Below are 72,089 nucleotides of genomic sequence, written 5' to 3'. Positions count from 1 at the left end.
GAGTGGTATTATTCCCTAAGAACAGAGAAATGCAGGAAATTTATTCAAATTTATGCCAATGTGACTTTTCTCCCCCTTTTCTGCCTTTCGGATGCTCAATAGGCGCCAGTGATTACAGGTGTTTTCATTGAAAAGTATTTTTTAAATTAAGTATCAGCAATCACCAGTAGCAAGAAAACACAGCCTTGCCAATACCAGCTTATGAATGAGCTCAGGGTATTTAAGGATCCTTCTTTCAGGCGCCATTGTGGTAAGAAGTTACATCACCCCCAGTACATAGTCAATTTGTTTTCCTGTTTTCAGAGAACAATTACCATTGTATAATGATGTACATTCATAGACACCACAAAAAAAACGCCAAACAATAAGAGAATGGTTTTCCCCTAAGGCTCTATTGGCCTAACTGTGAAATTGCCAATATTCCATGTCCTTTTCATCCATTCATGCCTTTGCACAGCACTTTCCTCTACTGAAATGTTTATTCCATTTGTCCTCATGACAAACCCTCACTTAATGTCTCTTATTTGCTTTCCCTGGCACCTCCCAGTAGGCAGAAATAATTACTCATTTCCCTATACATGTAATACTTCTAATATCCTTTGAAATATTTCTAATACAGTTCTTCGTTATAAAGCATTTTAGCTATTGGCTAACAGGCCTCTCCGCTAAGCAGGACAGTAATAAAGACAAATACTTGTTTAGTCATCTTTTTCCTTGCCTTTTTTATGTACGTTGTTAGTTTTGATTGAATGTCAGACATTGTGATTAGAAGAACAAGAAACTGAAGTAAATAGTATTAACACCCAGAAATGAACACTCTTCTTGTTCTGTCAGGCTGTTATTTTGAGTGGTTGTGTTGAGAAGCTGGAGCTGGTGTATTAACAATATGAAAATCATGACCCACTGAATGAGGCATAAACCACCCACATGCATTCAGCAGGTTCCTCCTTCAACACGTGGGCACCCCCTTGGGGGAAGTGAGGTCACTTCCCCAGGGTCACTTTGATTAAAGGCACGGTTTCAATACACCCACACAATGCAAATAAAGTCACAAGATTTGTTGCTTACAGATCCCAGAAATGGAGGGAGGGTGCAGTGATCTGGGGGAAGGGCAGTCCTCTTTCCCAGGTCACAAGCAAGCCAGAAATGGACAGCAGGGTAGCAAGCACCTATTGCTTATAAGGTGGTTGGGGCAGAGGTTACTAACTTTTCACAGGCTTAACTCTAAGTGGTTATTTTAAAAGGTGCCCCAGGAATAGCAAAGCAGTAACTTATGGCAGGAATCCTAAACTCAAGTCCTTATCAAAATAGACTTTGAGTGTGAGCAAGGTTGCCATATTGTAAAATGCCTATGCTGAAACTCAGAAAAACAATAGTGGTTGAGTCACTCTAGTCTGCAGCTGAGTTGGGTTTGGGTTTGTTGTTAGTATAGTTACCCTTGAGGGCACCATGGACTTCAAATTCCTCCAGTGGTGGGCTTGCTCTTATCTTGGGCTTAGAGTAGATCCTGCAGTGCTGAAGGGATTTTCTTAATGTTCCTGCTCATCTTCAGACAGCAGCTCGTGCACACCTGGGCCATTCTCACCCCTCCCCCTGTAGCCGACCTTGGTTGTAGGCTGGTTGGGGGTGGTGAGAGTTGGATGCATGGTGGAGGGTCCCTCAGTTCTCATGATCCATCCCAATCTTAGGAAGGTCCTGTAAGCCTGGGCCTTGGGGGTAGGGCTTCCTCAGCATTCCTGTCCCTCCTTCGCCTCCTCTTCATGGCAGCCAGACCTTGAGGAGGAGACAGTTCCCTGCCACTTTGCTAGTAGTAGCAGATGTCTACTTGGTATCAGGGCAGGATTTGGGGCCCAAGTGAGTTCCCAGCCTCCCCTACCTGGGACCACAGAGCTTCCACTTCACCCACCCACCCCCAGAAGCACTGGATCTTTGCCTCTGCTCTGGGACGGGAGGATTTCCTGCCCGCCCCCAGCAGCTTAAAGCTTTTGTTTCTTGTAACAGAATGTTCTGCAGAAGGGGATGGGCTTCTGTGTGGCCCCGAGTGGCGACCAGCCACCTCCTGACACTTGGGCCACTGCTCTCATTCTTCCTTCCTGCCCTCAGTCTTCATGATCACGCAGCAGAGACTTGGAAGAGGCTGTGTATCCTTCTTGGGTCTGAGGTTCCCAGTTATTCTAAACTGTCATGCTAACCCATGCTGTCTTTAAAAAAAGTCATGGAATTAAAGCTGCTTTCTTCTGACCAGATTTTCCCATGCCCTGCCAATGGTAGAGCAGTTTGTGTATCCTATCTTTCTTCAGAAGAATTTGTCATTCTTTGGAATCAGTTCACTTGGTTGCCTTGTGACTTCAGCTCTCTGATGGGCTCCTGAAAAGTTATCATTTTGGAGATTATCTGCCTTTTTTTCCATTGTTAAGGTAAAAGTAATTTTTTTTTTCACTTTCTCTATCCCAGGTGGAAGTGGAACTTCCCTGGTATAATCACATAAACATCCCAACACCAGCAGAAGGTTGGGATACAGGAGACACTTCTTAAACTGTATTGAGCCACATTTCTTCTCATTCAAAAAATCCACATACCATGTTATGGGAAATACCTCAACATTTCACTTTCACATATCCTCAATTCTTCCAATGAGTGTGAAACAGTATGTAAAATTGCTTTATATTCTGGCTTAATTTTTGTTTGTGGAGCTCAAAAATAGTGACAGATTTCACCCTTTACCCAATGACTAGTCATCCTTCCATCTTCATAGAGAAATGAGCTTTGTAACAAGTAAACACACTGGGTTAATTTTGGGGCAGATATGAGCCAGTCTTTTTTACTTGTTCCTGAAAAAAAAAGTCTGATAGGATAACTGCAATAGCTCGTAATAAAAGGACTACTTAACTACCTTTTCACAGTAATAAAAAGTAGAAAATTCTCTAAAATGTACAGCGTTGGAAAAGTCACCTTATCCTGGTCTCCTGTGTAGATCATGTTGAAATGGCAAACCAGGAGGCTGCCCACGGTCATTGGGTCGGCGCTCTGCCTGTGTGTCTGATCTTTCGTGGTGATGGCGGAGGGGGCAGCCTCATTGCAGTGTCAAGAAAAATCAATTTTCATCTTCAAAAGATGAAACTACCAAGCAAGTTATTGACTTAGAAATAAAGTGTTTCTTAAAGACTTCCCATATCCTATAAATGTCAGACCCAAACCTAAGAGTTTGGTGATTTAAAGTTTATTGCTAATTTCAGACAAACATGCATATAGCTCTGCCTCAAGAACTAGTTATATATAACTTTCTTGCAGAATATTTTGCTATCTATATAAACAAATAGTGTCAGAACCCTCAAAACCAGTCATATTTTTTATTGATAGGTATAACTCCATGCTTTTCCATTTATTTTCCATTCTAAGGTTGATTTCTTCTTTGTCCTATAGATAAATTATTTCCAAATTTGTGTGATAAATTTTATCTAACTGGGTTCAATGTACCTTCAAATGTAGCTTCTGCAGTTTATATCATCTGCAGCTATTGTCCGAACTTTAATAAGGGACACATTCTTAACCAGCTGGGGGAGATGTTTAGTTCTCTTCTGGCCCTGAATGCTAAGCAGTCTGATGGCCAAGATCCCAAATACAGAGTAGACATGGGCAAAGAAGACAGCACCCCACACCTTGTGTGAGTGAAGAGCAGCCTCCTGGGACCTAAGCAGTCCTGTGTTCAGAAGGAGTACTTTGGAGAACATTGAAGAGCCTGCCTTTGTTGCCTGCTTCCTGGCAGTCCTCTATTGAGTGGCTTTATCCTGCCTTGAAGAATACACCTGGATGCTATTTTAGGGACAGAAAGTAGAGAGACAGGAGGAGAAGGGCAACAATATGAAAAGCTGAGAGCATTCTTGTTTTAAAGAGAGACTCAGTATTACCGGAAAGGATTATTTAACTATTGGATCCGACTAAACTTTACACTGAATAGGAATATGTAATGTTTCAATATATATTCTGTAAACCTGTGGAGGGGAGCTTGTGAGGAAGCTAGATCAGCTATAGATAAGATAAAGGAATTACTTCTTTCCCCCTGAACATTATACCATATTATGCATACATATAATTTATAACCTTACTACACATATTTGAGAAGCTACTATTTACCAGAAACTGCCAGGAAAAAAAAAGTCTGGTTCCTGCTTTGAAAATGCCTTTTGCAAGTGGAAATATCTTGTACTTATCATCTTCTGTTCCCTAAATATCGCCCACCCCTGTTTTTCTGCATCTCTTCATTCATTTCTCCTACCTCGGTGAATATCACTTATACGGAGAATATAGGGAATACTTTTGAGTCGTTACAGTAATAATCATCACAATTTACATGTGTACTTTCTTTGTGCTAGATATCATACCACCCAATTTACATATTTTATTCCTTGTGATAGTCCTGCAAAAATCCAATTGTGAGCCTTTTTAAGATTTTATAGTTTTAAACTGAGACTCAGGAAGAGCAAGTGAGACTCTATTTCAGGGGAGGGCTCAGGGCAAGCGCGCACACTGGGTCTGGCTGGCTCCCAGGCCCACGCCTCTGACCTTGCACCGCTGCTTCTTGACGCTGTTAACCCATCTGCCCCACTCTTATGTAGTGTGGTGGTTAAGAGCAAGGACTTCAGAGCCTGATTCCCAGGATTTGCATCCTGACTCTGTGGTGGGTAGAGCTTTGTCTTCTTGAGCGCATTACTAAGCTCCTCTTGCATAAGGCCCTTCACCTGTACGATGGGCTATAGCAGTACCTACAGTATGGAGCTGCCATAAGGCCTCCAAGAGATAAGAGTAGAGTAGGCAATGCCAGGCTTGTCTCAGGCCCTCTGTAAGAACTCCAGGGTGTCATTGTTATTATTTCATATATAGGATTAAGTTTAAAACTGTTTTGCTTCTCTGGTCATCTCATTTCACTTAGGCTTTTTAATAATCCCTTACTTGATCTCCTTAACACTCATTTCACCTCTCCACACTTTCCTTAGTGTAACGGCAAATCAGCATCTCTAAAATTCCAAATGGTTCATGTAACTCCCTTGCTCAAAAAGTACCATCTTCAACTGCAAATATGAAGCCCTTAATGTAGCATCCAGTATTCCCCATAATCTGTCCCCTGCCTACCAATTAAATTTCATTTCTCCTTACCTACTCGCACATGTATTTTGTTCCAGCCAGAGGGGACTGTTTCCATTCCTAAGCAGGTCATGCCTTTGCACAGGCTATTCCCTCTGTGCAAAATGCCTTTTCTTGACTAATTTGTTTGGCAAACCCTGAGCATCGTTCTAAGCCAGCATAAACACGTCCTTCCTGAATCCTTGCCCCACACCTGAACAGGTGCCCTTCTTCATCATTCGGACAGTGTGTTGAATGTGCTTCTGTCACATCTTATATACCACATTGTATCGAAGCTAATTGTCTGTTTGGTCCCATTTTCCCAGTAAGGACAGTTCCATTGTCTTGTTCTTCCGGTTATCTGTAGGTCCCACCACAAGGCAGGCACTCAGTGAGTTGTTAGTCCATGAATGTGGATGAAGCCTGTGTTTCCCTTAACTGTTTTCACTTGTCCCCACCATAAGACTGACCTTGCAAAATACTAAAAAGTGCCTTCATGAAAAAATTCATTCATTTCATACAGATTTACTGATTGTCCACTATATGCCAGGAGTTGTTCTAGGTGCTGAATAGTCAATATGGAACAAAACAGACACAACTTCTTTCTGCATGGATATTGAAATCTAGCTGGTAGACAAAGAATAAGTAAGATAAATTATATTGTATTTTAGGTAGTGATATGTACTAAAGAAAAAAGTAAAAGGAAGAAAGAAAGCAATGTCAGGAAGGGGTTGCAATTTTGAGAGGCCAGGGGAAGACTTTGAGAGAGGGTGAGTTGAAGTAAAGATCTAAAGGGCTTGCAACTGTGAACTGTGTGGATAGCCAGGAGAACATTCCAGACAGAGGTGGCCACAGGGGCAAAGGCTATGAGAGGTCATGGGCCTGGTATTTTGCAGGAATAGTGAGGAAACTGGTCTGGCTAGAGCAGAGTGAATGAAAGGGAGTGAAACAGAAATCAGAAAAGTGCTGACAGGTGATAGAAATGACTTGTTCTTTTCCTCTAAGTGAGGTGGTGAGATATTGGAGGATTTTAAACAAAGACATGAGATTTTCTCACATTTTAACAGGGTCTCTTTGCTTGGTGATGTATTGACAATAAACTAGAGAGACAAGAATGGAAGAGAAAGAATACTGAGAGGTTTCTGCAATCACTTAGGTAAGAAATGGAGGACCCTTGGTCCAGTGAAGTGGGGTAAGTGCTTGGATTCTGAAATTTTTAAAGATACAACCAGACAGAAGAGATAAAGGATACCCCAAGATTTTTGCCCTGAACAACTGGAAAGGTAGACTCGTCATTTCCCCAGAAGCAGGTCTGGGGAGGAACACCAGTTCAATTAGGGACATGTTGCATTTGGGATGACCACCTTTTGGTTCAGGGAGTGATCTGGGAGACACGAGATTGTAGAAGAGATTTACATACGTGAGTTGGGAGGAGATGACCTGGGCTAAACATATGTAGGAAAGAGGCAAAGTCCAAGAATGGAGCCTGAAGACACTCCATTGTTGGATGAAACAGAACAAAAAAGTGGGTCTGAAAAAGAAGAAACCAGAGAACACCAGGAGCATGGCACCTTGGAAGCAGGGGAAGGAAGAGCTTTAAGAAGGGGTGATCAAAGAGTCATGTACACTGGCATACAGGTAACCTGATGACTCGATTGTCCGTTGGCCCTAGCAATGTGCAGGTCATTGGTGACTGATGAGAGTGGTTTTTATGGAAGTGGAAGGCAAGCCTGAGTAGAGTGGGTTCAAGAGGAAATGGGAGAGGGAACAAAACTAGGGGTGGTGCAAACACACAGTGTTTTCAGGGAATTTCACCCAAAAGGGAAAGGCAAGAAATTGGGAAGTTTCCTCTTTATGTGTGTTACTTTATGGCTTCCCATGGGTCTTCACTAAGCGTGTGCTGCCTCTCTAGAATAAGAGCAACAATGAAAATGACAAGTAAATAGGTATATATCTTCTAAACACGTAGGTAACTACTTCAACCCTTACAACCACCCTATGAGAGACAGGTTATTATGATTCCCATTTTATAGATGAAGACATGGAGGCACAGAAAGGAGAAATTCCTTGCCCTATACCATAGCTGGCCAGCATGAAACCAGGTTGGAGCCCAGACATTGACGCCAGCGCTCAAATCCTATACTACCTCCCCAGTTTAAGTCTATGTTTAAAGTAGCGTTTTATGACACTCACAAGACAGGATGTCATATCTAAGGCTGACACTGTCCATCAGAAGAACCTAGAACAGAAATTCTCAGAAGACTAATATTTGTAAAAATGTTCCTGTGTTTGTTATAACGTATTGACCCAGTGATGGATGTTCCCATGTAGCTGTGATGGAAAAAAGAAAGACAACTTTATTTTTTCTACTTTGGCAAAAAAGCAAGGCTACCAGAAAGACATAGGGAGTGATACACTTTAAAAGTGTTTCTTTTTTCCTCTAACTCTGTACCTTCTGTGTCTTCCTAAACTCTCTCTTTCTGTTGGTGAGTTGCCCGATGAATAATCCACTTGACTCTTTTGCTCCCACAGTCGCTACAAAAAGGCATCCTGAGTTGCAGTCTCTCTGTGCATTGTTCATTCTTGCATTACTTTTGGTTTAATAGTCTACCAGCCAATGGAATTTGGAATTGCTTATCGGTGTTCATTCTCTTTCCATATTTATGGAGCAGAGGGCTGTCAGGGATAAATAATTATGTCAGTAGCATGACCTATGTATGTGCACACTGTAAGTAGACATGTGGCTACAAGGGAAACTGACCACCATATTTCTGAAATTTACAAACTCTGAGATTTGGAATTGGAAAACAAGACTTCTGATGATCTGAAAACTCATGCAAGCCCAGTGCTTTATGGACTGATGAGATTTTTCCATGAAAATGCAGAATCATAAAATGTTACTATTAAATGGAGAACTGATGAAAGGCAGTCATTGGGAAGCGGTGTACTTTAAAAGTGGATTGGATTTCAGAAAGGACCAACAGCCAGTATCTCTCATATTGCTTTGTAATTGCAATTTTTAGGCTGTCTGAACAATTGTGTGGCCCTTGAGAAAAGAATTAGTGATTGCAATCATAGCCTCCTAATCAGGCTTCTTGAAGGGAGCAATACTTGAAACCTTCCTCTTACACAAGGAATGCCAACTGTTTTTGCAGTTTTCCTGGTATATTACTGCTATGAGTTAGAGTTTTAGGTTTGTCTTATAATTTTCTAATTAAATCAAAATGCAGGTTGAAATAGAGGAACCTGATAATGGCATGTACACAGAATGGGAACTCTTGGTCTAATTGCTGTCACCTTAGGAAGCTTGGATTCTTGTAGGAAGTCTACAGACATTAAAATTGTGTCCAGGTGAGAGCTTGGTCTCCTCAGACACAAATGATGAAGACGAGATGTTGTATAAATCACTATGAAAAATAAATATTATTCAGCCAAGTTTCATATTTATTATTGATGGAAAGGGTCTTGCTTTTACAATCTTCTTAGAGGATATCTGGCTCTGACACAAAAGCCTCAGCATCTTTCCCTTCTCCTCTGTTTGTGATCAGCCTTTCACCAGCAGACTCAGGGGAGTGGCTTATGTGGATAAGCACCTCTTGTTGGAAGCAGTGTTTTAAATCAGAGGTAAAGAATTTAAGGTGCAAATGAATTACTCACTCTAAAAGAAATACAGAGCTGAGAGCTGGTTGCAAGTTAACAGGGTATTTGTAATTATGATTTAATAGGGTATTTTTCTTGAAACATGCTAGGTCTACTAATCCTTCATTTAAGAAAGGCTTTGAGCATTACTGGAAGCTTTTGTATATTTGAAAGTCAGCCGGTTCCATTTTCTTCATAGTTAGGTCTTTCAACTGCTGACATTCTGACATTTCTAGGTTTTCTTTCTTTTATAATTTTATAATGAAGTGAATTCAATGGAAATTGAGAATAATCTTTGTTTAAATAGTTGAATGAATTGACCATTTTTCTGGATTAACATTTAGCAGGTCATAACAAAAGCATTAATAACTTAACAAGATAGAGTTGGAAAGGATGTGAATAAATAGCCAAAGACTTTTAAAAAATGTACATATATTTTGTACAAGAGTTTACTTGGATAATGCATTTGTGTGATTCACAGTTCATTAATATTAGTGTGTGCTTTTTACCCTTCTCTTTTTTCCCGGAAGCCTAGGTTTTGTGTATAGCTTCTCAGAGAACATGTGTTGGCTGTGGTTTTGTGATTTGGAAATACAGCACGGGACACCTGGACTGAAACCACCATTCCCATTTCACTTTGAGCTTTTCTCACATCAGTGGTGAGAATGCTCTTTGAGTCACTCCAGACAGGACTTGACTCCCACTATAGTCTCTGGGGTGAAAGGTCAAAGGTTTACCCATTTAGCCCTCCGGTTCTCCAGGTAGAACTCTGATGACTGTTGCAATTATTTCATTCTCTCCTCCTGTATCCAAGCATTGCTATAGTTAATGTGATGTCAGAATTTCCATTATGATTCATGTTCTCCTGGGATTTAAAATGGAAGTTCTTCAGGTAGAAAATGGGCACCTGTGGATATTACAGAAAAGCAGTACTAAGGCCAATTTTAAGGTGAGCTGCTGAGAATTTGCAGTTAAAACACTTGGCCTGTTCCCACAGCTGGAAAAGGGCCATTCATTCCCATGGACAAAGTTAATTACTGGCAACTTGAGTGAATTTCTAGTTTCTCAAAATTTGAACTTATCCTTTTTCCTTGCCTCTGCCCAAAATGGATAGGACCAGAAATTCTGTAAAAGTAGGCATTCAATCTTAACTCATATTTTACAACCTAAACCATTTTTTTTCCTATGAACGTACATTTTTTTTCCTTATGATATGACTTAAAAAATATTTATGTTGGGATAAATGGAGAACTCTAATAGGCACAGTGATAATAACCTACTACTGTTTATGTCAAAGAGGGTTTGGCCATAAATCCCCGCTTTAAGTGTTTTTCAGTCCTTACCTGTTGCATTTCCTTGCAAAATTATTATTAAAATTTTGAAAAAAGTGGTTATTAACACAAGTGTAGTATGTTAAGGACTGTGTTTCAAGACAGTGTTCTAGTAGAATCACTTTTTTCCTTTAGATTGAAACTGACCTTACATTGACTATAGAGTCTTAAGGAAAGCAAATAACAGATTTTCCTCCTTTCTATGAAGATGATTGCCTATGTATCCTCACATTGCATATTAAGACTTAGGATATAAAAGCATTTATCTGAATGATTAAATCCACATCAAGAAAGCACCTTGTTGGCATTCAATACATGTTTTTTGAATGAATGAAAAAAAAATTTAACAGTATTTCAAGCACAGAGGAAGCACCGATTTTATGACTTCTGCTAACTATTGGCTCTCTTAATCCCATCATGACTCAATATTGGCTGCCAAAATAATGGATGTACCTTATATACTCTCACTAAACCACATAATTTTTTGTTAAAAAAAAAACAGCACAATCAAGAGAGAGACAATTATATGAAAAGTATTTATTGATGAAGAGCATAGTGTACAATAGAAGAGCAGGCTGAGCGTTCCTGAAATGAAAGCCCATTGTTACTAAAATATTCTATTCCTCTTTTACTGGTTTTCATTATTTTCAGGTTGACAAATTGTGATCAATACTCTGTTATTGGTCTGCTAATTAACAGATGATGGCCTGTCTGAATAGCAAATGCTGGGTGCTAATTAACATTTGTTTTGATTATTTGGTATTTAGTTATCAAAGACAGCTATTATAATGGCAGAGAGTTAGGAGAGGGTTTTTGTTGTAGCTTTTTATTTTTTATCAGATATAACTATTTTGTGTGTGTGAATGCGAAGGGATGCCTGATTTCTATTACTGCTCACTGTAATGTAACTGCAGTAGTCTGAGAACTAATCTAAAAGCCTTAAGTATTTCTAATGACTTTTATCTGTGACCTCTCAGCTTCAAGGGAGAGAGAATCCATAATCAAGGTGGAGACGGTGAGATTCCTGAACAAGAACTAAACGTGCTAAATGGTTCACTGGTATATCACTGATTTAATGAGAATTCAGGGATAGTAGGAAGTCTTAAAAGTTTCAGAGGTTGTGTAATCTATTTTATAATTTTTTAAATGAGTCTACTTCTTTTCTATGCAAAGGGGAGTTTCTTTATACATAAAGAGATTTATTTAAGGAATTGGCTCCTGTAGGTATGGAGGCTGAGAAGTCCCAAGATCCATGGTCAGCAAGCTAGAGACCCAGCAGAGCCAATGGCATAGTTCTAGTCTGAGTCCAAAAGCCGGGTAACCAGGAGAATCAATCTAGTCCAAGTCTAAGGCATAAGGCAGGAAAAGACTGATGTTCCAGCTCCAAAACAGTCAGACAGTGAATTTTCTTACTTAGCCTGTTGGTCGTCTTAAGGCCTTAAAGCAGACTGGATGATGTGTACCCACCAGGAGAGGGCACTCTGTTGGACTCGGTCTACCAATTCAAATGTTAAGCTCATCCAGAAAGACCCTCACAGGCTCATGAAGAGCAATGTTTAACCAAATATCTGATGCCCCATGACCCTGTCAAACTGATACAAAAAAATTAACCACCATAAGATCCTATCGTGATGTTTGACACACAGCAAGGAGATTCTGGAGGGAGACTGCATCCCTTCAAATCCTGGTTCTGCCACCTTTCAGCAGTGTGACATCCGGCAGGTTTATTAACATCTGAGCATCTCAGTTTGCTCATCAGTAAAATGAAGATAATGTTATCAGCCTCCAGCACAGTTGTACAGACTGAGTTGATACATGTAAGGTACATGGAACAATACCTGGCACTGAGTGGTATGAAAGTGTTTCTTAGTGTTAATATCATAATAAGTACTAAATAAATCAGAGCCACAGTATATTCTTTGATCACAGATTTGACTGAAGATTTCACCAGGAAGATTTTCTAGAATGATAGACAATTCATACAGTTTGTATTCATTGGACAGCTATTACGTGCAGTGCAACTCAGGAAGGTTAACACATGGATGTACATGGCCACAGGAAAGCAGGATTAACATGTATGTGGAGCAATTGCTGATGTACCCTTTCTTGAGAGCATGTTCTGATGGGCCTGAGCATGGAGGATGATAGCTCATAGGGCTGTTTCAGACTGAGGCTACCTTTTTCTCATTTTGACCAAGGGACAGCTAAATAATATTATATTCAAAAATTAATCTTTAAGCATGTGTCTTAGTATTTAAGAAAAATTCTATTTCTCTTTGGTGTCCCATTTTTCTTTCTTAACCCAGCATGTCCCAACTGAAGGTACAAATTTTAGGCTGGTGCCTGTTCTTAAACTCATGGATTTTTATGGCTAACTGATAAATACCAATGTGCTTAAAGGTATTCACATTTATTCATATTAACTAAAAAAGACATACAGGTCCTGTTTAGGTTGTGAATACTTCTATGTCAAAATAGTAATGTTATTAAAAAATAAAGATAATTCAATATTTTAATGGAGATTAAAAAAAAGACGGTTGATTTATGGTTTGGTTAACTTAAAAATAGCTGCATTTTTTTTGTTTTTGTATTTGTTTTTATTAAAGTATCATTGATATACAGCCTTACGTTGGTTTCAAATATATCACAGTGGTTCAACATTTACCCATATTATTAAATCCTCACCCTCTCTAGTGTAGTCACTATCTCTCAATGTAGTAAGATGTCACCAAATCATTAACTTATTCTCCCTGCTGTACTCCCGTCCCCGTGACCAATTTATATTGTGATTCTGGATTATTGTGTTCCTTTATCCCCCTTCCCCTCCCAACCCCAACCTCTTCCCCTTAGCACCCACTAGAAACTTCTCAGTGTCTATGAGTCTACTGCTATTTTGTTCCTGCTGTTTTGCTTTGTTTTTATACTCCACAAATAAGTGAAATCATATGGTATTTGTTTTTCTCTGCCTTGCTTATTTCACTGAGCGTAATACCCTCTAGATCCAACCATGTTGTTGCAAATGGGAGGATCTTTTTTCTTCTTTTATGGCTGAATAATATTCCATTGTGAATATGAACCACATCTTCTTTCTCCAGTCATCTACTGATGGACACTTAGGTTGCTTCCATATCTTGGCTATTGCAAATAGTTAGATGCATGTTTTATATTAGGTATAATGTTATATTATTTATTACATATGTATGCATTAAATATATGATATATTTTATATAATAAATACCCATACTTTTTTTTAGTTAGGGCCTTTTATACTTGACAGTTTGTCCCTCCCATCCTTGGGTAGGCTGGACTTTCTTTTTTCCTCCATCACTGTGCTTTTCCCAGTAGGATTTCACTGGGCAACACTTAATTAGACTTCATTTCCTCTTTTTATGCTCCAGGTATTATTATGCCACTTACTTCAAGAAGTAATTTGCGTGCTGTTTATTGGAGCTGTGAATTTAATCATCTCAATCCCATGCTATTGCAAGATGACTGTAATAAGATGTATTGGCATTTCTTTGGAGCATATTTTTATCTGCATTGTGCTGTTTTGCCAGAATATTGAAGGCAGCATTTATCTTGTGGCATCTAAATCAGAGCAGAGCCTCCTCTTAGGACACTGATGAATTTGAGTTACTTTTTATAGTGAATATCTGAAGTTGTAAAATCAGAGTAATCATGGAAAGGTGGTTTCAAGTACACAAGATGTAGGTTTGTAAAGGGAACAAAGATGGACTGGTAGTAGAATTGGGGCTTTTTTTGGTCCTCAGCTAAGATAGAGGGAATGAAGAAATAACCACAATTCTCCCAACCAATCTCTCTCATGTTATATATAGGTATACATAAAGATATTTCAAATTTCACATGTATTACATGTGTACATATAAACATATGTGCTTATATTTTATGCAATAGCCAGGGCACAGGTTATTTCCTAAGCTAGCCTCCAGAAGGGAAAAAGCATATAGGAAGGAATGGCATATGCTAAAGAGGATAGAAAATGGAGGAAGAGAGGCTATGGTATGATAAAAATAACAGCTGATACCATTTGAGAGTTTATTATGCACTTGTTATTTTCAACATTTTACAAATATTACAAGGTATTGTAGTTATGAACATTTCCATAGCAGAGGGTGGAATCATGTCCATAAGGGCCTGAAATGCATCCAAACTTCCATCTGCAGGTTTTACAAACCAAGTGTCCACAGGTTCAGACAAGGTCAGGTAGAGGAGTGAAACGGTCTTGAGATGAAAAACCCTAAACTGAGTGCAGGCACTTGTCTGGCCACTTCTGATTGGGGCGTATTGCCCAGAGGTGGTACAATTTCTTGTTTTTAAACAGAAGCCATTAACTGGGATATTTGTAAGAGAAGTCTCTTGATTTTAAAGTTATTGGAAATAATTCAAAATCTTTGATTTTACATACTATGAAAGGCTCGCCACATGCACCCACCCACCCACCCACCCCCTCACAGGCAGGATTCAGCCTTTGGGCACCTGCTGTTTAAGCCTTCAGAGAATCACCAACTCAGCATCAGGCCTCTGAGAAAACACTGTGTGGTAAACTGGGGTCCTCAGTGGTTTTTTTCCAGAGATCATCTGACTATTTAAAAGCTCTGCTTGTCCTTGATAAAGTTTTGGGGAAAAACATTACAGTATTTGAAACAAATTTCCCTGTGTACATAGCAGGACAGAGTTTCTGGTTTTGGTTTCATTACAGCTAGTCAAACATGCATGAATCCAAAAATTCATGATGCTTCTCTGCTCATATCCTAGATCCTAGTTTTATTCTTTTTTGCCAAAAAATATACTATTAAGTTCCTTCAGACAGTCATTCCTTTTCTAGGAAGTAGGAAGAAACAGGTGATGTACTAAGCGAATAGATGGGGATCGTTTTGAATAAACCATTATTTATATTAGATTGTTATTTTCATTATCATTTATATTAGTGAAGATTATTTACATTTTTCACATTATGATTTGCTCTATTTTGTCTATTCCTTTGTCATGTGTATTGCTACCTCTTTAAAGTGAGTAGGCTCCAGATCAGAGGGCTCTATCCAGGAACGTACATCTGGAAAAACTGGGTGATTTTTCCTTCTCTCCCCCACCAAGTATGGCTGAGATCTACACATGGGAATTTTAGACATTTGATATTAAAGTGCCTTTCTGAAAATAACACTAGACCAAGTGAGCTTTAGATTTTGATTAATTCCCTACTACATTTCATTATTTATTTTGGATCTGAATTCCATTGGAATTTACCAACCCATGGGATTCCAATGTAAGGAGATGTTTCATTTTAGGTAAAAGAGATAACCTCCTTTTAATTAAGATATGTGTCTCCACTCTCCTATTTGGAGCAATCAGCTCATGGTTTGGGTCCCAAAGCTGCAGATTTACAGAAGCCTCACCCTGGCAGACAGCTCCTTTCTTCTCCTGGAATATAGACCTTGCTTCAGAATGTTTTACCAGATGTACTGATAAAAGGAAGAAAAACTAGGCAATTCTTAAAATGCTCATGTTTTTTTAAACAGTTGATTTTTTTATTTTACAAAAGAATTGTGTAAATACATAAAAAGAAGAGCAAACGAATTACCTAATGTGATTGTGACCTCTCTGCATAGAGATTTTAGCCTAAGTTGCTTTGCAAGACACAGTCCTGGCTTTGTTAACATTAGGCCAATACTGTCTTGATGGTTCCCAGTTGACTGTCAGAGCACTTGGGATTACAGTGAACAGCCTGAAATTACCTTAGATAAATACATAGCCCGGGTTTTAAAATGGACTGTGTCAAGTGTGTTGTTTAGTTTGAGAAATGGGAGATTTGCGTCTTCCGTTATACATTCAAGCTTTTGCTATATGACATCTGGTATTCTCCCAGATTCTTCTTAAAGAAAGTAAGGGAATCATGATTTGAGTCAAAATCCTGACCTATAGTAAGACAAATGACTATTGGGGCCCCCTGGAGGCAACGAGATAGAGTCTTACTTTTCAAGCCAGAGGTTTGAGAAACCGAAGGGTGGGTACTTGAGGCAAATGCTTTCGTGTGCTGGGGGTCTGCGCAGTGCACAAAGTCCCCCAGGTGATGTACCTGCCTCCTCCCTGAAGTGGGCAGCATAGGCGGTCCCTGTGGACTGGCCACCTCCTCCCAGCCTGTTTGCATTCTCTACGGCCCTAGGGGTTTTCATAAAGAAGTTTCAAAAGCCTTTGACTAGACAATTGTTCATAATTTTCTGGAGTATCACATTTGTTTGCAGGGGTCTAAGAGTTTGACTGAATTAAACGATTACTTTAATGTGTAATATGTTGATTTTATTAGTACTAGAATACTCTGACTTACTGAAGTGTGTCTATTTTCACAATTTGATGGATGAGTGTTAACCCAGAAAGGCAAACAGAAGTGGTACTTTTCTTTAGATGATGGTGTTAAATGACTTGTGTTTTGGCTGTTAGTGATAAAGCTTAGATGTGTTATTGGCATGTAACCCATGAGCCATTCCCAGAGTCTGGGCGGTACACAGCATCTGATTATAATAGTGCAAAAGAGAAACTAACTGAGTAAGAACCTTGGATATGCAGAAAAACAGATATTTAGTATAGGTCCAACCTGCTCTATCATAAAACACAACTCTTCGCTCTGTGCATATGGGTGTATCTTTGCTTTTTTCTTCCTCTGCTTCTCCATTTTCAAAGTTTATCATGTTGCCATTTCTTTAAGGGGTCTACAAGTTTTTGCATTTGGTTGTTCAAAATTAGATCCCACACACCTCTATTTACAGTGTGGTATATGTATGTGCTTATATGAGGAGCCCATAAAGGACCACTCAATCAGTATATGTGACTTATGTTCAAAATGCAAAGTCTGACAATGTAGTTGGAAATACATAAAACTTCAGAGAAGATTCTGGTCAGTGACTGTGATGTTTTTGGTTCAACAGCTGTCCATTAGAAAAGAAAGGTGAGTTTTATTAAGGCAAAAAATACAGTAACAAAGTTGTAGTAATATCATGCAGCAGCTACAGAGTGCTTTCTTCTGATCTGAGTGGACTTGTGCCCCATCCATCCTGGCACATGTTCACTCCTGTGCCTCCTTTCATCTAAGTGCCATAGAAGGCGTCTACTGTAGGCCACTGGGTCACGTTAGGTGTTGGTCTATTTTTAGTTGTTGAAATAGTTCTTAGTCGTGTACAATCAATAACTTTCATATGATCTGCATGTTTTAAGGAAACTATCTTGGGCCTACTCCTGTATGATATACAAAACTATGTGATTTCTATGATAAATAAAATCATTATCAGATGAAAACAAGCCCAAATCATACCAGGAAAAAAGTTTCATTTCCTTATTTTGGAGCTAGAATGGGCTTTGACTCTTCCTCATACTTATGTATCTAAGAGATCATTTATTTATCTAAGAGAGCATTTCGATGACTCCAAAGGAAGCTTTTTGCCCTTCCTGTTTTGGTGAGGGAAGGGAGAATGCTCTGTCCAGGAGGAGTTAATGAAGTTGGACAGTTGATCACTGGAATGTATTAAGGCTTCCAAAAGATCGAGATAAGGAGGTTTCTTCCTAAAAGCCTCTGCAGATTTTTAAAGGACAGATGAACAACTAGAAATTATCATCCCTCTTTAAGAAGGAATTAAGTTCTTATTTATGATTTCCCTTTAAAAAAATGGATATGGAGAAAATCAAATGAGCTCAACTGATCTGACTTGTTTTAAGTAGAGGATATCATTAAGTTCGTGCTTTCTTATCTGTGAAAGGGCATTTGAAAGAAATATTAAAATGTGGAGAGACAAGAAGACCACTATTCTCTAAATTGCTATAATACTGTAAAATGAAATTTAAAGGAAATTTTGAAGAGCACCATATATCCCATTATTTTGACAATCCATCCATTTACAAAAGTAATCTGAGCACACACTTCAATTTATTAGAGATAATTGTTCTGGGAATGCTAACACCCAAGCTCAATAATATCAATAATAAGTTGGTACCTGAATTTGGGATTATGGTTTAACTTTGATCCGGTCTATTTAACTTACACCTGAACTATTCATGTCCTATAGATTGTTTTTATTAAACATATCAAATAGAAAATTTATTTCTAAAGTTCAATTTTATTTGAAACAAATGTATATAATTATGATTGACATTGTCTGTTTTTTCATCTCTTCACTGTTTTACCATGTATTTTATGTATTTTTATTGGATGACAATTGATATACCTTTAATGAACCCATCCTGCAAGTTAGTTCACACTGGGCATTTTAGTTGTGACTCAAAATCCCAATTTAGCAAATAACTTGTTGATTCATGAATAATATTCATGCCTGATTACTGGAGAAAATTGCCCAAAGATCTGGGACTCAACAAGAGGGTGTATCCTGCATTCTTGACTATTGTGATTTATTGTAAGTTGAAACTTTATAAAAAGAGATTCCACTGTTAACTCTTGAAATCGTTCTCTGAATGGGATTCATGCTTGGTGTTTATTAAACACTCATGGTGTATCAATAAATCAGAGAGAGTTAAGAACCCTTTTCAGAGGCATTCAACTAATACGTGGAATAGTCAGAATCAGAACTCAGGTCTAGTGGGTTTTGATTCAGTGGTGACACTGACTGAAAATTGTTAGATTGAACATTTACTCTCCCCCCACCCTTAGTTTCTAAATAGAGTTGTCTACCTATTTCCTAGCTGTGTGACTTTAGGCAGGTTCCTTAAACTCTCTGAGCTTTAGACAAAGCATCTGTATAAAGAGAATAATAACAATATGGTAATTAAATGAATTAAGAAATTAGAACAGTTACTGACACATAGTAAGTGCTTAAAAACTATGTAAAATCAATATATGTATTGTACAGCAATTTTTTTGTATGATTGACCTAGTGATAGTTATAAATTATGAGTGGAAAATTATCTTTGAGATGGAAAGAGGAAAGTAGGATTGCTTATACAGAAAGAGAAGTGGTTTTTACATAGCTCACAGGATTCAGTAGGATTCTATCAATGAAACAAATGACCCAATTTCTTCAACAAAATCTTACAAGGTTAAAAAGAGTAGAAAGGGAAAGCTACAGATTAAAAGGGTCTAAGAAACATAATAATCACAAAGTGCAGACCTTATTTGGAGCCTGATCTAACTAAACTATAACCAAAAACTATAAGAGAGGAAAGAAAGAAACATCAATTACATATTTGATAATATTAAGAAATTATTGTTACAAATTTAATTGTGATAATCTTATAATGGTTGTGCTTTTTTTAAAAAGTCCCTGTCTTTTAGAAATACATACACAAATATTTACAGATGAAATTTACTGATGTCTGGAATTTGACTCAAAACAACCATGCATGTGTATGCATGTGTGTAGAAATGTAGGTGAAATAAGATTGTTGGAGAGCTGATAAATATTGATACTGGGAGATAGGTACATGAAGGTTTATTGTACAAGTCTTTCTACTTTTAAACGTTTGGAATTTCCCACAGTAAATATTTTAAAACAGAAGGAAAAGTCTTTAGTGGAAAAACTCTTCTCAGAGTTATTACTGTTAACAGAATTATTACTGTTAATAACTCAGAGTCATCACTGTTAATGCAGAGTACTTTAGAAGAATGATCTCACTTAATCTTTAAGAGAACTCGATGATGTAGGTGTGATTCTAATACCCATTTAACACTTAATAACTTGGACTCAGTCTGTGCTCTTAGACAGTCTGTGTTGTCCTGTGGACATAGGTCCCGAAACTAAACAAATTCCTCCTGAAAACTGTTGCCCAGAGTGGATGAGATAGGCAGATTCCACCCTTGCAAAGGTGTTTTCATGGTTGCTCACTCTCTAGGTACAGCACATACATATGACATCCACCTTGAGCATCATGAGCGATTCAGAAGAGTAGGTGAGGCATCGCAAAAAGCTCATATCCCAGCTCCATGTCTTTGTCAGGTCACTTCCTTTCTCTGGGCTTCAGTTTTCTCACCTGTAAAATGTACTATTTCTGTTCCTATTTCACTGGGTTATTGTGATGATGTGGGATTTGAAAACCATGAGACCCTCAAAGGGATCAGACAAAGAAGCATACTGGTCTTTTTATCCTCAGTGCTTGGCACAGAATGAGTGCTTAGAAATGTGGTCTTCCTGGCTGTTTTCCTGATTTCTGCCTCCCTTCCTCCTTTTCTGAGTTTGGAGAAAAATTGGAAGTGGTCCCTGGACCACCCAGACTCTCTCAGACCTCAGTTTCCCCTATTCAGAGGATAGCAATGATGAAGAGGTAAGAGTATAGGTGAAATGACTGAAGGCATCTGTGTTCTGTTGTTTGCCAGTCACACACACACATGCATACACACATGCTGCATTGTGTCTGTGGCCTTCCGTGGTCCAGGATACGAAGTTTTGTGGCACCCACTTCCCATTTTGCTTTCATTACTTTACATTTCATTATAAAGTAATCTTTAGTCTGAAAATACCAAAATAATCATGGTTAAAGTGGAAGCCCAAGATGAAAATGCAACATGAGAGAAGGCACAAATTTAGTCAAATGAAGCCAAAAGATACTGACAGAGCTAGTCAGCTGTCTTTAAGAAAGTGTGATGGATGGTCTCAGAAGGCTTCTAGTGAACCCAAATTGGGGAGAGATGGATTTCAGAAACTAGGAGTAGGTACTTAATATTCACAGTAGTAACCTGAAATCCAAGACTAGTACATTTTCCTAAACATCTAGAACATAAAGCAGAGATCCCTAGGAGGCAGCTTGGACTCACCATGAATGAGGAATCCAGAATTGGACTCATTTCCTTTATGATGGGGTCCCAGAGCAGGTCAAGAAGCTAAGGCACACGTCACCATCAGGATTTCAGCAGTTCACGTAACATACCCCCTCCATTGATCCATATAGACAATAGGTAGTAATATTCACAGCCTATTGAATATCATGCCAAAAGAAAGGCCTGCTCTACTCTGGGTACCAATGTTTCAGAGGGATGCTGATGCTGGAGATGATGTAAAGTCTGGAAATTATAATTTATGAAGTAGATGAATGGGTCAAGGATGTTTAACTTGAAGGAAAGAATCCTGGTGAGATATCTGAGCATCATCTTACATTTGAATATGGGGAGAAGGAGAAGAGAGGTTTCCTTTTTCTGTAATTTTGAGAAAGTGCTACCACAGTGATCTCTGGCAACAGAAGTGACAAATGCCTCTCATGAGTCAGTGGCCATGCACATGGAGGGGGGTCTGCCATGCAGGGGTTAAGGGTAATGGGATTGCTGTCCCATTAAATGTGGAAGCTGGTGTAGGGGAAATTCTATCTTAACTTCACCCAGTTGAATATGATCTCTCTTTTGAAGTCTTGATTTATAACCGTAAGTCTTGATTTATAACCACTTTAGTGGTATTCTTGCCTTGTATTATGATGATTTTTTCAGCCTGTTTTATCATCTCTATAAGTCATCTGAAGATAGGAACTCTGCTTTATTCATCTTGTACTCCTGTAGCTACTGGGTTGATTGTAAGTATTGACTCGATCAACTGCTTTGTAAAACAATGTTAATATAGCTCAGTGCATTGTACAAAAATGCTAATTCTGGCAGCTGTAGTGTTTAGCATTTTTGTCTTAGAGATTATTACCCCTTAACATTTTCCTTTTAAGACAATTTTCAATTGTTTTCAAATAGACATTACATTTTTAAAAGTAAAGTTTTCTAGTTTCTTTTTTTTTTTAAAGACAAAGATCAAAGGCGAAATGATTGGATTTTGGAAAAAATTTCTCTCTGTGGGAATAATTCTGGCTTCTTCTGACTTGATAACAACAGACAAGTTGTGCTTGGTTTCCAGAAGGCAAACCTCTCATCTTTTTAATGCCCCAACCATCAGGATCAATTTTCTCTCCAATTCAGTTGAATTTAAACAAGTAATTATTTAGGAATATGATATTCTCACCATAGTAAGTGTTCAAAAAGCGCAGATTTACCCCACTTACATGTCTGGTTATGAGGAGCCCTTGAGATGAGTCCACCATGTGATGGGAGAAAGGTGCTCATGATTGAAGAGCAGTCTCCCTGGCAGGCAGGCTGAGGACTAGGAGGGGTGCATCCATTGTTCAAGAGCACAAGTGTTTGGATTGAAACCAGATTCTATCACTGACTAGCCCCTGACCTTGTGCAAATCTCTTCAACTCTCTGGGTCTCAGTTGCCTCACCTGTACAATGGAAATAGTAACAGTACCCACCCCATATGGTCACAGGGCATCTGAATGACTTACATACAAACCACTTAGAGCAGCGACCAGGCGGTGGTGCTTTGTAAGTGTTTATCACTATTCCCAAGGCCCATCAGGTGGAGAAAGTTTATTCAGGAAAAGAATAGAGAGGGAAGGCTCATCACCCTCCTTCCCCTCTTTGCTCCCTCTCCTGGTTTAACAGTGAAGCCATAGCTTGTTTGCCTTGCAAAGAAGAAAGGGGGTGCAAGAGAGAAGGAAGAAAGGAGGGGAAAGAAATGGCAGACAATATTATACTGCTTTTCACCTTTACTGGGAGATGAAGTCCATGGCACATCAGTAAGCAATCATTCACTAGAAAAACAAATTCCAGAGTTTGTACAAGCAGTCATGGATCCATTATGATAAATTTCACATCTGAAACATTCTGTCAGGGACAGAACCAACCTGGATGGCCCAGATAATCAGTAGTTTGATCTGGCAGTACAATTAAGTCAATGAATGTCTACTAAGCTACTCTCCACGTATTGACTGTTGTTGATTTAAAGGCTAAGGGCCTTCTGCCCATCTATGCATTTTAGTTAATGACATTTAATGATATTTTCATGCTAAAAGCTTCAACTTGCTGACATCCTGAAATGCATCTCTTTGGCTTCTACATTATAACTTTCTTTGATAATTAAGTTTTTGATAGGAAATTATAGATACAATTTATGAATAATTAGTGAATATTAATTTGTATTAACAGAAACGATGCCATAAATGTGCAAAGGAATCTTGTTGATGATGAAGAAACTGTGTGATGTAAGTTTTTAGTAATCGAGGTTGAATAAATAAATGAGTATGCATGTGTTTCAGAGTATATTTCAGTTTATACCAACTGCTTCATTTAAAAGGACAGGCATAAAGTGTGCATAATAGCCACAGAGGACAAAGAAGCCAGAGGTACCTTGAACTGCATTCAAAGGAATATATTGACCCTGAAAATAAAAGATGGAGGAGATTTACAAAAGCATCTTGGCATTATGCTCATAACCATTTGCCATGATTAATATAAGGAAAGTTGTAATCCCAAAAATAGAAGAGTGATTTTTCTGTTATGTTACTAAAGGTGTGTGTGTGTGTGTGTGTGTGTGTGTCTGTTTAGGTGTATGTATACAAAAAGCAATTAAATCAGAGTTTTCTTATATAAAACCTCTTTATTATCATCACTGTACAAATTGTTGTCATTCAGGCTTTTGATAAATTTATTCTTTTCTTTCCTTTTCCTTCTTCTGGATCTGCTTGTCACAATGTCTCACTAGACAGAAACTGTTTCATTATATGCTATAAAATATATCAAGGTGATTGGCACATATGGGTGCTTTCCCATCAGAGGAGACATAGGATTTTGTGATAGTCCATTTGGGCTGCTATAACAAAATACTGCAAACTGGGTGGTTTATAAAGAGCAGAAATTTATTTCCCACAGTTCTGGAGCTGGAAAATCCAAGAATAAGTCACTGGCAGGCTCAGGTCCCTTATGGGCCTGCTTCTAAGTCCATAGGAGGTGTCTTTCCTCTGTGCCCTCCCACGGAGGGAAGGGGCAGGGGAGCTCTCTGGACTCTCTTTTATAAGGTCCCTCATCTCCTTTGCAAGGGCTCCACCCTCATGACCTAATCCCCTCCCAAAGTCTTCCCCTCCTTCCTTATACTGTCACTTTGAGGATTAGAATTTCAACAGATGTATCTGGGGGAGACAGAAACACTATTCAACAGACTTTACAGAAAGCACAGTCTCTCCCTGTTTAGAGTTTACATCTGAACACGTTGAAAGGTAGATTTTTTTTCCTTAAGCGAAGTGATTGCTTGTTAGAACTTAGAATATAGACATGAGGTGATGGTAGATCTTTGGTGCATATGCAGTCTGCTTTAAATAACAGAGTAATTAAGAATGTGTATCTTTGCTAAATAAATGCAAATACAAGACTAAATTTCTTGAAAATAATGTATTTTGTCTATTGGCTGCATATTCCCAGTGTGGTTGTTAAAACATCGATTTATCTTAGTAACTTTCTTTTTCTCCTCTGTCTCTCTCTCCCTCCATTTCTTTTTTCTTTCTTTCATTTATATTTAATTTTTATCCCAGTGGTAAGCATCTCCTGACTTCCTCTCTCCTTCCCTCAGAGTAAAATGCAAGGACTCATGGACTTCTCTGACCTATCTGCTGTTACCTTCCCTCTGTGCACTTTGCTTCAGACCAGGTTCTTACACTACAGTGTGGTCGCAATAATGTGGGAGGATAGGAAATTTTTAAAACACAGGTGGCTAAACCCATTTCACCCCTCACCCCCAGTTAAGGACAAAGCAGGTCTGAGAATTCACATTCCTGGCAAAGTTTCAGGTGCTGTTGCTGGGCAGGAGACCACACCACTCCTCCAACTCACTGACCCCTTTTCTGTTCCTAGAATGTAGCAGGCTTGTTTCCACTTCAGGGCCTTTGCACTTGCTCTTTCCTCTGCTTAGAAAGCTCTTCCGGTGATAATTCTTAAGGTGTTTCCCTAAATATTGTTTTCTCCTGAGAGTGTCTTTGGTCACTGGATTTCAAATCACAGCTCCCTCTATCCCTACAATACTCCCTGCTTTATTTTTTTCCATTTATCTTTCATCCATTTGACATGTTATATACTTTTATTTACTTAGTGCTTTTTTTCTGTCTCTCTACTAGAGCATAAGCACCAAAAGTATAGGAGTTGTTTATTTTGTAGGTACGTTTCCTGTTGTTAACTCAGAACCTCACACAGTTCCTGACAGTAAAAAGCATCAACAAATACTTGCTGAATGAATGAATGATTAAGATTAACTAAGAGTTTTTAACAGGGTTCCAAAAGAATCATTGAAGCCACCAAAAAATGGTACAGTTAGTTCTGGTTGTAATTAATGCATGCTAAAGCTTACAATTGTCAAGCAGTTTGAAGAAAATATTTGATTTTCAGAAGTTTTTTTCCTGAAAGAGATGCAATTATTAACCTCATAAAGAACTGATCAAACCCAATGCCACTAAATACATGACTGAGGCCTGAGTCTATACTAGATGCAGAAGAAATAAGGTTCTTGCTAGAAGCTGACTCCCTTTGTCAAGAACTTTATTTTCCCCTTTTCTTTGGATATGTTAAGTGGTAATTTAATTCTTTGGATTAAAGAGTAATACTTTTATGAATGTTCCTATTTTCCAGAAAAGATATGAACTGACAGTAAATATAAACACATATGATAAATAGAAGAGGGTACATAAATAATCTTATGTAAATAATCTTACATAAATAATCTGTTTAGGTGTATGTATTCAAAAAGCAATTAAATCAGTTTTCTTATAATATGAAAAACTGGTAATATAATGGATTGTAATAAATATTAATAGAAACTATCACTGCATATTAAATACCAATCAATGAGATTTTGTTGTAGCCTTATAACTTTAAAATCAGCTACATTCTTGGCTGTATATTTTAATTTTTTGGTATAAGAGGATAAAATATATTTATAGTACAAGGATATGTCTTTGTATTACTCTTTGTATTTCTTTGTATATAAGTACCTTGTTTTTGAATTCCAGATTTAAAATCTTCTTTGTAATGCTCTTTTAGTAAGTATGTAATCCAACTCATATTACCTCTGGCTTTTAAAATAAACTGATACCTTAGTAAAAAACTTACTTGGTAAGTAAAGTACCAAGCCAAAGATAAATGCAGTTATGTGTCATTGTGATATATTAGTTCTCAATCTTTCTTTGGTATGCTTCCTTTTTAACTCCTTAAGTTTAAGCCTAATAATATGAATTTTTATCTAAGATTTATATACTTATAGAATTTTCAATATATTTCCATGATGGGAATTTTTGGAAAGCAGAAAGAAATGTTGATTATTCCATCATCATTTGCAGTAATCTCTCTCAAACCCTTTTCTGGAATTGATAGAGAGATTTTTCAGGCCTTCCAAGTAATAATTACAGTATTGAAAAAAATGACAGCTTGTGTGTGCTGTGAGCTGTGTACTTTTGCTGGAAGCATGCAAATTAGGGCATAGAAAGGGCTGCATAATAATAGCCTTTAATTATGTCATATTTCCCCAAAGTTGTATCATATTTACATATACTGGCACCGAGGATCATATCATCGAGGGGCCTCAGTGACACACTGGTGGGGTCTGACCTCATGACAGGCTAAGTTAAGGTGGGAATGAACACAGGAAGTCATACCAGCTAGAGTCAACCTCAGCACTTAAGCATTTCCCAAAAGAAATATGTTCAGAGGCAATTTGAAGCATGTTGGAATTTGTTTGGAATCCAGATTTCTGCTTTTAGAGCTACTTACTATGTACTTAAAGAGTTCTCAGGCAATTGGAAGCAATTTGTGAGTTACTGCATTTATTTTTGCCTTTCTGCCCTATAGCAGTAAACTGTCAGGATAACAGAATTGAAATGTGATGGTTGTTTCATTTGATTTACAGGGAATATGATCCATTTAACTTTGGAAAAGAAAACACACCCGCCAATGCAATTGCTTAAACATTAACACTGTTATCAGAGTTGATTCTGACATTCAGAAAGTCAGTGCTTCTTGCCTTTGCTTCTTTATGATTTAAACCTGCATACACAGAGAAGTGTGGTATTCATGGAAGACAGGCCTGGTTCGGGGGTAGAGCACAATCCTTATCCCATCCTAGGCATATGCTGAATGGGAAATCACCACACACACACATCCCTGTCAGTAGTCACAACTGCTTTGCTCTCATTAGTAGAATGCTCTGTTGGAGAGTACAGCTAAGGAGTGCAAAAGAAATCTTCAGCATAGAAGTATTAATATATGAGACTCTTAAGTTTTAATGTCTGGGTGTTTTTTTCCAGAAAGTGGGAAAATGCAGAAAATTGCTTCTCCATGATGAAACAGATTTTCTGTTAGAGATATGAAAGTCAAACCTTACCTTCTAACTGCAATTTAGCACTATCATAGCTCCCACCCCCCCATCGTGCCGGAGGCCTACTTGGGTCAGTGGTATTTAAGCATATGTTTTCCCACTCCTACTATCAATGACATGTAGTTCCAGATTTTGGAGAGAACTTAACCTAGAGGAGTTTAAGATCATAGTGTCAGTAACCCTTACTGAATGCAGGCTGTAGAGAGAACATGTCATTTTCCCAGTATCCACAGGGAGCTACAAAAGGAAATTCAGTGCTTCAGAGTTCATAATTAAACCATAGAAATGGAGCTAATATAAATAAGGAAATTTAATTATAAATGTAAATTACATTATTGACTTATTTCTAAAACCAACATTTTTTTTTACCTTCCTTAATGAATGCTTCCCCTTTCAATGCAGTCTCCTTGAGCAGATAATACAAGCTTGTCTCATCACAGAAGCATTTCTCAAGACAGTTTTGGAACCTATGGCATGTTTTTGAGCATTCCCAAATGAGGATAATGTAGGTCATTTGCCAGAATTTTAGAAATAACCAAATATCATTTGGAGCCAACTCTGGTGAACAGGATCTACAATCAGAGAGGTTGACATCAAGTTTGGATAAACAAAAAACATGTGTTGAGCCAAAAAATTACTGTTATAAAGAAGATAATCACTGGTCTTAGCCAATATATTTGTGTCATGTATTATTTCTTAAGTGTTGGGATAGCTTTTAACATTTTGACATATTAAAACTGATTTGGGCCACATGGTCCAAAATGCAGCATATGCCAAAATCAGGATTTGCTACTTCAGCAAAACCAGGTATCAAGAAAGAAAGCTTTATGTTCAATTATAATTTTGATACATGTGCTTTCTGAATTCCAAGGCAGTTGGGGTTTTCCAATAAAGCCATCGAGCATTTTATATGTGTTGAAAATCCTTAAAATATATAAAAATGGGTTTTAACCTATTCTTTTGGGGAAGATGAAAGTAAACAACCCATCTTAATTTTGTGTTGTCACCCAAAATACAAAGCATAATCTTTTCAGAAAACATTCTCATGGCGTAGTTCATTTTGGAACAAATCAAATTAGTTTTAATTCTACCATTTAGGAGTATTCGATTTTGGTCTTAGTTTTCTTATCTGTGAAAAGAGGAGGCTGAACTGAATGAACACTGATAGCCTTTTCAGCCCTCATATTTATCATTATTTCTTCTTTGATTAAATACAAGCCCTTAACCACCATTTATGTTTTATTAAATTAATGGAATATGTGACATTTTTAACATTCTTGTACATGAATCCCAGAGACTGACCAGATAATCATTTTGTGTAGCAACATAAACGTCTTCCACAAGCTTTTTAAAAAGTTTATTGGCACTAGAAGTGTGACCCTCAACGTGCTTTCATTCCCAGAAGCTTATTTCAGCATGTCAAGTGGATATGTTGAAGATTTATCACACAGAACTCAACATTAATTTTTTGCTTTAAGTGATCACCCATTTTTGTTCTGACATAAAGCAATATTCCCTGCAGCTGGTAGCCCATGACAGTTGACTGGCTGAACTTGGAAATACTGCTGCTGCTTTGCTCGTTGAGACATGTGGCCGTATATTCTTGCAGCAATGCGATGGCTCTCTTGCTTTCACAAGCTATTCAAGAAGAAAATGAGGCTCATTTCTTTATGGAGACACTTTGCATAAACATGCAGTTCATCATTTATCTGCAAATCATATAAAGTTAAATGTAATCAATTACAGTTGTGTGTAAGCATTCAGGGTGCTATTGCAGGGGGATTCTTGCCATCGATGGCTGGGAGGGTTTGAGAGCATCATCTCAGGGACCCTCATTCATTTGCAGCTGGGATTCCTTGATGTCAGAATGCACTAACATGTTTTTATGGGTATAAATACTCACAGATGTCCCAATTCTCTCTGAGTGGTTTGGACCATTTTGAGACTGGTTAGAACTCTCTCCCCAACACAAACATTTGGCTAAGGGACAGAGTTGGGTTTCATATAAGCCAACACCAGTGTAATCTAAAAATCATTTATACATTTGGCATCAATTCTGGTACTTCAATTTTCTGCTGTTGTTTGTATCATAGCAAGAGATTTTGTGTAAGAGTCATTGATGTCTGTGGATTATCTTTTGGGAGGTGGTGTTTGAATGCACTGAGAACTTCCTTCACTTAGGAAAAAATCATCAGGCTTGGACAATTTTTAGTACTAAATTTTGAAAAATTTTATTTCCCTTGGGAAAATTTGGGAAGCTCAGTGTTTTGGTAGATAAAGCAGGCAAATGGTCTCCCCCCTTCAAGCCCCAATGTTTTTCTACCTAAAGAGTGACTCTCTAACTTGGTAAACACTGACCTTTAATGCAAATTACCAGACCGTAGCAGTGTTGCAAGACCCGTGAGTTTTTCATTCAGCTGAGTGAGATCCTAACTAAATTAATGGTTTAGGCAGTGTTTGGCTCTTATGATTTGTTGTTCAGTTGAGGGGAAATTGTATGCACCACTGCACTGCAAAGCAGCAGCCTGGATATATGTACTTTGAGCAGCTTTGCTGGGTGACAGAATGGGGTAACAGAGCCATACTTTATAGTCACTAATATGAAGATGTTGTATCAATTACCTAAGAAAAATACACTACTGGATTTATATTCTTTAGTTATTAAAAAGTGGCAGCTATCTTAAATTAGTTATGGAAAATAAAGAATTTAGCAAAAGAAATTAATCACTGTCGTGAGGCATACACAGATGCCGAGTTGCAGTGCTCTGCAAAACATTTGTTTGGAAAAAGGAAAATTGCTATTATGGTCACCTTAATAGAAACAGACAATCAAACAAATCTTAATTTAAAAGATTTCATGCAGTCATAAATCATAATGACACTGAAATTTAAGGTACAAAGCAACTTCATAAAGAAGTAAGGCATGCCAGGGAGAGCCAGCAACCTAGCCGCGTGCCCTCCAGTCCCTGTATCCTATTAGCCATGTTGTAAATTTTTTGATATTTCAGCCCCAAACTATAGTGTTCATTTCGCAGTAAAACGCAACCATCTCCTAATCTGTTTTCCTCCCAACGCCTCATCGCCTTTCCTAGTCTCCTCCAATGCATTCTCCATCTAAGTAGAAAGATAGCCTTAAAGTGTAAATGGAGTCGTGATATCATCCCAATCAAACCCATTAGTGCCTCCCAGTTGCAGTTAAGATTATATCCAGCACCTTAAAGTGACCTGACCTTACCTCCTGCAACCTTTCTCCTGCATTCTGGTCCATCTTTATTAGTTCCTGGAGAATCCTTCCCTCCTCCTGGAGTACTGGGAGAGAGATGGCCATACTGATGTGTGACCTGCATTAACGTTTAAACTATTATTTCTAATACCTTTAGTTCCCCTTAAGCTAAGTCACATAAGCCAAAAGGAAACAAAACAAACAACAGTAAAGACCTCCGTAAGTGAAGAGGTAGGGGCTAAGGCAATGAAACTGAAATCACTTAGTAACTGCCATATGCAATTTGTATTGCTTATTGTCATATGAGCCAAATGCTGTGTTCTGTTTACGTATGGTGAAATTTATGACCACCTTAACTGATATTTTGTGGTGGAGCACAAATGTTTGCATGCCTGTGAGTGATAGATGTCCCACTATGGAGTGTTAGCTGGGCATTGCAAAGTCTACTTGGAAGGCAAAATAAGCAAGCATCGCCATAAGCTTGATTTTCTTCGTAATTGTACTGCTTTACCATCTGTCCACCTAGCTTTCTAGGGCTTCTATAAATAGGCTTCAGACTGCCCAGTGTCACCAAGCATCCAACTCTTACAGATGGGGCCTGGCATGGCCAACTGAACTGCAGCTGTGTCTCAGTACTGGCCAGCACAATACTCTTTTTGGTCAGTAACTCTTGTTTGGTTTTGACAATAGTCTGATAGCATTAATATATCAAAAGAAGAAACTGTTGGGTGTTTTTTTGTTGGTAAGGGGGCGTGTATGTATGTGTGTGTTTGGTTTTCAATTTTTTACCAAAGATGTAAGCTGCCAACTCTCAGAATAAATAATTCTTTCTCAAGTCTAAGTTCCCAAGGTAGAGTAATGGGAGAATTATCTCTAGTCAATGAAGGGAAGTCAGCATTTGGCAGTATGTTTTCAGAATGGAATAATCAGTGTATTCTATATGGATTATTTCCATGACCTCAGTATGATCTTTCTTTAGGACTAAAGCACAGATGGAGTTTGGAAAAACAAACTCAAATGCAATTTCATATTTTTTCAATGTCATACAGAATATGTGGATTCTCAAAGCATCATTCTTCTTGAATAGAGTACAACCTCCTGGAAAATTCTATTTCTGTTTCTCTTTCCTATGAATACATCAGATCAAATACAGCTTAAAATTGGAGAAAAACAAACAGAACTAGATCTAATCTTTCTGCAGGCTCAATTACAAAGGACACAGTTCAGCTTTTCAGGTAAAACAAATAGAATTAGAAAAAGGAACTAGATGTGTAGCTGTGTAGATTAATGGATCATTTTTTACATCCCAGGCCAGAAAATAATGGCTTTGATGTAGCTTTGGTTCGCTTGGTAACCAATAGCATATTGATGAAAATGGTGACTGATTTAAATGACAGATCTTTTTTCCACAACCATCTGTCTAGTTAAGGTGGACAGTTAAGATATAAGTTTGGATGTCGCTTAACAACAGCTTTATATGAAAGCACACCATTACTAAAGCTGCCATAACAATCCAAAAGCTTATAGAATTTATTTGGCTATTGCTTTCACTGTCTTGGAAAAACACATCATATTTGATAATGTAGTAACTTTTTAGAAAACATAGCATGAAAGGAATGAGCAAATTCAGTAAACCAGCTAGAAGCAGGTCCCCAGTTTGGGCTCTCTACTGCAAGAACCGACCTCACCGCCCTGTTACGCACCTCCGAAGATAGAGCAGTTCCTTCCTTTAAGGGCAGCATACTGAATATGGAAAAGAACACATACAGAGCAGGGAGTTCATTTTTACAATATTGAAAACACTGATGTTGAATGTCAATGACTGTTTCTCACTGTTTACAAAGTCACGGAAATGTGGTAAAGAGGACAGTGTAAGTATGTGAATATCTGGAATGATTCGTGAATGTCTGGCTTTGTCTAAACTATTTGCTTTGCTAAACTTCTGCTCTGAGCTACATCCTTCACAGTTTCTATAGCCTTCTATTGGCTTCTGTTCAGCCAGAATTTGTGGAAATTTTTTTTTAAATAGCAGAAATAAATTTAGCTTTCTGTTTGGGGCAGGGAAGAAAATGATTTGACAAATTACTTTGAATTCAAATGAAGTACAAACATAATACATATCCTACCTGTAGGAAAAATGTAAAATACATTTAAAACCCCTTTGGCAATTTACATCAAAAAATTCTAGTTATAAATAATCTCTTAACTTTCTGACTTTTATTATGTACCTTTGTGGGGAAATTGATTTCATTAAAAAATCATCTTGACTCAAACTTTTTACACCCATTGATGATATACTCTTAGGGGTCTAACGCATACTATTGTATTTTGTTAACTATTACATTAACTTTTTAAAATATAATAAACTTGCCTATTAGAATTGGGTGATAAGAGAAAGTCATTTATTTTGTTACACTGTGAAATCCAGAAATGAGGATTTAATGGCCCAAATAAGGTATTACTAAAGAAATCTAAATAAGAGAACTGAGCATATAGAACAGGGTATGATTTTTCATTAAAGAAGCACAATTCTTAAAACATGTGTACATTATATAATGTAGTTATTATATAATAATGGTTATGTTATAAAACTTATAGGGTAGTTTTAAAACTATAAGTACTTTTTTCCCATAGAATAATTGTGACAAATGTGTTACATTCCGTAAGAATTTATATTATATCTGATCAATCACAGATTTAAAAGTAGGCTTTTGTGGACTGCTGAGTAAGAAAATGACTATTTTTTTTACATTATTTTAATAGGAAATTTCATTTGTAGTGTGAATTTGGGGTGCCATGAGTGTATCTGTCCATTTCAACTGTTGGCATTGGTGTTCCAGCCTCTCAAGATCTCCAGTGTGTGGCTATGATAGAGTGTTCAGCTTTTTACCCACTAAGAACTCATGGATTCTGTGATCATCTACACCTTTTAATCCCATTTTTGATGATATCAAATGAATAACGATGGAAAGCCAATTCTTTTATATTGTAATATTTTGTTTAATATGGTTTCTTATTCCTAACTGAAAAAAAAATTTTTTTAATCACAAATCCATAAACTCTTCAAGTGGTAGAGCTTTAGAGATCACATAACTCAAATAATTGAACAAATGAGATCCTTGAGTCCCGGTGAAGATCTAACACTTTGCCCCAATGGCAGAACCTGAACTAGAACCGAGGGCGCATTTCTGGTTTACTGCTTCATCCTCTCCCCCAGATCAGTCAAAATGTTTGTTGAGTAGTTCATATAAAGTATTGAAGTTTTAGGTAATACGACAGGTACAATAAAATATGTTTCCTGTATTCAGGGAGTTTGGCCTGCAGCTGAGGAGTTCACAAACTATTTGGACAAATAATAGTATTCATTGGTGGGATTTAAAATCTTTTCTATCGTACAGATATCAGTCACCATCGGGCTACCATTTTGTTTATTTTTGAATACACAACAAAACAAAAAAGACTTGATAAATAAATACATAAGCATGCATGCGTGCTGTGCCAAGCTATATTGGAGTTTGGTGCAAAAATGAAAATCAGTGATGCAGATTGTCTTTATTGAAAATTTTGACATTTTGCTCACTGTGGATTTTTTTTTTGGTTTACTGAAGTCCATACTTTATTCCCATTTCTTTAGTTTTTACCTGATGTCCTTTACTATTCTATGATCCTGTCTGGGATTCTTTTCCTCTAGTTGTTGTACCATGTAGATTTTTTTTTTTTGCATTCATGTTGATTTCTAAATAATTACATTAAAATATTATTTATCACAACTACTGAAATTTGGGACGTCCATTTAGATTTTCACCTGGAATGAGTGTTTCACTTGCCTCAACCTCATCCTTGGTACACACACACATTTTAGTGTACGCATGGACACACACACACACAGGGGGTGCTTTATTTTGGTTTTTGAGAGATGTTTATTTCACTACTTTTATCCCAAAGAGGGCCTTTAAGTCCCAACTAGGCAGACTATGTGTGAGAAAATGTGATTTTAGTATACAATGCAAACTAGGAGCATATGTCATAAATAACTCAGCTATGTTAACTGGTATTTATAGATGAAGCTGCAAATTTCTGACTGTAACTATCCCAAGTTCCATAGTATACATATTATCTGAGCTCTCAGATTGGGCTTCATACCAGTGTCATAAAATGAAGACATAAACCTGACAACCTGAAGTCAGAGATGGTTCTGCCCTTAATCACAGCACAGGTAGTGGCATTCCACATTTACTTTAAGATTATTCTTGAATTCTTATAGTAAATAAATATTAAGTTTACATTTAATCTTCTCCAAAATATCTCATCATTTTGCAACTTAAATGCAGGATAATTATTTTCACCAGATATTATTTACTGAAATAATTTCTGGACCAGACGGTAACACTTAACACTCAGTGTAATGTTTTGATGTTCTCTCATGCCCCATGCATTTGAACTTATTACCAAATCATTACTACAAGACTGGAAGTTTCAATAATTTATAGAAGTCATTACGCCTTGCAAAGCAGTAACTCTATCAGAAATGACTTAAATCTCCCCCATGCATTTCATATTCTTCTATCCGTTCATCTGAATCTCTCTCTCACCCATTTTTTCTTACACATAAAATTGCAGAGCAATTATTTTGAGCAGAATTTTGAAAGAATGTTCCATTTTATCATATGGCCTAATTTCTTATTTTCTGTTTACACATGTTGTACATGATACAATTTAATCATGTAACCACGTCCACTCAATTATTTGCTGATTGATGTTGAGACTGGACTTTTGCCTTCTCTTTGGATGCATGGTGGTTTGAAATCATCATTCTGATTGCTGCCGCTAAGTTTGCAGAGGATGATACCTTTTCTGGTTTAGAATCTCTCTGCAGAGATGTGCATGAGAGAAACAACACAGGTCAGGATTCCTTGTGTGAGCTTGACTGCTCTCTGCAAAATGAACAATGCACATTTTTTGTACATTTTATTTTACAAAGTGGCTTTGTAGAGAAAGGAATTATAAAACACATACTTTAAAACTGCCTTGGGTTTTACAATAAAGCTATGGCTCTGTTCCTTTGAAATTCCCTTTTCTCTATTTTTTTTTTTGTTTTTTTTGTTTTTTTTTGTTTTTGTTTTTTTTTTTTTTCATTTTTTAACTTTTTTTTTTTTTATTAATTATTATTTTTTATTGAAGGGTAGTTGACACACAGTATTACATTACATGAGTTTCAAGTGTACAACACAGTGGTAGAACATTTATATACATAATTCTAGGTTCCAGCTATCACCCTACCAGGCTGTTACAATATCTTGACTATATTCCTTATGCTATACCTTACATCCCGGTTACTAATTTATTTTACCATTGGAAGTCTGTCCTTTTTTTTTTTTGTTTGTTTGTTTTTTTTTTTGTGAGGGCATCTCTCATATTTATTGATCAAATGGTTGTTAACGACAATAAAATTCTGTATAGGGGAGTCAGTGCTCAATGCACAATCATTATTCCACCCCAAGCCTAATTTTTGTCAGTCTCCAATCTTCTGAGGCATAACAAACAAGTTTTTACATGTAGAACAAATTCTTACATAATGAATAAGTTACATAGTGAACAGTACAAGGGCAGTCATCACAGAAACTTTCGGTTTTGCTCATGCATTATGAACTATAAACAGTCAGTTCAAATATGAATACTCATTTGGTTTTTATACTTGATTTATATGTAGATACCACATTTCTCTTTATTATTATTATTTTTAATAAAATGCTGAAGTGGTAGGTAGATACAAGATAAAGGTAGAAAACATAGTTTAGTGTTGTAAGAGAGCACATGTAGATGATCAGGTGTGTGCCTGTAGACTATGTGTTAATCCAAGCTAGACCAGGGCAATAAAACATCCACGTATGCAGAAGATTTCTCTCAGAACGGGGGGGTGAGGTTCTAAGCCTCACCTCTGTTGATCCCCAATTTCTCACCTGATGGCCCCCCTGCGACTGTGCCTGTCTTAGGTTGTTCCTCCCTTGAGGAATCTTACCCGTCTCTGGCTAACCAGTCATCTTCCGGGGCCATACAGGGAAATGTGAAGTTGGTAAGTGAGAGAGAAGCCTTATTGTTTGAAAAAGTTAGCTTTTTACTTCTTTGCATATTTATGCCCTGTGGCTTCTATGCCCAGCATTTGTCTTGAGGTATCTTTACCACTTGGAAGAATTATGATACTCGGTAAATTTGATATGAGGCACGAATTCTATTTAAGGGTTGTAATTAGGAAGGAAGAAGAAAAGCTATAGAAGTAGCAGGCGGAAGAAAACATGGGAAGATTGATTATTTCTTTGATATATCTTCTTGTAGAGTAACTTCAGCATGTATAGGTTTTAAGCTACTACTTAAATTGCACACACACATTAACATAATAGGAGTATAGTTACATAACCAAAGCATATCTGTAATTACCAGCCATCTGCAGTGAAACCAAGAAAACCAGTTAGGCACCTTAGGCATTTGTGAAAACTTATCTATGATATGGTGGATATTGTCCAAATGAACTTGAACAGTCTGAGAGAAATCAGACAAATTAAAACAACCCATTCCTGGGGACTGTTCACATGCCATATGTTCTTTTAACAATAAATAGTTTGTAGTTGTAAGACTTTGGAGCGCTACAATTTGCACTTCTCCAAATTCTTGGTTGAGTTCCAACAGTATGATCCAGTCCAATTTTGTTGTTTTACTGTATGCACAGGCCAGCTTAGATATCTCCTTCCTCATTCCCATGGCAGGTCCAGGAACTGGTGGGATGAGTGCATCTACAGCTGTAGCAGTGCGTGGATCTTTGTTGGGGTTTTTTGATGATCATCTTCTGGCATGAGTCTTCCAGAGGGTGCAGATGTTGGAAGTTCTTTTTCATATCGTATCTTAGTTCATTTTCGGGGTAGCCCAATTAGGCTTTGATCCTCTGTATAAACACAAACAGACCCTTTGCCTACACTTTTATATGCCCTTTATACCCTTGTGTAGAACTCGTTGGAGGTTACCACACAGGAACTGCCCTTTTTTTTTTTTTTTTTTTTTTTTTTTTTTGCTATCACTAATCTACACTTACATGACGAATATTATGTTTACTAGGCTCTCCCCTATACCAGGTCTCCCCTATAAACCCCTTTACAGTCACTGTCCATCAGCATAGCAAAATGTTGTAGAATCACTACTTGCCTTCTCTGTGTTGTACAGCCCTCCCTTTTCTCCTACCCCCCCATGCATGTTAATCTTAATACCCCCCTACTTCTCCCCCCCTTATCCCTCCCTACCCACCCATCCTCCCCAGTCCCTTTCCCTTTGGTACCTGTTAGTCCATTCTTGAGTTCTGTGATTCTGCTGCTGTTTTGTTCCTTCAGTTTTTCCTTTGTTCTTATATTCCACAGATAAGTGAAATCATTTGGTATTTCTCTTTCTCCGCTTGGCTTGTTTCACTGAGCATAATACCCTCCAGCTCCATCCATGTTGCTGCAAATGATTGGATTTGCCCTTTTCTTATAGCTGAGTAGTATTCCATTGTGTATATGTACCACATCTTCTTTATCCATTCATCTATTGATGGACATTTAGGTTGCTTCCAATTCTTGGCTATTGTAAATAGTGCTGCAATAAACATAGGGGTGCATCTGTCTTTCTCAAACTTGATTGCTGCATTCTTAGGGTAAATTCCTAGGAGTGGAATTCCTGGGTCAAATGGTAAGTCTGTTTTGAGCATTTTGATGTACCTCCATACTGCTTTCCACAATGGTTGAACTAACTTACATTCCCACCAGCAGTGTAGGAGGGTTCCCCTTTCTCCACAGCCTCGCCAACATTTGTTGTTGTTTGTCTTTTGGATGGCAGCCATCCTTACTGGTGTGAGGTGATACCTCATTGTAGTTTTAATTTGCATTTCTCTGATAATTAGCGATGTGGAGCATCTTTTCATGTGTCTGTTGGCCATCTGTATTTCTTTTTTGGAGAACTGTCTGTTCAGTTCCTCTGCCCATTTTTTAATTGGGTTATTTGTTTTTTGTTTGTTGAGGCGTGAGAGCTCCTTATATATTCTGGACGTCAAGCCTTTATCGGATGTGTCATTTTCAAATATATTCTCCCATACTGTAGGGATCCTTCTTGTTCTATTGATGGTGTCTTTTGCTGTACAGAAGCTTTTCAGCTTAATATAGTCCCACTTACTCATTTTTGCTGTTGTTTTCCTTGCCCGGGGAGATATGTTCAAGAAGAGGTCACTCATGTTTATGTCTAAGAGGTTTGTGCCTATGTTTTCTTCCAAGAGTTTAATGGTTTCATGGCTTACATTCAGGTCTTTGATCCATTTTGAGTTTACTTTTGTATATAGGGTTAGACAATGGTCCAGTTTCATTCTCCTACATGTAGCTGTCCAGTTTTGCCAGCACCACCTGTTGAAGAGACTGTCATTTCGCCATTGTATGTCCATGGCTCCTTTATCAAATATTAATTGACCATATATGTCTGGGTTAATGTCTGGATTCTCTAGTCTGTTCCATTGGTCTGTGGCTCTGTTCTTGTGCCAGTACCAAATTGTCTTGATTACTATGGCTTTATAGTAGAGCTTGAAATTGGGGAGTGAGATCCCCCCTACTTTATTCTTCTTTCTCAGGATTGCTTTGGCTATTCGGGGTCTTTGGTGTTTCCATATGAATTTTTGAATTATTTGTTCCAGTTCATTGAAGAATGTTGCTGGTAGTTTCATAGGGATTGCATCAAATCTGTATATTGCTTTGGGCAGGATGGCCATTTTAACGATATTAATTCTTCCTAGCCACGAGCATGGGATGAGTTTCCATCTGTTAGTGTCCCCTTTAATTTCTCTTAAGAGTGACTTGTAGTTTTCAGAGTATAAGTCTTTCACTTCTTTGGTTAGGTTTATTCCTAGGTATTTTATTTTTTTTGATGCAATTGTGAATGGAGTTGTTTTCCTGATTTCTCTTTCTGTTGGTTCATTGTTAGTATATAGGAAAGCCACAGATTTCTGTGTGTTGATTTTGTATCCTGCAACTTTGCTGTATTCCGATATCAGTTCTAGTAGTTTTGGGGTGGAGTCTTTAGGGTTTTTTATGTACAGTATCATGTCATCTGCAAATAGTGACAGTTTAACTTCTTCTTTACCAATCTGGATTCCTTGTATTTCTTTATTTTGTCTGATTGCCGTGGCTAGGACCTCCAGTACTATGTTAAATAACAGTGGAGAGAGTGGGCATCCCTGTCTAGTTCCCGATCTCAGAGGAAATGCTTTCAGCTTCTCGCTGTTCAATATAATGTTGGCTGTGGGTTTATCATAGATGGCCTTTATTATGTTGAGGTACTTGCCCTCTATTCCCATTTTGCTGAGAGTTTTTAACATGAATGGATGTTGAACTTTGTCAAATGCTTTTTCAGCATCTATGGAGATGATCATGTGGTTTTTGTCTTTCTTTTTGTTGATGTGGTGGATGATGTTGATGGACTTTCGAATGTTGTACCATCCTTGCATCCCTGGAATGAATCCCACTTGGTCATGGTGTATGATCCTTTTGATGTATTTTTGAATTCGGTTTGCTAATATTTTGTTGAGTATTTTTGCATCTACGTTCATCAGGGATATTGGTCTGTAGTTTTCTTTTTTGGTGGGGTCTTTGCCTGGTTTTGGTATTAGGGTGATGTTAGCTTCATAGAATGAGTTTGGGAGTATCCCCTCCTCCTCTATTTTCTGGAAAACTTTAAGGAGAATGGGTATTATGTCTTCCCTGTATGTCTGATAAAATTCCGAGGTAAATCCATCTGGCCCGGGGGTTTTGTTCTTTGGTAGTTTTTTGATTACCGCTTCAATTTCGTTGCTGGTAATTGGTCTGTTTAGATTTTCTGTTTCTTCCTGGGTCAATCTTGGAAGGTTATATTTTTCTAGGAAGTTGTCCATTTCTCCTAGGTTTCCCAGCTTGTTAGCATATAGGTTTTCATAGTATTCTCCAATAATTCTTTGCATTTCCGTGGGGTCCGTCGTGATTTTTCCTTTCTCGTTTCTGATACTGTTGATTTGTGTTGACTCTCTTTTCTTCTTAATAAGTCTGGCTAGAGGCTTATCTATTTTGTTTATTTTCTCGAAGAACCAGCTCTTGGTTTCATTGATTTTTGCTATTGTTTTATTCTTCTCAATTTTATTTATTTCTTCTCTGATCTTTATTATGTCCCTCCTTCTGCTGACCTTAGGCCTCATCTGTTCTTCTTTTTCCAATTTTGTTAATTGTGACATTAGACCATTCATTTGGACTTGTTCTTCCTTTTTTAAATATGCTTGGAGTGCTATATACTTTCCTCTTAAGACTGCTTTTGCTGTGTCCCACAGAAGTTGGGGCTTAGTGTTGTTGTTGTCATTTGTTTCCATATATTGCTGGATCTCCATTTTGATTTGGTCATTGATCCATTGATTATTTAGGAGCGTGTTGTTAAGCCTCCATGTGTTTGTGAGCCTCTTTGCTTTCTTTGTACAGTTTATTTCTAGTTTTATGCCTTTGTGGTCTGAAAAGTTGGTTGGTAGGATTTCAATCTTTTGGAATTTACTGAGGCTCTTTTTGTGGCCTAGTATGTGGTCTATTCTGGAGAATGTTCCATGTGCACTTGAGAAGAATGTATATCCCACTGCTTTTGGATGTAGAGTTCTATAGATGTCTATTAGGTCCATCTGCTCTACTGTGTTGTTCAGTGCTTCCGTGTCCTTACTTATTTTCTGCCCAGTGGATCTATCCTTTGGGGTGAGTGGTGTGTTGAAGTCTCCTAGAATGAATGCATTGCAGTCTATATCCCCCTTTAGTTCTGTTAGTATTTGTTTCACATATGCTGGTGCTCCTGTGTTGGGTGCATATATATTTAGAATGGTTATATCCTCTTGTTTGACTGAGCCCTTTATCATTATGTAGTGTCCTTCTTTATCTCTTGTTACTTTCTTTGTTTTGAAGTCTATTTTGTCTGATATTAGTACTGCAACCCCTGCTTTCTTCTCACTGTTGTTTGCTTGAAATATGTTTTTCCATCCCTTGACTTTTAGTCTGTACATGTCTTTGGGTTTGAGGTGAGTTTCTTGTAAGCAGCATATAGATGGGTCTTGCTTTTTTATCCATTCTGTTACTCTGTGTCTTTTGATTGGTGCATTCAACCCATTAACATTTAGGGTGACTATTGAAAGATATGTACTTATTGCCATTGCAGGCTTTAAATTCGTGGTTACCAAAGGTTCAAGGTTAGCCTCTTTAGTATCTTACTGCCTAACTTAGCTCGCTTATTGAGCTGTTATATACACTGTCTGGAGATTCTTTTCTTCTCTCCCTTCTTGTTCCTCCTCCTCGATTCTTCATATGTTGGGTGTTTTGTGCTGTGCTCTTTCTAGGAGTGCTCCCATCTAGAGCAGTCCCTGTAAGATGTTCTGTAGAGGTGGTTTGTGGAAAGCAAATTCCCTCAGCTTTTGTTTGTCTGGGAATTGTTTAATCCCACCGTCATATTTGAATGATAGTCGTGCTGGATACAGTATCCTTGGTTCAAGGCCCTTCTGTTTCATTGTATTAAATATATCATGCCATTCTCTTCTGGCCTGTAGGGTTTCTGTTGAGAAATCTGACGTTAGCCTGATGGGTTTCCCTTTATAGGTGACCTTTTTCTCTCTAGCTGCCTTTAACACTCTTTCCTTGTCCTTGATCTTTGCCATTTTAATTATTATGTGTCTTGGTGTTGCCCTTCTTGGATCCTTTCTGTTGGGGGTTCTGTGTATTTCCGTGGTCTGTTTGATTACTTCCTCCCCCAGTGTGGGGAAGTTTTCAGCAATTATTTCTTCTAAGATACTTTCCATCTCTTTGCCTCTCTCTTCTTCTTCTGGGACCCCTATAATACGGATATTGCTCCTTTTAGATTGGTCACACAGTTCTCTTAATATTGTTTCATTCCTGGAGATCCTTTTGTCTCTCTCTATGTCAGCTTCTATGCGTTCCTGTTCTCTGATTTCAATTCCATCAATGGCCTCTTGCATTCTATCCATTCTGCTTATAAACCCTTCCAGAGTTTGTTTCATTTCTGCGATCTCCTTTCTGGCATCTGTGATCTCTTTCCGGACTTCATCCCATTTTTCTTGCGTGTTTCTCTGCATCTCTGTCAGCATGTTTATGATTCTTATTTTGAATTCTTTGTCAGGAAGACTGGTTAGGTCTGTCTCCTTCTCTGGTGTTGTCTCTGTGATCTTTGTCTGCCTGTAGCTTTGCCTTTTCATGGTGATAGGAATAGTCTGCAGAACTGGGACGAGTGACGGCTGGAAGGACTTCCTTTCTTGTTGGTTTGTGGCCCTCCTCTCCTGGGAGAACAGCGGCCTCTAGTGGCTTGTGCTGCGCAGCTGCGCGCAGACAGGGTTTCTGCTTCCTGCCCGGCTGCTATGGAGTTAATCTCCGCTGTTTCTGTGGGCGTGGCCTGGCTCGGGCAGCTACTCCAAAATGGTGGAGTCGCGTTGGAGCAGGAGCTGCTGGGAGGCTATTTATCTCCGTAAGGGGCCTCCCTGCTCCCTGCAGCCCAGGGGTTAGGGTGCCCAGAGATCCCGGATTCCCTACCTCTGGATTAAGTGGCCCGCCCTGCCCCTTTAAGACTTCCAAAAAGCACCCGCCAAAACAAAACAACGACCACAAAGAAAAACAAGAAAAAAAAAATTTTTTTTTTAATTAAAAAAAAAAAAATTTTAATTAAAAAAAAAAAGGTGGTCGTTCGTTTTTCTTTATTCTCCGGTGCCAGCCTCAGGCCTCTGCTCACCGGTCTTTCTGCCCTGTTTCCCTAATATTGGGGTCCCTGTCCCTTTAAGACTTCCAAAAAGCGCTCGCCAAAACAAAGCAGCAAAAAAGCAAAAAAAAAAAATGGTCGCGCGCTTTTCTTATGTCCTCTGTCGCCCAGCCTCCAGTGCCTGCTCACTGTTCTTGCTGCCCTGTTTTCCCAGTATCGAGGGCCCTGCACTCTGTCCCGGACGGCGGGGGCTGGGTGCTCGGCAGTCCTGGGCTCCGTCTCCCTCCCGCTCTGCCTGCTCTTCTCCCGCCGGGAGCTGGGGGGAGGGGCGCTCGGCTCCCGCGGGGCCGGGGCTTGTATCTTACCCCCTTCGCGAGGCGCTGGGTTCTCTCAGGTCCGGATATGGTCTGGATATTGTCCTGTGTCCTCTGGTCTTTATTCTAGGAAGGGTTGTCTTTGTTATATTTTCATAGATATATGTTGTTTTGGGAGGAGATTTCCGCTGCTCTACTCACGCCGCCATCTTCCGCCCCACCTCCGCTTTTCTCTATTTTTAAAGTGCAGACTCATTTGTTGACTTGGCACCTTGAGTGAACCATCTTCTCAGTTTATTGAAAGAAGATTTTCATGGAAAGGATAAATCCTTATGTTAAAAACTACTCTTTATCACAAGACATGTGAAATGAGAAATGCATATTTGGAGATAAAATGTTACAGGGCTTCTACTTCAGAATGACAATATACCTACACATGCATGTATTCCTCTCCCTGAAACCCAGCGAAAATACAACAACAACAAAATAAGATATTAATTCACAAAGACAAAGAGATGATAGAGGAAACAATAGTGGGCAAATATTTTAACAAGCATTTCTGAAGCAAGAAGGTAGGTGGTAATTGACTTATCAAAGCAGAATACATTCCCACCTCACCTGCAGAGGACAATGTCATCAAGAAATTAGTCATCATGCTCCATGGAACCCCACCTAGGGATACCAGGTTCTTCTAAAGACTGAGATAAAAAGAACAGCCTTGGTAGGAAAGCACACACATGTTTGCGTACATCAGGTCTCCTCCCCAAGTCGTCCTCCTTGGAAGATACTGTAGCTCTTTTCTCTGGGGAAACTCAGGGTACCAGTTGAAGGCTGGAGTAAAACCTAAGGATAAGAAAAGGCCTCATTGCTAGTAAATATTTTTTTAAAAACTAAGGATCATCCAGTATTTTTAGGAAAGCCTCAGCTTGAGAGAAAGTTAAACAGAAACCTAAGGGAAACAGAATTTTTTCAGAGAACAGGAGAAAAGTTAAAGAAAAAAAACTAATATCCATAGGTAATTGAGGACTATATCTATAAAGGAAGACTAGGAAGCTCTGAAAAAGAAACAGAGACCATGAAGGTGTTTGAAAATTAGAAATATGGTACAGAACAATAGAAAAATAATAAAAGGGTTGGAACTTAAAAAGTAGTGAGTGAACTCTTCCAGAAAGTAGGGAAAAAAGACAAGATAAAAATCAATCTAAGAAGTCCATTATCCTCATGGTAAGGAATTCCTGATAAGTGGAAGGGAACAATGAGGAGAAAATAGTCAAAGAAACAATAAAAGAGCATTCTTTTTTAGAACCAAAGATCACAATAACCCAGATTAAACAGGTCCACCAAGCACCCAGCCCAATGAATTAAAAATGGTACCTGAAAACACATCATCACAATGTTTCAGAATACCAGGAGTAAAAAGAACTGTCTTAAGTTTTAAGAGAAATCAGTCTTTCATACCCAAAGGAGAGAGGATCAGAATAGCTTTGGACTCTTCACTAACAACAGTGGATAAAGGAAAACTTGAAAATTTAGAAAAATAGTGATTTTCAACCAAGACTTTTATGCCCAAACTACCACTCACATGTGAGTGAAGAATGACAGATGTGGGTGTACTTTCCAACATGTATCTCCCATACATGTTTTCTTAGAGAAAGCTACTGGGCAATAGACTCTAGCAAAACAAAGGAATAACTATTTGAGATTTGTGAAATAGATGATCTGATAGAAGAATGTTAAAAGAAATTGTCAGGTGGGCATCTGTACAGAGCAGTAAGGACATATTGCAGGAGGAAGGCAGAGGGCTGCAGGAGCCAAGTATTCAAGAAACAAATAGAGCTGCTAGAGTATTTATTATGCGTAAGATTTGCAAAATGTATTTGGAGAGGCATTTGACAGATCCATGACATATTGGGAGAAAGCAGAGGAATGTTCCTAGAAACTAAACAGATGAACAAATAGCTTTATTAATTCTAAGACCAACCAAAATGTATATGAGAAAAGAATGGGAATCATAGGATGTGATTTGGCTTATAGTGAACAGTGTTTCGTCGACACAGTGATATAAACAGTGATTATAGATTTAACCAAAAGTTGTGATATAACTATAGCGAGAGCATTAGAGGCAGGGAAGTGTGTGCATGTGTTACCTCACTGCCATGACAGAGAGTCTACTTCTCTTTGGTCCTCTGGGAAACACACCGTGTATGGGAAGTTTTTTGAGGAGGTTCCTTGGGATCAACACTTGCAGAGGATGGAAGGAAGCAGGAAGAGTCGAACTGTGACAGTGATGCAGTCACAAAAAGATCTCGCTCTGAAGCTGAGGCGGCCCCCTCAGGATGGTACTGCCTTTATTCTGGGGGCCAGGCCATGACACCCTCTGAACCCACCCATCATTGGAGGTGGACAGCTGCAAGGGAGGGCTTTGGGCTTAATGTTTGTGTCTCCCCAAAATTCATATGTAAAGTCCTGATCCACAGTGCAATGGTGTTTGGAGGTGGGGCCTTTGGGACGTAACTAGGGTTAGACGTAGAAATGAATATGCAGCCCTCATGATGGAATTAATGCTCTCATAGGAAGAGGAAGAGAAAGGAAAGCGGCCTCTCTCCACCATGTGAGGACACAGTGAGAAGGTGCCCATCTGCAAGCCGGGAAGAGGGTCTTACCAGGCGCTGAATCCTTATCTTTGACTAGGAGAAAAAAATGTCTGTGGTTTAAGCCACAAAGTCCATGGTATTGTGTTACAGCAGCCCCGGCTAAGACAGGAGTGGTCATGGCCGGGCACAAGGTGGCTCTTTTTAACTGAGGGCTTGTCTCTGTCTCAGCTGAGAGTCATCAGTCACCAGCATTCCCGGCAGCTGAGGGAAAGAGAGCCTCAGTCCTCGCGGGGGGAGCCTTGGTGCGCACAGCAGTCAGAGTCTAGAACTGACAAATACAGAAGTAGAAGCATATTATTTAGAAAAATGCAGGTAAATGGCCCAGGGAACAGCAAAACATTTAGAACTGGTAGAGCCTGGTGGGCATTAGTAGGGGAGAGTTTCTTTTTGTTATAAGCCACTACTTGATTTTAGCTATGTGCATATATAACATTGATAAAATTAACAACTAATTTAAAATGAAGTAAATGTTATTCATTTGTGGAAGCCAAGTATTAAATATAATACCTTTTTTGTTGATCGTATATGTCAACTAAGTAAACCAGTACCTTTAGTTTATTCAGCATTGATGGATATTCAAAGAAGAATGGTGATAACAGTAGCAACAACAATAATAAAGTGGCCTCCTGCTGTGTGCCATGCACTGTGCTAAATGATTTTACTGTAGTATCTCGGTTATACGTCCCATTAGTCTTCTGAAATGGATGTTAGTATCACCATTTTACCAAAACAGAAACTGGAGCTCAGAGAAGCTAAATCCATCGCTCTAGCTAAACTTAGTAGCTGGTCACAGCCAAAGCTCCTGTTTGAGTTCGGCTCTAACAGCACAGCTTGCATTCTTATCCACTGTGCTTTAACTAAGCATTCCCATCTCCAGGTTCTTATTGGCTTCAAACAAACTGTTCCCATGCCAGTTATCTGGTGACCTATATGGCTTTTCACCAAATCAGTCTCTTGCACCACTGGGAAGTTACAAACTTTTTTCCTCCTTTTTCCTTCATAGTTCTCTGCTCATATGTTAGAGATTAACAGTGATAAAGACCCTTTATCATATGTACAAACAAATCCCAAATGAATCAGCTGAAAAGGGAACATTATTAGATATGCACAGGACGTCGCAGAGCCACACTGTCTGCATTCTAGTCCTGATTTCATAACTTCCAGCCCAGTCATTTTGAGCAAGTCGCTGAAATGTACTGTGCCTCTGAGCTCACCTTTGTAAGTAGGTATAATAACACTACTGCCTCACTGACGTTTGGGGAGGTGCCATGACTTCAGACGCATGAAGCACAGAGGCTGTGTCTGGCCTTGTGTAAATGCTCACTAGCTTTAGCCTTTATTACTTTTTAGTCTGAAAAAAATGGTAGGGTCAGAATGGATTAAGTGCTCCCAAGCCACTTCTAGAAGATGAAGCTCCATTATTTCATGTATACGTCATTAATTTCCTACATTTCAATTCCTTGTCTTATTTGCGTCTTCCTCTTCCTTCTTGCATATAGACTTCCATGTATGAAATTTAAGCTTTTATAGGGCATTTCATTTAATTATTTGTTTTCCCTGGACTTGGTTTTGTCTAGCCTTTTCTCCTAAACACACACACAAAATAAATTTTTTGATAATGGATTCAGGTATAATGTCACTGTCCTCTGCTGCTTTACTTTTGGGAGGGAAAACAAGATTAAGAAGTTACTATAATTTGTACATGCTTATTTTCCTTTGTTGGGAGAAAGCATCATGATGGCCTTTTAAGGTTTATGCAAGTAACATGTTCCCAAAATCTAACTGGTCATGTTTATACAATTTGCTATATTAATAGGCTTTCACTTACCGTTGCAAAATTTCTGCCATGCTCAGCCCTGAATTTTCTGTCCAAGGAAATTATGGAATTAGAATAGGTTTGTCACATTTAGCTAGAAATCAGATCCAATTCTGCCTTAATCCATAATGTGTCTGTTTTCTTGGTCTGTCTCACTTCTTGGCAATGGAAATTATACTTTCCTGCCCTCAGTTTACTACATATGTCATAGAAGAGTAAATTGCACTGAGAGTTTGAGGCGGCATAGACTGTGGGTGAGTCCTGTGGTCTGTGAGGAGCAGAAACCCATAGAGTCACTAACACCTGCTGTCATCGATCTGCATCTCTCCTTTGAACTGTAGAATGATACGCTCTGCAAATAGGCTAAATGCTTGCTGACTTTCTTTTCGATTCTTAGTTGGAAGCAAGGGATGATTTTAAGATTGAAAAAGAAATGCTTGGGTATGTAGCTGGGGATTATGATCAGATCAGCTCCCAGTTTATCCATTTTCGATCTCCATTTAGCCAAAGTCAACACAGTTTGGATTAGCTGCCTTTTGAGGTTATCTTGGTCCCTGCTGCCTTCCATTAGTATTGACCGTACCTCAGTTTTTTTTTATTTTTTTAAAGATCTAGCTTCAATTTAGAGTGAGGTCTGAGCAGTAAAGGAGGATCTCTTTTTCCACATATGGAAAGAGATTAAGGATCTGAGTCAAAGAGCTCCAAAGGGACAATTTTTGCCTTAAGTCCTCACTAATTTATGAATATCAGCATGATTTAAGTGAGGAGATGCTGACTCAGGGTATCTGAGTCCTTTGCCAGTAATTGACTAGTTGACTTAACCATAAAACTGAGGTAGTTTCATGCAGCATTCTTTGGGTAATGTTAATCCTAAATCTGATATGATATGGGTCTGCCAGGAAGATCATTTTTTCAAAAAACCAATTTATCGAGCACCTTGGGGGTTTTGGGTTTTGTTCATTGCTTTTACAAATGCAGTAGATTCAAAAGGAGTAGGTTGTAAGAGAAATTAAGAGACTCTTTATCTTGATTCTCAGTGATTTGCTTTTTATTTTTTAAAAATGAGTGTAGGCCTTTGCATGTTTATTTTGCTGTACATCTTGAGAAATAAACGTCTTTGAAAAAATAGATTTCAGACCTCAGACCACTTAGTGCACTGGGAGGAGGTGTTCAAGCTTTAGCCAGTTAGTGCATATTCTAACCAAAGGAAACGATGCCAACATTAGTGATTGCCACTGAAACTAAGGTCACTCAACGGAGGTTATAAAAACATGGATTGTAAATTCTCAGACATTCAAGAGTCTTCATAGACTTGTTGGATGGGGAGAACGGCCTTTCTAAAATTCTCAAATTATTTTAAAATAGCTCTTTCTAGGAAGAAAATAGTACTATTTGTTTCCATGATCTTTTATCAGTTAAATGCCTTGAGGATAAATCAGGGCTTCTGAGTGGTTCTGATGGCCCCAAAAATGGTGAAAAATGGTGGGTTGACACTTGAAAGCAACTTGGTAAAAAACAGGTCCATAATGTGGGTTCTCTAAGCGCTCTCTTTACAATTTTCTGACTTCAGGATAAGCACTGGGTATGCCCAGGCTGACACGGCCCACTGCCACCTGCTGAAGCCACTGTGGCCCTGACTGTCTCCTTCCCTTCGCTCCCGTGCCGTTTCAAAGCTGCAGCATTGTAACCAGGTTGTAAAGAATGATAAAAGTCCTGGTAATCATAGCTTGTAAAGCCTCCCACTATCTTCTCTGTCTCTGCCTTTTCTCCTGTTCCAATGTGAATTAAATGTGTCCCTATCAAATGAGAGGATTCATGTAGAGACAGTATCTTTCAGATTCTACGTGTCTCAGTAGCAGGGTCAGTGTTATTCATCATTGTATCTCCAGCATGACATGGGGTCAGGCACAACGGAGCATTCAGATTTTGTTTTGACAGGGTTGAGTCAAAATGCAAAGTTTCTCATCACCAAGTAGTAAGTGCAAAACAGATTATTTTTCAGTTTTCTGCTGTGCTGCACCCTTGCCAGAGGTCATCCCACATCCACCTCTGCCCACCTTTGTGTCCTCCTCGCTCTTGTTTTCATCAAAAAGGCAAGATAAGAAACAGAGTCTCTCCTACAAATGTTACTTGATTTTTTTAAAAAAACACAATATTTTTTGTGTGTTTTTTAAAAAAGTAAAGTTTCTAATTGAAATGACTTCAACGTTCACTCAATTTGCCTAATCCAAATGCCCCCAGTGTCACAACAGCTTCATTTGAAATATCATAGGCCTGCCCTAGCACATACTAAGTGCTTGAAAGACATTTGTTGAAAGGGACTGCATTTCATTTAAATGCTTCAAAGTTTTGTTCTGAAAAGGTGAGTCTGCATACTGTGATATCACCAAAAATGAAGTAAATAATGAAATCCAATCTTCATTTTCAATGAGTCTCAGACGTCGTAGATCTCCTTTCCTTCTCCTTCACAAGACAGTAATTGAGTTCCGGATGTGAGAACTGCTACTAAATACTTGCATTTGCATTGAAATGTCAAATACATTATTTGGGAATACTCCAGATAACTCAGGATGGTATTTAATTTAAAAATCTTCCTGAGGGGAAAAGTGAGTCTACATCACGTGAAGCAGGAGGCACCCCCAGAAGTTTTAGAAGTCAAGTAGACTCCTGGGATGCTCAGAACTTCAAAAAGAATCGGAAAGAATCTGCATTCTGGATGGCGACATAGCAAAGTATTTAAAAATATTCCACACTTATTTTAAGTGCTTAAGCTCTGGATAAATATTTAAATCAGACTTTGGGACTATTAAATCTGGTATCCTTATTAGCTTGCTAGTATTGCCATAATAAAATGTCACAGACTGGGGGGCTTAAATAGCAAAACTTAATTTTGTCACAGTTCTCGGGGCTGAAAAATCCAAGATCAGGGTGTCATCAAGCTGTGGGTCCCTGGCTGGTTATTTAGCTGCTTTAACTTTGCAATTTTCTCATCTGCGAAATGTATCTACCCAACAAGGTTATCATAAAAATCGCCTGCAATAATCTACGAGTGTAAAGATTATACTTTGCCAGGCTAAGCTTATTAAGGTAAGGTTTTAATAAATACATGTTGACTATTATTATTAAAGCTAGAGTTTGAACTCAAGCTGTTGGTATTCCTTTTCTCTCTCTCTCTCTCTTCTTGGCTTCTCTCCTGTCTCTCTCCTCACCTTATCTTACCTCTACCCAACCACTGTACAAATAAAGATACATGAAATTAGGGGAAATTAATCCAGTATACTGAATGATCTAGAAATACTCCTGGACTCTTTTCCTACTTTTATGTAAGGGTGACAAGATTCCTAAGGAATATCAGGAGTCCATTGGGAAATGGGAGAAGGAAGAGAGAATTATGATAAAAAGGGTCACTGGTGTGTGTTCAGGATTTTGAGGGAGACAGCAGCATGTCCTGCCAAGGAGACCTGCTCTGCAGCCCAAGTGTAAATCCCAGCTCCACGGAGACGCCAGCTGTGTGAGCCAGGTTACATTACCTGACCTTTCAGCTTCAGTTTCACCCTCTATAAATTTGGGATGGTGATAAGAACATTTTGAGGACTCACTGAGTTATTATTTAGAAGACATTTAGAACACATAAGCATGATATAAGTGTTGGTTCATTTGTTTTAAATGCTAGAATAGGTGCTGGAAATACAGTACAGATCATTTCCTCCCTGATTCCATTAACATAGTGGTTAAAGGCATAGGCTGTGGAGCCCAGTTGCCAAGGTTTTAGTCATTGCTTCTTCCATTGACCAGCTAGGTAATGTTGGAGAGGTTGTTGAATGTTTCTACCTCATACTAATAGTGGCACCCAGATCACAGTGTGATGGTAAAGATTAAACAACTCATCTATGGTCAGAATACTTGGCACCTACTAAGTGTGTGTGTGTGTGTGTGTGTGTGTGTGTGTGTGTGTACATTATTACTATTATTATTAAACAATAGCAGCAAAGCTAGGGTAAAAGTAACTCTAGTGTAGACATCGAGAAGATTTGAGTTTTCTTTGTCCTTAAGCAAGTGACATTAGCACTCTTAATCTTGAGGGTAACAGGTTCTCTCCAGCTTTCACATTCTCTGGACCCTTGTTTTCGTAATGATCATGATTATGTATTCCTCAGTAATACTGGTCATTTATTACTTAGGACAGAGTATGAGGAAGGAAGAATCATACTAGACAGTACTTTAATACTACAAGTACTAAAATTGTGAGCCCCTTCACACTTCAAGGTTTGGAGATGTTGGAAGTCTTCAAACCCTAAAATTACTTAAAACATTAGGACCATTGAAACATTTGAAGTGAATTTTTAACTCCCTTTCTGTTTGGTAGATTGCTGTCTACAGTAAGATAAACTCAGGCCTTCAAGACGTGGTCTTTGTAGTTTCCCGCCTTATTTTCTTAAAGAAACCATTGCTTTCAAAACTGTAAATAGAGTTCAATGACCTTAACCTAAAGGAATATTTGACACTGTTTTTAAATGTGGTGACAAGGGATGGAGAACAAATAGTTTTTCAAAGGATTTCCTGGAAAAACTGAACTGACTGGGGTTAATGTCCAGAGGTAATAGACTCTCCCGGTGGATCATTAATTCCCAGGAATTGGCCTCTGCTTCAATTGCTATTGCTTAAGTAAACAATAAATAACATCACACAGATATGTAATGAACTATAAAACGACCACTTCTCAACCTGCAATTCAGATACGCCTGTGGCATGTACAAGACTGCCTTGTATTAATCACCTCCTGACTTGATTGATTAGTTTGAATCAGCACCCTGTCCCCTATTTTCTTTTAAAATAGATTAATTTCATACTTTGGAGGTCAGGGAATAAAAGCATTCATATTAGGCCCAGTAAAAATGGTGTCTGTGCTAGAGTCTCTCTGCTTCGCTCTCTTGCTCAATCTCTCTCTTATTTCTCTCTCGTACTTCGTGTTACTTTGAAGCAATTATAACTCAAAATGCTGAGATTCGTGTTGATAGCACTGGTTACTAGAAATTAAATAAAGCTTCCAAGGGCAAGAATTATTTTGATTAGGTTAATATAAGTTTCCTCATTCCATCACCATTTCTCAGCCATTCTGGTCAACTTCCCAGTAACCTGTAATCCTCATGATTATTTCCTTCTTTATGAAACACTTTTTTGGTTGACCTCCATAGGCTATTGGTTTTCTCTCTTACTTCATTAGTCATTCCTTATCAGTCTCTTCTGTTGGTTCTATCTTTCTTTCTAATACTTTATTGTGGTCAAATTTGCATAACATGAAGTTCACTCTGTTAACCATTTTTAAGTGTACAATTCAGTGGCATTAAATACATTCACAGTGGTGTGTAATGATCACCACTATCTATTTCCAAATGTTTTCATTACCCAAAATAGAAACTCTGAACCATTAGGCCATGATCCTGCATTCTCCCCTCCTCTAGTCCCTGGTGATCTCTAGTCTATTTTCAATAAATTTGCTTTTCTGGATACCTTATGTAAGTACAATCATGCAATACTTGTCCTTTTAATTCTGGGTTATTTCACTTGGCATAATGTTTTCAAGGTTCAACTATGTTGTAACATATATCAGAAATTAATTCCTTTTTCATGACTGTATAGCATTCCATTGTGTGTCTATTGCTCGTTTTGTTTATACATTCATCTGTTGATGGCCACTTGGGTTGTTTCTACCTTTTGGGGATTGTGAATAATGCTGCTATAAATAAAGGTGTATAAGAACCTGTCTGATTTCCTGTTATCAGTTCTTTTTGGGTATATACTCATATAGTATAGTATAGCTGGATCATATAGTAATTCTATGTTAACTTTTTAAGGAAATACCAAACTGTTTTCCATAATAGCTGTGTGTCATTTTACTTTCTCACCAGCATGAGGGTTCTAGGTTCTCCATATCCTGATACCTGTTATTTCCCATTTTCTGAATAATAACCAACCTAGTGGGTGTGAAGTGCTGTCTTGTTAGTTCTACCTTGTCTTTCAACTTGTTGTCATGGGAGCACCCGAGGACTTGATCTTCATGTCTTTTCTATTTTCATTTACTTCTCCCCCTTTGGTGATTTCCTTCAACCTCCTGACAGCCTACCATGGACATACTGATGCATGGTGCTGCCCTCAACCTCCCTCTAGACTATAGGTTCATACATGCCATGGCATGGTGGGTATTTTTACTTGGAGTTCAATGAGCATCTCAACAATAGAACAATATTATGTCCAATACTGAAGTCAAGTTCCAAGCTCCCCACCCCTATTCAACCAAGAGCCTGCTCTTCCCATGGACTTCCTATATCTGTCAATGGCATTCTCTGTTCTACTGATTTCTCAGGCCCTAAACCTTAGGTTCATCCTTTACTTTTCTCTTTTCCTTGTGTGCTGTATCCATAAGTAAATTCTCTTGGTTCTACTTTCAAAATATATTCAGAACTTTGGTCTGATCTCTGTTCAGATGCTATTTGCACAAAGAGGATTCCCCTGCCCTAATACTCTCAATCCCCTTATCCTGCTCCATTCTTCATAGCTCCGGACATCATATGTGTTTGTTTAAGTGTGTCTTCTGCACGACAGTGTGAGGGCAGGAACTTGCCTGGTTTGTTTACTCTTGATCCGCCAGCACCTAGAAGAGTAATGATTTAGTAAATGCTTCTTGAATGAATGATAGGTGAATAAACAGAAGATATGGTATCTGTCCTTAAGGAAGCTATAATATTAAGGTTCTGTATTTGAAGCAACTAAAAGGAAATCTTGCTGGATTTTTTTTTCTGGGAAAATGGATTTTTCAAGTAAATCCTACCCCATCACATGACTGAAATATGTCTGTTTGAACTGAAAGTGTTTTTACCATGTTAGATGCTTTCCTTCTAAAAGAGGATATTGGATGACCTGAACAGTTAGAGTTGCTGTAACACATAACCATTATTTCACTGTAGCTACTTTCAGTTTTACAGACTACTCCTTTGTTGAAACCCTCCTCATATATAGCCATTTTTCTTTTAAACTGATTTTAGTTAAGATTTTTGTCTTGAGTAAGAGAGGAAGATGCTGCTGTTACAATATGAGGTGCATTAGTATGATTTTAAAAACATCAATGACATATGAATAATTGCATTGTTATTACCACAGAATTTTTCAAATGTATTTAGGGTCAGAACTTCTAGTAAACTGTAAGCTCCTTGAAGGCAGAATACCACCTTGGGGCAGCTGTGCATTCTCTTCAATGTCTGAAGTCATGCTTTTTATTTAATAGATATCCACTAAATAATTGATAAATGAAAGTATCGATCATTTTCTTCAAAGGTGAATTATACTTTTTCTTTGATCCTTATGGAGAGGTGGCATGATACAGAGAGGATACTTGTGTTTCCAGGGTATGACTTTTGACTCCCCGCAAAACTTAACTACTAACAGCTTACTGTTGACTGGAAGGGTTACTGAGTAGTCAATGAACACATACTTCGTATGCTGTGTGTATATATATATATATATATATAGTGTTCTCTATTCTTACAATAAGGTAAGCTAGAGTAAAGAAAATGCTTTTTCTAATTGTTGCAAATAACCAAAAAAATTTCTGATTTATTTATTGAAAAAAATATTTGTGTAAGTGGGCACATAGTTCAAACCTGTGTTGTTCAAGGGTCAACTGTAAGTTGTAAATTGTAATATATTCATTGTTATGATTTTTTATTCTTGCAGCGTGTTATTTTCATAGGTTAAAAAAATCATAAAAAAGATAAACACATACTATAAGCTTTATTCAAGTCAAACTCATCAGGCTTTTGAGCCCCTGTTGTTCCAACCACTTGAACTGGACATGGTGCCAGGCATTTTTTGCATGCTTTGTCTCATTCATTTTAGTTTTGTTAGATCACAGTATCCTCATGTATTGATTCTCTCAGAATTTCAATTATTTTATAATCTAATTCTTCAGTTACATTTTCAAAGTTTAAAAACCCTTATTAAATAATATCTGAGTCAAATATGGATCAATTTCTCAAAAACAAAAGCATTGTGAATCAGTAATTTTTGAAATTATTGAATTCTGTAAAGAAATGGAAAATCTTTTATCCAAATGGATTTTAATTTCTTCTCTCCAAGGATGACATGTTTCCTACTAAAATTTAAAAGTGATTTCATGTAATAATAAGTTCCTTTAAAAGGATAAGAAACTATTCAGGAAAAAATACAATGATTCGTTTTGTGAACTTTTCAAAACTTGGTGACCATTTTTAATGGGACTTGAACCTTTGCTCCGCCTGATATGCTGATCCTTTTACTCACTCAGATAGCCCTTTGGATACTTCATTGTTCCTCATGAAATATTTTTAGCTTTTATTAAAAATAACAAAGTAATTCACTATTCAAATTCAGTGAAAAGAAGAAAATTTATATGTTGTTGGACAGCCAACAGAAAAGGAGAGACACACACAATATATACTCAGTATGTTCTAAAAATTTTTTTAATTGTCCTAAGAGCATATTTATTTGTTTTGTTTAAATCTATGCACATCATAATTGAAATCCTTCTGATGATGTATTTAGATTGAACTAAACAACCTTAAATAAACAGGGTTAATACTAGAAGCACTGTAGAATTGCTGTTAGGACCAAATGATTTATATTTATACATTTACATATGTACATATATATATAATATGTATATGTATATATAGTATTAACAATATACTATGTTCTATAATTCATATATAACATATAATTTTTACATGTGTATACACGTGTATATATAATTTGTGTATATGCACATACAGCTTGGAACCAGTGGCTGCCAATTAATATCTGTTCTATAAATATGAGCTATGACACTGATGGTGGTGCTGATGCTGATGACGATATTCAGCCTCCCATGATATAAAAAAGGAAACAAAAAATATTTTGCCACTGGTTTTTATCTTTTATGATGGGTAAGGGAGAATATAAAATGGATGGCAATATGCAGTGGAAGTGAGTTTTAATTTTATTGCTAAAACATATGTATATCATTTTTTTTTAATGGCTCTAAGAGCTGTTGATGCAGTGCACTGAAGTCTAATCATTCTGTTTTATAAAATCCCACCGAGCTCTTTAAGATAAGGAAAAAAATCAACTAAAAGGAATAAATGGCCAGAAGTCACACATTGGAGGAGGTCAAAGAAAATAAATATGTTCAGTGCTGGGCCTACAGGTTGAAAGAGATTAATTTAAATGGCTTCACTTAGAGAATGTGACAAAATTCCAACACTTAATGGCAGGCACAGTATTTCATGCTTAGGAGTTGTGTTCAGATACATTCTCTCTTCGTTCTCATCTAGCCCATATAAATGGGCACCAGTTATCTGCACACAACTGCAGCTTGAGAGAGGGAGATGAGTATATGAACATGTCCTCCAAGTTAATGATGCCATGGATTATAATGCAATAAAATAATAATCCATCTCTGCTCCTAGGGCAGTGCTTTTTAATTCAGCCATGACATCCTATATGGAGATGTTTATCCTGCACTTCTCTCTGGCTGTGGAAATTATTCTCTTGCAATTGGCAGGGGACTGACTATCTGATGTTTCACCAATAGGGTATATCAGCCCTGGCGATTAAAAGGATTACTTATTTGCTTACTCAGAAAGGATTAATGACAGAGAGCAAAGGCTTTGTTGAAAAATCATGTGCCACGAATTCTGGGAACTTAGGAAAGAGCATCTAAAAGATATTATACCAATTTTATGAAAAAAAGTGTTTATTCAAAAATTAAAATCTTGATCCAGCAGATGGTCCCTTCCTGATGAATCCTAAACTTGCATTAAACAGTCATTTTCTAGTAATATGTTGCCATTGTGTTTTGGCATTCCTTTATCCCAAGACATGCTAGAGGTATTTTACTATAGCTGATTATTTGGGAAGATGATTGTTTTGTATGTAATTAAACTCTAAAATATGCAATCTTTTATACTTAATTATATATTAAAGCGACAGCATGAAAGAGCATTTAGTTCTTGAAATACCTGAGGACTTTTCATTTTACAGTATATCTATGATATTATAGCTCAAATATGATACAAATCTTCATATTATCTTTGGGCCAAAAAAGTTAATAACAATTGAAATGTTTTGTTTAACCCAAACAGTACTTGATGGCAGTTATTAAATTTTATACACTTTATATGTGAGATTCCAAAATTGGAAAATTGTCAGGGTCTGGCCATGATGTCTACTGTTGATATTAAAAATATCACCATTTGAGAATATGCAGAACATCCAACAGAATGATAGCAGTACTGAACCCTGAAATACATTGGACACTGTCTACATCTACTCCTTTGTGAAATTTTCAATTTAAAAAATACAGTATTTCCCCATTTTACTTTCTGGTTAGCTTATAGTGAGATTAATTGTGGGGAATTTGTTTTTACTGAGACATATTTTTCCTCATTTTCTTCCTAGAAAAAATTAGAAATGGCCATATTTCCTCTTGGGCTACTAAATAAATGCCATTAGTAGCATATTAATAGGTTAAGAGAGAGAATCTGACATAAAATTCTGGTTTGAGTCTGCCTTCCATGTGCCTGCCTTCGGAGTGACCACAGTAAGGAAGGGCCCACACAGTCTGCAGCTGCAGAAGAAGGAAATTGCAAGGGCCCAGTGCCGTGGATGAGAATGGCATTCATTTCTACACTCCTGCTCTTATTTCCTCTCCTTGCCTTTTCCTGAACCCTTTCAGAGCCATCACCTCCCCCTGCAAATGTGCCACTGGAGGAGAAAAATTATTAAGGCATTTCATTTGAAGCAGAATTAGCTTTCTCAATTGGGCAGATTTTTTTTTTTACCTAAAAAATGCTTAATTTCTTTCCTTGCCTGTGGAAGACACACAAGGCTTCTTACATGATAATTAACTGTGATGAGTCAAATGGTATGAGAACAATTTAACATTCTATAGATATTCTTTCTCTGCTTTCATGTTCATTTTATACAACCTAGTGAAAGGTGGTTCTGACCCATTTGTAGCTTTGCTGGATTATCTGCCCAAATAACACTATCTTGTAATTTGTTTTGTTCCCCGTAGAAACTGAAAATTTTCTTATTAACCTCAGTGACATCTGAATATATGTTTGTTTACTGCCAGACTCTACTAACTTTATTGATATATTTTACATTAAGCTGCCTGGTAAATTTGCGAATGCAGCAATTATTGTGGTGAATCGAATTTCAGAGGTAATGCCCTGGATTTTTCCTTCGAGACAATACAAATGATGCTGTCTAATGCCAGTGATAACTCGCCACAAGCCAAGTTCTTTCCAATAAATACTAAGTATATAATGAGATGGTGACTTTCCTCTTATAGAGTGAAGGAAATTGGTAATGAAAATCAAGATACCCACCCCCAACCCCCAGCCAAACTTTAGTAAGTCAAATGAATCACAGTCTGGTATTTCAATCAATTGCTCTAGCTAAAACAAACTATATTGTATGTGTGATTACATACCTCTTCTAAAATTAAGGTAATAAAGATAATTATAGTCTCTTTTTTAACTAGTTGATTTCATTCAAATGACTCCAAGTTTTAAACCAGCATTGTATTTTTTGCTGTTTTCAAAGATTGCTAAAACAGATTATAGTTATTCCCCCAAATTATTTGAAAATTAAGGACCCCTTGTTGTATCCATATGCTCTAGTTTTTTCTACCTATTTCTTAAAAAGAAGTGTGAATGCATTGGCCATCATCCCTCCCACTGGAGTATCTAAGAATATGAAAGCTCTCTACCATGTTTCTCCCCAGTTGCAGAATCATGCTGGCTTCCAGATGGACAACTGAAAGCTTCAAGTTAGGCAATGAAGTGTTGTTGGGGCTACCCTGTCCCAGAGTACCTGCCTTCTTCACTTCCTTTCAGAACTGGAATCCTATTCTGGAAGTCCTCCTCACTGTCCCAAGCTTCATATCCCAGCTCTTGATGGCACAGTCACTGTATTTCACCCACCTCTGGGACCTCTGCACTGCAGCCCTCCCGCAGGGTCCTCTGGCTTAGATCACCTTTGGGAAAGACCTCTTCTTAGTGGATTGTTGACATTAACCTGATTTCCTTGCTAGACCTTTACAGTCTATCTAATCTTCAGGTCCCGGCCATCCCAGCCAAATCTCTTAGCCTTGATTTTGACATTCCTCAGGCATGAATCTTCTTGGTCAGAAGCCCAGACTTCCCTTTGATATTGAGAATTTAATGGGAAGGATACTTTAAGCAGTGCACACATAGGTCTTATAGCTATGTCCATACTTCTGTGTAGGTTGAACATATGGTGTGGTGACATCTGAGGGAATTCTTAATGACTACAATGACTATATGAATGCTAGTGTTTTAAAATACTTCTTGGGATACTAAGGTAAAATGATGGAACAAAAAATAGCGCTGGTTATTAACGTGTTACTATAGGAAGGTCTCGAGTGATCGTTAATTTTTTTTACTGCCAGATAATGACTTTTGATAAATTCCTAATTTCTCAGTTAAGAATGAAATATAAAAATGGCTTCATGGGTTAGTCACATAATTGTGGTCTACATGACACAGAATTCTCCTGGTGGTTCTTACGACAGTGGGGACGGGAATATGTATATTCTGGCTGCTTTTCAACCCTGGTTCATCCCCCTCCGGCTGACTGAATTGCCTCCATAATTTCTGCAGGAAGGCATGCTCACTTTTTCACATTTTTTTGTTTACTTTGGAATTTCAGCTCCAGGAAACTAAGACATTTGGGTTCTGCAAAATGTCTCCTAAGCCTGTTCATCTGTAGCTCCCTTGTTTTAAACATATTTCTCAAGTGTCTGCCTATTGTTTTAGCAGATTTAGATGGCCTTATAACATTTATATCAACTAATGTTTGAAATATCTGGTTTTCATTTACTATTATTGCCTATGCTTCTATTTATTTATTTTATTTACTTTATTTTTAAACATTCCATAATAATCTATTATCCTTGAAAAACAGTAAACATTTTTTTTTATTTGGAAGCTTGTATTATGGGGATGTTATTTTCATATGGATGAATATAGTGATCTGCCATCTAATTTATTCACCTGGAAGTTGAAACTTCATTTTGTGAGGCAAATATAAGCTCAGAGACCCCTTTGTGGTAAAGTTAGATGAGTAGTCTCAGTGCCTCAGAATGTATCATGCATACCCAGTTAAGAGACCTTGTAGCAAAATTGTCATTTCTGAATTTCATCAGGCAAAGAATGTTTGTTTATCTTGGCTTTCAACTTGCTAAAGGAGAGAGGCTAATGTGGAAAGTTTTCTCAGGTTACAGAGACTAGCAGACTGTTAACATATGGTTGACATGGTTTCATTTGCTTGTCCTAAATTACAAGAATTGGACTCATTTTAATGGTATCCATATTGCTTCCAATGTTTTTCTAATTTGTTTTGAAGTCATTCACTTTTTTCTAAGCTCTTCTAAAGCAAGGGGATAGGAGTGAGGCAGTCTTTGATATCACCTGGACTGAATATTCTGGAATGTTTGACTTGATTGGTTTAAGTACAAGTAAAAAACCATACTCTGCAATCATACTGATGTCTTAAACTTCTGAGTTCCCAGCATTTAAAATATTTGCAAGGATATTTGCCTTTAGTCTCGGTGAAATACCTCACATATAGAATTAAGTGATTTCATTAAAGTGCATTGGAGGAGAAAAATAATTTGTGACAGGAAGTCTACAAGTATAAGAATTTAGCCAGAAGTTGTGATGTAATGTTAAGTAAATAACCTTCAGAAATTATCCTGATAGATTTATTTGTATGTCCACAGAAAGTACCTAAAACTTGTGATGTGGCCTCCACTAACAAAGAGTTTTGTTAAAGAAAGGTCTTAAGAAGTGGCTAATTTATTTTTGCCAGTTGCCAATGGAAATGGAATTAAGCCTTATTAACTTGAAATAGAATAGATGTCCTGCACCATGGAGGACAGTGCCTCTGAAATAAGCAGGCACAGAGTCCTGCACGTGTGTTGCTTTCACCTGGAGTAATCTAAGGAATTTCTAAAAATTACTTTATAATCAAACTTTTTGATAATTTCTGAAATTGAATTCAACTGAAGCCTTTATTGTATTGAATTTTCACACAAGGACCAGTGGACATGAACAAAAAGTGAAGAGATCCGCAAATGGAGACCTTAAAAATATCCACTTAGATTGCACTTGGACACGGCAATTGGACTGAGTCCTGAATTGTCATTGATGGCTTTCTCAATCTTGTCAGTAATGATGGCATCCCATGGTGCCAGCAAACAGAGAGCAATTTTTTCAGTAGCTGTTGTGACCAGTTTGTATTAAGATGAAATGTTGTCACAAGAAAAATGTATGGAAGCCCTGTACTTGCTTCTGTCCAATGCAAGAATTCTTTTCTCTGCTTGGTCAAGCACAGGGCATCTTCTCCAAAAAAGAGATTTGGAAAGGATATATTGGCATCTTGGTTGCAGTGCTCACTGTGGAACACATTTTTATTGTAAAGGCAGAATGAGTTAAGTACACTATCGCTACTTACATAGTACGAAGGTTCGCTTGACCATTTACAGGTATATTTTGTGCTTCTTTATTAGCTATCAATGAGTAAATTTGGTTTACATCAGGGTTACAAAAAGAACTGGATGAATGTTTAATAAAGCTTTTCTTGTAATGTGGGACAATATTTGAAAAAGTCTGCTTGGATGTCAACCCAAACAGCTGAGCTTACTGTTTGATTAAGGAATCGGGGTTGCATGGGTGGATTTATTGGATATGGCAGACACTCAATTGACAGATGTCTGCCCTGATGGTTTACAGTTCTTAATCTTTTGTTTCCAAAATATTTAGGAATATTTTGCATTGAAACAGAATCCTATGAATCTTTAAGAATATTGCACTTATAACAAAGTTAACCTAAAGTTTTTTGAAAACTGGAGATAGTTCACAGAACCAATAAAATGGTAACAGAAATGCAGAAATTCTTAAAGAGGAAATTCCTGAAGAGTTTGTCATATTACTTTCTTGAATAAAGCATCCTATGCATGAACCTCAAATAGTATGTTGAGAGACAAATAGAAGTTGTCTTTACAATTAATAATGAGTGTTTGTAATTTTTTTCCCTTGATGACTCTAGATGTTTTAAAATGTGGCTATAGAATTCAAAGACTTTTGTTTTTAAATATGGAAATATACCAGTGCTTATACTTATAGGAATCGAGCCTTTTTGAGATAAGAGTCTTTGTATATACTTTCAAAGTGAAATATTTCCCATTCAATGCAGTCACATTCAAGAGATGGCCTAGCATGGTGGATAAGAATGTGTATGAATTTTTTAGGACAGTTCTACCAGGTATTTAATATTACATGACTATTAGCCCATATTGGCCTTTAACTAATGAAGGTATAATAATGCTACCATTGAACTGCAAAAGTTACTTCTTTAATAAATTTTGATTCAGTACCAATTAAAAATCAGCACCATAGCCACTGAGAAGTATTATAACTTTATACTTCCTATTCATGCTTTTTCTTCAGGTGCTATAATTTTTCCTTTTGAAAGTTAGTATTTAGAGGGATGATTTTTAAAATACACTTTTTACTTTAGAATACTTTTAGATTTACTGAAAGAAGTACTGTTCCATATGCCCCACCCAGTTTCCCCTATTAATAACATCTTGAATGTTTTAGTATATTTATTATAATTAATGAACAAATATTGACACTTATCAACATTAAAGTCCATTCTTCATTTAGATTTCTTTTATTTTGACCTCATGTCCAATTTTTGTCCCAGGATTCCATCCAGGACACCATGTTCCATTCAGCTGTCACGTCTCCTTAGGCTCCTCTTGGCAATGATAGTTCACAGACTTGCCTTGTTTTTGATGACCTTAACAGTTTTGAGAAGTACTGGTCAAGTATTTTGTAAAATATGTTTCAGTTGGGATTTGTGTAATGTCTTTCTCATAAGTCAAGTGGGGTTATGGGTTTTTAGGAGTAAGACCACAGAAGGTGAAAGCGAGTTTCATCATATTCTATCAAGGGTACTTGCTGTCAACATGACTCATCATTGTAGATGTTGACCTTGATCCCTGGCTCAGGTGGCATTTGTCAGGTTCCTAGGCAGTGAAGTTACTCTTTCCCTCCTTCCCATATTGCACCTTTGGGCTAGAAGGCAGTAGACACAGCCTGTATTTAAAAAGTGAGGAGATACACTCTACCTTTTGAGGGTGGATTATCTACATATATTTTAAATTCTTTGCATGGGAGATTTGTCTATTCTGCCCCCATTCATTTATTTATTCAATCATTTATTTGTATCAATATGGACTTATATTTATTTTAAACTTTGAGTTATAATCCAATATTTTCTTTTTCTACTGAAATTTTTCCAGCGTTGGCCATTGAGAATGCTTTCAGTTGGCCCCTGCATGCCTTTGATGTTCCCTGGTGATTGCTCTTCTTTTCCAACTTTTCTTTCTAACTTCCTGGTACTACAAGATGCTCTAGTCTCATCTTGTATATTTTCTGCCCCACTCCCAGAATCATCCACTTCTCCAGGAGCCCTGGTTCCTTTTACTGAAGAATAGAATCAGAAATAGAGTTGGGTGTGATAGTTGCTACTGGGGTGTTGTTTTTAGGCTCTTTCAGCTGGCAAAGCAAAACATAGTATACATGTATATAATAATCTATGTATATATACATAGAGGAATATTTCTCTGTATACCCATATATATCTATGTGAAACTAAACATGGGTTCATAAGTAAGGTCTGCAACTCTAATTCATTACCATATGGATCATTCTAGCCTGTCTCCTTGCTCATTTGTAAACTTCTGATCCATTGCATTTATATTGGGATCCTAGAACAGAAAATGGACATTAGGCCAAAATCAAGGAACTCTGAATAAAGCATGGGCTAAAGTTAATTAAAATGAGTGCATATATACCCTGATACACAGAAAACACACAACACCACACACACACACACACACACACACACACACACACATAGACCATCTCTGTACCAGTTCATAGATTTTTTCCCTTTTTTAATAGCTTGTTCATTTGTGGTATTATTCCATTTTATTAATGGAAAATAGTGGACAATGTAAAGAAACAAATATTTAGAGATAACTATTTGGGTTGTCTTTATTTTATTATTATTCTTTAGACAATATAATAAAATTATGTTTTGTACAAAAAAAAGAAACAGAGAAAACATTGACTGTATTTCTGGAGGTCTCTTTGGGCCCTCTGTTCTGTTCCATTATCTATTCTTTCACCAATACCACCCTGTCCCCCTGTCCTGGTTCTGGTAGTTGTTTTACAGTCAATCTTGAAATTGGATAGTGTGAGTCCTCCTACTGAGTTGTTCTTCTCCAGTATTGTGTTGGTTATTCCAGATCCTTTGCTTTTCTATGTAAATGTTAGTTTGTTGATATCAACAAAATAGCTTTCTGGTCATGATCCTTTTCCTCAGCTATTATTTGTGGCTCTTAGTAGTTGTTTACTGTTTCAAAAATTCAAATCCATTCTTAAAACTTCGATTCTACTGTGAAGATATCCATCCTCAAAATATTTCAGCAATTGCAACACTATTGGAAAAAATGTATTTGTCCTCCCCAGGTGTTTAATGGATACCACTTATTAGAATGCATAAATTTGAATATTTACATATCTTAACACTCTTATTTTTCTTTGATAGCATCTCATTATACAATAGTTGTAGTATCTACCCCCAAAGATTGTTGGGAGAGAGAGCCGGTAAGAATTAAGTATGCTTAGAACTTAAAAAGTATTTAATAAACATTATTCTTGAGGTTAAGCCATTTTTTCATTTAAAAAATATATATTGTGTAGAGCTTAACCTTACATAATAGTCTAGTACAAGATTTATGATTTCTTTAAGTATTGTTTAACATCATATACTTTTAAAGCACAATACCACATTATATAAAAAGCCCTACTGCCATATAAATGCATTTTATTTCACCCCAGGAAATATTAAACACTTGTAACATTAAAGTTAATGGATTTTGAGAAAGTATTAAATTTTTATCAAAAGATAACTTTGCAACTGTACAAATGCATACTCTTAAGTATGTTAAACTTGTGAAATGAATATTGAGAATTTTTATGAATTTCTCTATTGAATGTTTGACAGTTTGAGTGTATGATATGTTCATGCAGTGTAAGACATAAAAACAAAAATTAAATGTCCAGGAACCACTGAATAACCTACAAAGAACATATGTGCAAGATTTATTTCAATATCTTTAGGTAGTATAGCTTGCAAAGATCTACCATTTCAAAAGCTTACTTAATGTTTGGCTTTTATGACATTCAAACACATAAGGTCAATCAATTTTTAGCAAGATAAAAATTTAGTGAAGAAAGGAAAGAATTTTTAACTAGTGGGACTGATATCACTAGATATCCATATGGAAAAAAATGAACCTTGACCTCTCTCATACTATTCACAGAACTGAATTTGAGATGAACCATAAGCCTAAACATAAAAACTACGACTATAAAACTTATAGAAGAAAACAAAGGGAAATATGTTCATGACCTTGGGAAGTGCATATTTGCTAGAACATAGAACCATCACAGAAAAAAGTTAATAAATTGGATTTTATCAAAATCAAACACTTCCGTTTATCAGGAAACACAATGAAGAAGTGAATAAGCAAGCCACACACAGAAAATATTTCACACACAGGAGAAAATGTTTACAACACATGTAATTGCCAAAAGGCTTGTTTTTAGGATTATAAATAATTCCTATAATCTAATTGTACAAAGGCAGAATGCCTGATTTTTTAAAATTTAAAATGGGTAAAATATTTTAACAGAAACTAGACCAAAGGAAAATATACAAATGGCCTGTAATAACATCAAAAAGTACTCAACACTATTCATCATCAAAGAAATGTAAAATAAACTTAAAATGAATACAATTGTGTAAACACTAGTAAGGTTAAAATTAAAGACTAGGAGCACCAAATGTTGGCAAGGGTGTGGAGTAACCAGAACTCTAATAAATTACTCACAGGAGTGTAAAATGCTACAGACCATTTGGAAAATAGTTTGGCAGTTTCTTAAAAAGTTAAAGATGCATCTATCTACTCTATGACTCACCAATTCCACAGGTAGGTGTTCACCCAAGAAATAAAGAAAAAAGAAGAACATATGTCCGCAAAAGACTTGTATGAGTCTTCCTAGCAACTTCATTCATAATAGTCTAAAACCGAAAATCAAATGTCCATCAAGTAGAGAATGGATAAACAAAATGTGGTGTGGTCATAGAATGAACACTTTTTGGCAACAAAAAGGATTTAACTACTAAGACACAATACCAAAGAATGCCCAAAACATGCTCAGTGCAAGAAATCAGACCCAAAACTGTACATTCTGTAGAATTTTATAAAGTTCTAGAGCAGGCAAAAAACTCAGTTGTTATAATATCACGGCAGTGATAGCCTCTTTTTTGGAAGGGGGTCTTCATTTAACTAGGAAAGAGCATGACAGAATTTTCTAGGGATATCCCTATCTTGACTGAGCATATATTACACAAATGCAAGCTTTTGCTAAATTCATATTATAAAAATGCAAGTTCAGGCATTTCATTATTTATAAATTATACTTCAATAAATCAGTAAAGGTTAACAAATGAACATATTCTGGGTAGTTCTTTTCTCTGTATAGTCTAGGATTTTTGATTCTACTTGTGTGTGTGTTATATATACGTATGAGTTAGCTACTCTATAAATTGTATAGGTTGGATATGTTTCTTAATTGATGCTCACACATTACCTTTGACTTTTTTTTTTTCTTTTTTACCAAATTCAATCATATAGAAGGTCCAGGTCATTTCACTTTCAACCATATCTCCAATTCATCCCTTCACATTTGTACTTACTACATTCTGCGATGATCATCTCTCACCTGGACATTGCAGTAGTCTCCCACCCATTGTCCTGTCTCTGGTCAATTCTTTCTTCTATCTTCCTCCATGCTAAAGCTTTATCCTTCTAAAATTCCCGTATTTATAACTACTCACTTGATTAAAAAGTTTCATCAGCTCCCGCTGACCACAAGTCCATGCCTCAAGGCATATGATAACATTTAAAATGAAGGTAACTTTTAAATGCACTAGACATCATGTTTCATGTCTGTTTCATGCAATCTTTGTCACAACCCCACGAAGTGAGTGCAGTTACTCTCCCCTACTAGATGGATGAGACAGTCGACAGATTTATTCAGCAGTTTGTCCAAAGACACATAGCCAACAAGTTACAAGTTGGTATTTGAACGTGCGTTGTCTGACTCTAGAGCCCAAGTCCAAGTCCGCTATACACACTACTTTACTTCATAGTCTACCTACAGCCTTTGTTACCCAAACTCATCTTCTCCCTTGGACGTGAGCACGCTCCCTCCGTCTGCACCCGGCTGCCCTGTATCCTTTCACACCTCCGTCCTTTTGTTCTTGTGGCCCCTTCTGAAGTGCCTGTTTCTTCTGACATACAGACTTTTCTCCATTCAAGCTCCCAGGCACGTGTCACTTCCTCAGGAAAGCTTTGGCTCAGTCCCTCTAGGTGGCGTGTCGCCTGTAGCTCTGCTCAGCCCCCACGTGATGGTCAGGGGTCTATTCTCTATTCATCATTTTTTATTTTGAAGACATGTTTATGTATTTCTGTCCCCTCATTGGAAGTCCTCCAGCACAGACGGTCTTCCCCATCTTTGTGTTTCCCAGTCCTCAACATAAAGAGAAGATCGATAACAATTGTTTGTTGAATAAACAAATGTTTTACTGCCAGACAATTTAGCATCAGAGTTGCATTTGCCTAATTTTGATCTCCCATTGTAGATTATCTGTCAGACAGTAATCAAATGTTTTAAAGCTCTTCTAAAAAACTCAGAAATCAAAAAAAGGAAAAGGGGGGGAAATGTCTTGTTTCCTGGACTGAATAGCATTAAGAGGCTACTCTTTAACAGCACTATAGAAATGTGGAATTTTTTATAGCTTAAAATGATTGGCTGAGATATTTAGCTGCTTTGCCAGCTGTTCAGAAAATGGATTGCTCCCAGCATATAAATAACTACTGTTATGTCTCTATAAAATAATTCTAAACTTTGAATGGCATATTTGATTAGAGTGAAATGAAAAAGAAAGAATTGTTATAAACAAGAAGCTGAGATTAAAAAGGTATGTTCTGTAGCTACCTATGGTGAGTTCAAATAGTCTTTCCAAGAGCAGACATAGAAAATTAAATAAAATACTTGGAATCTGAAAGGAACTAAAACATAAAACTTTGCGGAGTTTAATTGCACTCTTAGCAATCTCTCCCTTTTATCCCTTCTGGGGGAGCTTATTGCAAAGGAGAGTCAACTGCATGCCATTTTCTCAATTTCTACCCCAATTATGTCACTGTAATATCCTTTGTGTCTATTTGTGTGGTATTTATTAAGAGGAATTTTCTTTATATTTGTGCTCCTGGTAATATTCATTATTGGCCAGATGCATTAAGTGTGAACAGTAGCAGCCTGTAAATACCCATGTGCAGGTGTAGGATCCTCCATTTCTAGTAGGAGTGTCAGCACTGGGTGTCTTTTTCAATGTCACCCGTTGCCTCACCTGAACTAGCTATGTTTACATACAACTGATGTTACTAAGTGCCATTCATTCTAAAATTATAGGACTAGAAATCTAACTTCCTTACCTGAGATAACAGTTAACTGACTTGAATTGACCTCATATAGGAAAGGTGGGTTGATAATGGGGGCAGCGAAGAGAAAAAAATCTTAAAGTCAATGTTTAATTCTAAGCTGGCAAGCATTTATTGAACATGGAACTTGTATGTCCAACTCAGTGTTAGATGCTGAAGACACACAAATACACAGATGGAAATACAGGAGCCCCCTTCCAATATGCCCAGCAAGACAGAGTAAAAGCTGCCATGCAGCAGAAACTGAGGAAGAGTGTTGACTGAGAGCTAGAAACTTCTAGGAATTCTTGCCAGGTATAGTGCAAATAGATCAAAATCAAAGAATAATACTAAAGGAGTACTCACAGTTCGCTGACCGAAGATGCAAGAGCACCAGCAACAGGGGGACATAGGAGTGAAGATAGCAAATCCATGAAAAGTTCTGGAATTTGCAAGGAAAAGAGTGGGCCTGCGGTACTGTTGGCAAGCATACAGTTCCGCCTGGGTTTCATCCTTGCAATTAGGCATCAGGGCAGCCTAAGGGTTCCCCTGGGGACCTGCCAGCAAGTAGGACACCATTTGTGTGATGTGGGTGTGTTGGCAACCAAGAGGTGGAACCAGGAAGCCGGGAGGCATCACCAGGTATGGAGCCCCGTCCACAAGGACAGAACTGAGCCAGCCCCCAGGTCCGTCCCAGTCCTCTCAGTCTGCTGCTGGGTCAATCAGGGGATATGTTTATAGCAGTGAGACCTCTTCAGGCAAGATTATAAACACAGCTAGATTGATAGTCAGGGGCACCAAGAGCAAGCCACTCCAGTGCAGAGTAGACAGCAGGCCTGGGTAGACTGGTTCTAATGCATTCATGGGAAAACGTTGAAAATGAGCCCCCAACCCTGCCACACATACGCATTCACAGTAATTCATTCACTACCACCTCCAGTTACATTCTTCAATCCCCGCCCTTGGGGCCTGTTAGAATGAAAATAAAATAGAAATATGAGTTGCACCAGAGGCCACCTCTTGGTGGTGCCATGTGTCAATCTGACTCATTGCCCTGACTTTTGGAACCTATTCCCACCTGCTTACTGGGACTCGGCCACCCTTCTGGGCTCTGACCACTAACACGCACACAGTTCATGATTTCCGCACACTCACCTGACTTGTACCACTTAACTAGGTCCCTCTAGTTGTTCGCTTCTGGCCAAAATTTCATCTTCTCTGTTCCTTTGAAATTCTTCATGTTGTTGATACGCCCTCCCTGCCCAGTTTTCAAAATCCTCCCTCGCCAGGCACTGCACAATGTCCTCAGTGACTCTGAGAGTGCTGCGGATGGACGGGTGTCCTCTCCTCCAATGTTATGTACTGAAGCCCTAGCCCTGATGTGATGGTGTTAGGAGGTGAGGCCTCTGGGAAGTGATGAGGCTTCCATGAGCTCATGAGGCTGGGGTCCTTCATCTCAGAGAGGACACACAGAGAAGGTGGCCTTCTGCCAGCCACAAAGACTCGCCAGGAACATAATTGCTCAACTGGCACCTCCCTCTGTGACTTTCCAGCCTGCAGAACTGGGGGGGAATACATTCCTTTTGTCTAAGCCCCCAAGTCTTCAGTGTTTTATTATGGCAACCCAAGCTAATACAGAGGGGAACTTACAAGTGAGGAAAACAAGACTTAGAGAACATACACACCTCACTTCAGAATTTAGCTCACTAGTACTCACGAGGACTAAAAACCCCTTGCTCTTTTCACCACACAGTATTGTGTTAAAAGTCAGATACTTTGTCTCACCCCTTTATTAATTAACATGCCATTGCCAGGATGGAGATAAGGTTGAGATTATTATGTTTCTTGTGAATAAAATGTTGAGGACTGCAACCTTAGTGTCTATATTTAGATACTTTTTTGCATTTTACTTCTCTTTCCTTTCTGTTGTATATGTACTTGCATGAAGTTACGTGTACCCAAGATACTCCTAATCATTAGAATGTAGGACTTAGTCTGTTGACTTTCCATAACGTACCACTTTGCTGAACACCAGGCACAAGTGACTTCTCTTAGACAGCAACACTTCATTGTGACAATGTTTTTTCATATTTTGGAAATGGGAATATGTATGCAAGAAAATAGAAATAAAAATTTAATAATCAATTCCCCCTCAGCTGCCTTGGGTGTTTTTCTGGAATAAGAGTCATTTCTCGGGAGAGGCCAAAATGAGAGGCCAGCTAAGAATTTGGCATCGTCCTTTGCAGAACTGTGGCAGCGAGTAGGGTCCACTCTACAAATGACAGAAGGCCTCAGTCTACTGAGGGCCAGCCACACAGCAACCGT

Source organism: Manis pentadactyla, chromosome 12, assembly GCF_030020395.1.
Source record: "Manis pentadactyla isolate mManPen7 chromosome 12, mManPen7.hap1, whole genome shotgun sequence".
In the NCBI taxonomy this organism is placed as follows: Eukaryota; Metazoa; Chordata; class Mammalia; order Pholidota; family Manidae; genus Manis; species Manis pentadactyla.
The sequence above is the reverse complement of the archived record's forward strand: the minus strand, read 5'-3'. Positions refer to the sequence as shown.